This window comes from Oenanthe melanoleuca, chromosome 5 (assembly GCF_029582105.1).
Source record: "Oenanthe melanoleuca isolate GR-GAL-2019-014 chromosome 5, OMel1.0, whole genome shotgun sequence".
In the NCBI taxonomy this organism is placed as follows: Eukaryota; Metazoa; Chordata; class Aves; order Passeriformes; family Muscicapidae; genus Oenanthe; species Oenanthe melanoleuca.
The window spans coordinates 20,157,704-20,229,792 of NC_079339.1; the positions used below are offsets into that span (position 1 = coordinate 20,157,704).

General features: G+C 34.7%; 1 long non-coding RNA gene across 1 annotated transcript; it reads left to right on the plus strand.

The window, feature by feature from the left end:
* The first annotated feature begins 36,905 nt into the window (after window positions 1-36,905).
* Window positions 36,906-54,792, plus strand: LOC130253900 (uncharacterized). The gene is made up of 3 exons (XR_008840627.1): window positions 36,906-36,963; window positions 40,549-40,699; window positions 54,125-54,792. It is a non-coding gene; the product is annotated as an uncharacterized LOC130253900 (long non-coding RNA).
* The last annotated feature ends 17,297 nt before the right edge of the window (window positions 54,793-72,089 follow it).

A 72,089-nucleotide genomic window follows, 5' to 3' on the forward strand; every position in this document is an offset into this window, starting at 1 on the left:
CTAGAAGACACCTTATCCTCTTCACAATGTATTCATAATGTCATAATGTATTCATTACCTCTTGTTAGCAGTGCAGAATTCATAAAGGCACAATGTGCAGAAACAAAGTGCTGGTGGCTCCCTCTTAAACCATTGAGATAGTATGAGATAAAAAATAATTGACACAGCCAAATATTTGGCATTGTGTATACAAACGAGCTTTATCATAACTAGTCCTGCTGTGTTTTCAAAGCAATGATTAAAAAATATTTTGAATGCAATTAAATCTTGATTTCAGCATTGACTATTTTCTCTCTAAACACAAAGACAAAAACTTTTTGCTTTGCAGTTTCTGATAAAACCAAGATGTTTTTTCATGTTGGGTGCTATTTACTATTTAATGTCAGCATCTTTACTGAATCTTGGTTAATGTATGATGTGAGATGAGAAAAAATGTAATTATCTCTTTCTTTGAAATGTTTTAGACATTTCTTATCACCATTTTACTATTTTTCTTGGTGTTTAACCCAGTCTTTTTACGGTGTGAAGCTCAATAAATCCAATTATTATGCGTGCCCAACATCAGTTATCAATAATTGAAGTCCATGTTTATATAACTTTCCTTTTCTATGTGAAATGTTTGCAGTGAATATGACAAGGCATAAACTTCTTAAGTCAGATTAATTCTCTTCACCTTTTCTAGAATTGCAGCCTGATCTGTGCAAAGTCTGATTCACTAGATTTGAACCCTTTTCAGTTTTTTAATATCCTCTTCTTCTAGCCAAATACTAAGAGCATAGCCTTTCAGATCTCTGAACATTACAGTATATTTGGGAGTGCTGTTTTGATAATAAATGAAAATTCATCCTTCTAAGTTAACCCAAGTGCTGAATAACCAGTGCTCTTGTTATGGACTTTCTATTGCCCATTTTACTTGCTAATTGACTTTGGGGTCCATTAGCACTGCTTGGCAGACCTGCATAATAGTGTATTAATAGATAATACATAAGATTATATTAACTGATTATAAAATAGGTGAGTTGAAGCACATTTAGAATGGCTTGAGATTAGCATTTGAATGATTTTGGAAGTTTGGTCTTCACACCTGTTGAATATATACTGATTTCTTTAAAGTTTTGAAACTATGTCTAACTACCTCAAACGTCAACAGAAGTCATCAATTAATCAAATATTAAAACAGCCTAAAAATGCAGATAAAATGATTTTAATAAAATTTTGAAGGCAAAATTAATTAGGCTTTTTGCTAAATTCCAGATTTTAGCATTTCTGATAAGAGCTAAGAATAGAAGTCAAGAAACCATTTTCCTACATAATGAAATAATTGATGCTTCTGAAATAACTGTCTCATAATACTGCTGCTACTGAACATGATCTGCCAAATCTTTTTTTTTTTTCCCTGAAGCTTCAGAATAGATGGTTTGTCTCAAACAAACAAATAAACAAACAAAAAAAATTTCACTCCACAGGCTATAAGAAACAGCTGTGATTAATATGTCCTCTGCAGCTCCCAGCAGCTGCATATCACATTCCAGGGAAAAGCAAAAAAACCCTTAATGCCTGAGGTCATGTTCGAAAACAAGGTCTTTTGAGGGGATCAAGTGAGCTCTGTAATAACTGAGAAAAGCTGTTTCTGACTGAAATGGAAGAAGCCACAATGGAGAGTGCAAAGATGAGAGAAAGAATGTTACTGATTTTCATACTGCTTTTATTCCCTTTCTGTCAGGGTTCCAATTCTGACTTTGCACCTCTTTCTCTTTACATATACGTGTGTGTGATGGGGGGCACGTGCAATGCTTTTTTTTCATCTTTTTAAGATCAGTAGGTTTTTATTTTGTTGTAGTGTATTTTTGGCCAGCTATCAGCTCGATGCACCAACTGGTAAAGGCCAAGTGTGAACTTGCTTGCCAACAGAGCTGATGTATTTCTGTCAATTTTTGTCTGCAGAGAACACTCCTTTCTGCAGCAGCCAGCAACAGCAAGAACAGGAGCCAAGAATCAGTGATCAGATCTTCCTTTCCAAATTGTATCATGTTGCACAGTTAGAACCTGGAGGGAAGGCAGATTATGTATTTCCATTTTTAAAAGACACTGAGACTTATTTGAATTATTTTAGTGTTATTTCTGATTATTTGCAAATTTATAAGCAAAAGGTGAATTTCATTGTTAAGAACACGATGGCAAACAAATCACAATTTGAACATACTGAAGTGTATGTTTTTCTTAGGCTCCCAATAAACCACTGATATTAGATTTAAAGCTTTGAAATGTCAGCTTTGCAAAGTTAGTAAGTATTCTCATCTAATTATCACAGAGTAGAGGTATGTCCTACCTAAATGTGAAAACATAGGACAAAGTTCTGAATTTGAATGAAGCAGTTTGAAAATATACACTTATGAAAAAACGTATATCTAAATCCACAGAAACACTTGCACAGATTTCTGTGAATCAAGAGTTCTGTATCTGATGTTCTCAAGAAGCCATTTAATGTCATAACACCTGTTACAGATGTTGCTTCTTAGGAAAGCTGTCTTCTAAATATGAGGTGAAGCATAAATATATGTTATTTAATACTGATGACAAGAAAGTTGATAATTTTTCTCTTTAGTCTGTAAAGTGGGATTTTTTTGACTTTCAAGAAGACACCTAGCAGTTTAGGTCAAACCCCCTTAAATCAGTTATGTTTTCATCTTGTTCAAAGTATATCTGTTAGACTCTAAAGGAACTTAAAGAATAGTAGTAGTAGAAAATTACTAATCCTTTGATTTTGAAGCAAATCATCCTAAAAATTGCCCAGAAAGTAAAAAATATGGGTTTATCTTTCTTTTTTTATCTGAGATGTCTTAGGCCAGTCTTCATCCCAGAGAATTAAGTGATGTGAGATGAAGCTGATTTCCATCCCTCCTGTTCAAACTGTGCTACTGGACAGTCAGGATTCAGGTTTCCTGGGACTCAGGGTGTGCTCACAAGAGCTGAGGCTCATGGTCAGTTTGCCATTCTCCTTTGAGACTTGTCCTCTTCCCAGTTTTATGTGTTTTACCTAATAGCAACTTAATGCAAAGACATAATTGAGACTCTAGAATTAAAGGTGATCAAATGAGGTTTCTACAGTTAAGTTTTATAGCTCTCCATGAAATACCAAGCTAGAGTCTAGTGCTTCCCCTGGGTCCAATTAATCTTGGTTTCCTTTTTAGCAAGTGAGCAATTCCAACAAGAGAGGTGCATATAGGTTGTTTGTAATGGTCCTCTCAGGGGAGGTAGGAGATGCAGGTTCAACTCTCCTGGGCAGGAAAGAAAACAACCTAAAAATCTGCTGCATCCCACACACACTTGAACTGCCAAACAGCTATAAAAAGGTCAAAACCATCACAAACAATTTCCTTCTTAAAGTGCTTATGTAGAAATTGCCTGGCTTCATGATGTTGCTGATGATTAGATATGAGTTTAGAACTAAGATAATTAGCCAAGTCAAAGCTCTGCAGTTAGAAGCAAGATGGGAACATAATTCTAGGTGGTAAATCTTTATACCTACCTTAACAAGGTATTTCAGCATTTTTTATTTAAAAAATTCCATGCATGTCCTATTTTTGGCTAATCTGTATGTTTAAATCTACTGTTAACTAAAAGGTATCATGCAATGAAGTTATAATTTAACCAACTCCACTAATTTTAAATCAATGCACTTTAACACATTTGCAATCTTCAGAAAACACTTCTGTGATCATGTCCCTTAACCTGTACACTATAATGTATATGAATGTGGAGGTTCTAAGAAAACTATGCAGTAAGTTTTTTATTCTCTAAGGTAAAAGAAAAAAAAAAAAAAAAAAAGAAAATGAAAAAAGAAGGAAAAGGGAAAAAAAAGAAGAAGAAAAGGTTATCCCCTCAGTCCCAATGGAAAATACTGCAAAGCTCAATGTTAAACATTTACTTGTAAATCAAAATTTGGAAACTTTGCCCTTCTCAAAAGGTGCATAAATCTAAATGATTCATTAACACAAGTCACTTATTAAGATTTATTTGCTAATAGGAAAAACACTTCTGCAGCATTACTGAGTGGAGGGCCACATCTGAGATTAGAGGTATATGTGGTAATAATCAATAGTGCTCACTTATTTAGAACTTTAAAACAACTTGCATATATAAGTGACAGATACAGGAGAGCTAAACATGAGTTATGAGCAGAAGCAGAATACATGCAAATGCTGTAATTTTCATAAAGAGCAGATTAATAAAAATATTTTAACTGTCATTGCTCTAAAAACAAACAAAAAAACTGCTAAATATTTGAATAAAAGAATTTTTAGACAAATTAACTTTCCAACTAATAGATATTATTGCTTTCTAATTTCTATTGCCAACTGTTTAGCAGCGTGCTGTTTATTGCTTATCATAAATAACAATATTTTGCTAATAGGTTTTTAATGAGCAATAAATAATTGCTCTATTAATACAAAGTGCTATAATTTGTTCTGTTTTTGGATTCATTCCTCTCCTGCTTGCTATGCAATTTTTTTTTTTTTTAAGTGATGTTTGCATTGTTTTTAAAAATACAATTCTGAGATAACTATATGATGACAGACTGATACTTTAGGGACATTAGGATGATGCAAGCTCTTCCAGTTTACGGCTTTGTTTTGTCAAATTGCTTACCTTTTTTTTTTTCTTCATTGAATTTAGATTTTATTTGTCCCATTCATTTGGATAGAAATTTAAAAAAAAAAAAAATGGAGGTCTAAATATCTATTTATTCGGTCAATTCTCAATGGATGCGTCACTTGAATAAAAACCTACAATTCCACAAAAATTATTAAGTGTATGGGGAGAAATCACAGATCAAAATCGATAAAATTCAGAGGTAATTACCTAGTATTTAAAATATCTGGGAAAAGAAATGCAAGAAAAGAATCCTGTTATCACAATGAAAACCACATAAAATATGTTGAGTTTATTCTTTCTTGTCGCCTTTAATCAGTTGTGGCTCTGAAATAGGGCCCAATCACTTTGCATTTTATGGATAATTCCACTAATTCCAGTACATGAACACATTTAGGAAGATTTCATATCCTTTAACTGCAGCTAAGATACTGACTGAGTTAAAGCTGAGAATAAATGAAATAAATACTTCAGATTCCTGTTCATGAATAGGATTTTCTCACTAAAGTACAGGAGAATCTGGGTGCATATTTTATATGAGATTAAACTTGAAATTTCAGTAGTCTTAACTGGGAAACTATTTTTTGACTAAGCCCTGTGCAGAGATAAGACTCTTTCTTTTGAGAATATATTTTAACCTACACTTAAGATGTAGACATAGAATTTTCTACAGTTTCAAGCTCTAAAAACATCATATAAGATGCACATTTGTGCTGTAGTTGTATTAGTGTTGTCTTGTTAAACTGGTGTCCTCAGTGGTCCAGGATAATGACATGCAAAATTTTGTGTTTATTCTTCTTGTTTTCTGATGAGATCCTGGGTCTCCTATGGGACTTCATTTTCCAGTATTTTTATGCCTATAGAATTCTTCTGTCTCTAGATAAATTCTCCTTGTGACACCAAATGCCAATTTAGGAATGAATGTATGCCTATGATGATAACTCTGGTTTTGTTTAGGGACCTTCTGTGGATGGTTTTTCCCCCTGCTCATTTGTGGGCTTTTTGGTTCTTGTTGTATAAAATCAAACACTATTTTCTTTTGGTTTCTAATAGAATGCCCTTGATCTCATCCTAAATTATATTGTAGAAATGGAACCTATTTCTTCTGCTGACTGAAATCTTCTGGTCTGTAATGACACAAGTCTATATATCTAAAACTACCCTCTGAGGTGCACAGGCATTTTGACAGATTTACTGAGTGAAGGCCCTGATTCTGCCAGCTATTTTGTACCTTGCTTTGGCTAAATAAAAACAAAATCCAGTGGAAGGCTACAGGGGTGACTGAGACTAAAGTGTCTCTCTTAGGAGGAGAGACTGGTCCAGAGAACACTGAGGTGGGGAGGGTAGCATCTAATCAATGCATATAAATTCCTCAAAGTCAGGTGCCAAGGGGGTGGTGCATCCAGCTTTTATCTCAGTGATACAAATACAGACAAAGAAAGTATGGCATGTATATCAACAGATATACATTAGGAAATTTGCATGCTTTATTTCAAAATGTGGCAATATGTGAAGAGAGATGCTGAGGGCTTAAAATATCCACTCCAGGAATAAGGAGATCTGCAAATCCTACATATTTGAACCATAGTTTCTTATATTTTAGGTAAGTAGCCTAACCATCATTAGATATTTGTGTTTATGTGTACCCTATCATTCTTCAGCAAAAATTCCATTCAGTATATAAAATAAAGTGGTGCACCCCAAGAAAAACAAAGCAACCCTTAATATCCTAAAAATACTTTGTGATCAGAAAACTATTTTCTTGATGTTTTCTTACATTCTTTTTACTCTTGCCCTAAGAGATGCTTTAAAAGAATGTTGCTTTAGAACATGCAGTTCAAATTCTCTGTGCACACTTAGCATGGCGTTGTGAGGTGCTGCCACAGATGGGCAAAATGCCAGACTGCAGTGCAGGGAGCAGAGGAAGCAATGTGAGGCCAAAAATTCACACTTATAAGGTTCAGGATATTTACTCAATCAACACTCTCTTCTTATGTGTAGAACCACCATAAAATACGTAACATTTGGAGGGGAAAAGAGCATAAGTGAATTTATCAATGTTTACCCTGGTGTCAAGAAGTGGTGTTTTATTTGTTTAAATTTTCACACAATCTCTTTTCCAATTATTTAGTTTAGATTTCTGGTGTCAATGAGTAAAAAATGAGAAACCAGAGCACTATTATGTTGTTATCAGATTAATTTAGATGTTTAATGATAAATATTCAATTATATTACATCTTCACTTCCCCCCTCTTCCAATTTAATCTTGTCTCTAAGAGTAGATAAAGTAAAGTTTATTGGCATCTCACTTCTGAGAGTACTCTGCAAATATAATTTCCCTCACTATAAAGTGAAATTAGATCAACCACAAGCTTCACTGAGTATTTGATTAAGATAATTTGATTTAAGATTGTTACTTTTAATATAGAATATCTTGTTTTCTATTAAAATTGTATTATTAATAAATTTTAGCACACATGTAGAATAGTGAAAACAATTCCTGGATTTTATATGTGAAAGTGTATAACTTCAACACCTGGCATGCAGAATTCAGACCATCTTTTCCAAAATCTTTCCTGTGACTTTTTCAGGCATTCCAAAAAGAGCATCTTAGCTCTTTAACTAAGATACCCTACATTCTACATATATTATCATGTTTGTTCAACAATAATTGTGTTAAAATTCCAGGCATGCAAGATCCTTTAATCACCAGCTCAAACCTTCCTAATTAGAATATTCTAATTAAAATAATTAGTCCCTCTCCTGAAGGGCTAATCCATTGATCTGTATTACTTCTATGTAAAGCCTTGAACTAATGCCCTTCCCAAGATGAAGACCTATCAATAATAAAAGACTAAGAATTAAATGCTGATTAAAGAGGTTTCTAGTTCTGCATGCAATTTTATTAGCAGGTGTTTGTATTATTAACATTCTGCTGTTGTTGTACCTTTCATACCCACAACCTGCTCTGTGTCTGTATCTACCTAATGGCTCATGACATGTCTGCTTTATTTGATGCACAGAAGTGTGTCATAATGTGGATATCTCTCATATTCTTTCTCCTCCTCCTCCTCTTTCTGCCCAAACAAAATCCCACTAGCCTGAAGGAGAATTTCCAAAATGAAAAGCGTCAGGAGAAAATTTCAGAGAGAACAATTATTGTTTGGGAACTGAAAACTATACAGTATTGTTAGGCAAATTTAATTAAAGGCAGAGCTTGCCCTTCAGCATTTGTGTACTGTGGGCTGAGCCACCATCTGTGGAAGGTTGCATTTTAACTCACTGCACATATATTAAATCAAGTAGTACTGAATAAAGCAGCTGTAATATTGGGGTTTGGGGGTCAGTGGGTTTCTCTCTGCTTCTCCAAAAGTAGTTGGATATGAAAGTGTTGCAGAAAAAGGAAAAAAAAAAAGGGGAGGAATATTCAAACCTGCTCAGCTCTGCTCATTTTTTAATAGCATTTGAACATTAGAGAATGCTGATGTGGCAGGGTTAACACACTTCTAACAGCATATTTATAAATGTCTTTACATGTCAACATCAATTTCAGTGAAACATTATTTTGATTTTTAAGTCTTAACCCTGGGACTCTGGTATCTTGTGTCTATTTTTGTTTTTCTGCAGACTTGCTTTCTGGCTTGCACTCACTCTTTGGAACAAAATATTTAGAAACTTCATCTATATTCCTAAATTCAAGGGTAAGCAACTCACTGTAGAATTTAAAAAAAACAAACTTACAGACCTGAATCTTCTTTACTGAACCTGGAAAATATTCTACAATGTCAAGAGTCAAGACTTATAAAGAGAGAAGAGTAAATTTTCATGTCTGTTTTTCTGGGATATCACAGGACATTCTACTTTACTAAGGAAGGTAAAAAATGCTTTTATCTTTCTTGATAAACAGCTCATTGGCCAGTCCCTTTTTTTCTGATTATCAGTACACCTGAAGCAGATGTGTTTTTTCCAACTTAAAATTATTTTTAAAAAGAATGCTTTTGTCCTCTTTTCTTAAATTCAATATAATACTATTGCAAACAGTAATTTCTATCAGTAAGAGCAGCCAGTACAATAGGACTCCACTGCAATAAAGCAACAATTATGGAATTTGTCTTTAAAATCTAAATAATAATTCTGCTGTTTGAAAAGGAACACTGCCACCCTCTGTGCACATATTAGCTAGAGAATCTAAGATTAAAAAAAGCCACTGTATCATTCCCATACACAGTCTGAAGCACACAGGAGAGGAAGGCAGCAGAATGACAGCAATTCAGGTCAGAGAAAGAGTGAATATAAAGAAAATGCTAGAAAATATTAAACAGAGGGGGTTTTTTACAGCAAATTCCACAAAAAGAAAAAAAAAAAGCTTCTATCTTTCATTCTGAACCTACCCTGCTGGTCCTTGTCTAATGATGTAAATATTGTACTGTAGGTTTGCCTGTCAAAATTATGCAGAAGATTCCATGTAAATCAGCAAGAGAATCCAACAAGAAATTCAGATTCTGTTCACTTACAGCTACAGGTGGATTCTTACCAGAGCCCAGGAATCATCAGTGTTTAAAATGCTATAGCAGCAGCTGAAACAAATATCTTCAACTTTACTGAATTCTGTTTTTTCAAATGACATCACTCTTTACTGTTCCTTGTGTTGTGACACTAGGAAAACATCCTGAGTGCTTTTGAAATTAATGCAAATTGCAGACTGTGCAGAGGGACTGTCATGCTGGTGATGCCTGGGTAATTAGTGAACAACTATCTTAAATGCACTGAGTCCAATTATATGTTTCTGATTGGAAGTGAACAAAACAAATTCATATCTTTAATTCTGTGACAAAGTATTAACAAGCCTCTGAAGCATTTAGGAGTCTAAACTTCAACTGGCATGATTAATAACTGTATTATTCTTTGAATATTTGTGTCTGTACAATTTAGATGAAAAATAGTAGTTGCAGATAATAGTTACCTTAGACACCTTGTCATGGTCATAAAAAACCCCTTGTTCTCTGATATCCCAGAATCAGTATTATGCTGAAAATATCTAGTAAGAGGCATCTTTAGGAATTCCTTTCTTTATGTTTTAATACACAGTTTGGCAGTAGTCTTGCAGAAGGAAGAAAAAATCAGAATGCCTTACATAAGAGCAAATGTATGAACAAAAGAATAAAATATTCCATGTAGGAATATTTGCATATGTAGGACACTATTAAAGTCAAAACTGAAGGACACTTAGAATTGTAATTCAAACTTTCTATAGACTTGAATGGGAAAAACACAAATTCATAAGATCAATATTTTCTGGTATAGCAATCTTAAAAATTTCTTTCATGAATTCTTTTATCCACTGGTTTGATGTGTTTAGACTCTACTTTTAGAATTATATTGTGGTAAGATTTAATTTAGAAACAGAAGATATTTGAAATGAAAACTTAAAAGAGTTGATTCCAAGAGGAAAACAAACTATATTCATGGAGATTTTTCTCAGTAACAGTATAATGTTGTTATTATTATTAGAATTTTAATGTTCTTAAAATGAAAGCTTGATAGAGAAAAATTAGGTTTTATTAAACATTTTATGGGAAAAAAATGTTGCTTCACTGTCATGACAGAATTGTTAAAGAAACCCCTTGTGGACTTTTAAGACAGTTTTTCATAGAGAGTACACCTAGAAAAAAGTGTGCTAAATTGAATTCTTGTCTCATGTGAAAATAGAGTTTCTCAAAGGGGAATAAGTCTATGCAGTACATGGCATTTTTACAAGAATGAGCTGAAATCCCCTGCCATTATGAGAACAAGACTTACACAGAACCACTTCTGCTTCAGACAGTCCAATTTTGCAAAATTTTAGAAAATACGCAGATAACAGCAGAGCAACAGTGTAACTTGTGGCAGCATAAAATCTGGGGCAAATATGCCTTCACTGAGATTAAAGGTGGCATTTTTGATTAGCTCTGGAGTTATGCTACACAGAAATCTGTGTAGTCACAGCTAGAGTTCTCTTCTGTCAGGGGCACAGGCAGTGCTCTCTTACATCCTCCCAGCTGGAAACTGGGACCCAGGAAGAAGGAGATGGGCAGAATGAGGAAATGACTGGCTGTCTGGTGGGGCCACACTCAGGGCTTTGGATTCTGTGATCTGGAGCCCACCTTAGACAGACCAGACCTGTTGGCATTGGATGGGCCACACCTGACCAAGTGGGATATGGTTGTTCTGAGCAGCCTGGCTGGGTTTATTAGCAGGACTTGAACTAGGTTTGGTCATGGAAGAGGATGTTGTTCTGGGTGTCAGAGAGGAACCAAGAGGGAAGTAGATGTAAATTGTCCCAAAGGAGCTAAGAGAGGGCTCCTCCCCTGAGTGGAGGTTGATATCCCAGCTGAAGTGCCTCTACACCAGTGCACACAGAGGGTGGAGTCCCTGCTCTGGGGGTTCAGTTCAGTTGGAACTAGGTCTTACAGCTCTCTTCCAACCCACACCATGATCCTAATCACACCATTATAAATCTATTTATATCACTATTTCTGCAGGATTTTTCTTCTGAAGTACGACAAATATTAGAAGATCCTCAACCCACAGTTTTGCAATTGGAAAGTTGTAGTGCATTAATGACTGAATTCTGTTTAGTGGTGACACTGCTGTCCTTGCACAGGGAAACTGTGACTCATGGTAGTCATGGCTTGGCATCTATTCTAGCAGCACATGTTCCCCAGTGTGGTAGCTCATCTCCCCTGTCTGTGTGCTGTCAGTTTGCTGCCATTTCAGCCTGATGAAGGCTACAGAATACATGACTAGCTGCCCTTTGTGCATCTGGGAGCAATATTATATAGCAATAATTCTGTTAATAAACTTGTTTTCATTTTTAACACATGTAACTATATTAAAAAAATGACAGCAATAAAAGAGGAAGAAGAATAATTTAATATGGGTAAAAGTGCAGCTTAGTCAGAAATGAAAATCATCTTGTTGAAATCACAGGTGGATAAAAGCAGTGCTTATTGCTTCCTTTATTTTACTTTAAATAATTTATCATCTCTGTTTCCTATTTATTGATTCTCTGAGCATGCCAAAGGAAAAGGAATTTAAAATATTTTATGCACTTTCCTCCATTTTTATCAAATTCATGATATGCAATAGATTCATTATTTCAAATACTAGAAGCAAATGATGTTTGCTCTTTCTCCCTACTGGGAACACTACAGAGTACATCAATATATTTATTTGGGAAACCTGGCATTTTTCAGAAGATAATTAATTTTTCAGATAAGACATGGAATTTGTACCATCCTTTAACCTAGATCAGATCTTCAGAAACATGGTGATTATGTTCTGTCACAGTAGGCATGATATTGCAGTTTCAAATCAGAGTTTTTTTCTATACTGCAAAATAGAAGTACTATATCTTTTTTCTTCCCTTGAGTTACCTGAAAATACAATAATGTGGGACAAAGTATTAAAAAAACCCAACAAAATCCACAAAAATTATTCCCACATTTCCTATATCTTCTAATCTTTTTAGGCTGTTTAATTCTTTTTTAGCTTTTCCTAAGAGGGAGTTTATCACACTCTTCCCTAACAGAGGACATGACTAAGATAGTGGTGCACAGGAGATGGATCTTATTATTCTCTATTTCCTCAACAGTGCCTTGAAGAGAATCACAACCAACTTATCAGGTTGCTATTTGCAAGAATTGGATTTTAACCTATCTACCTAAATCTTCAAAATGACATTTCAGTTTTTATAAGATTTCTGTTTATGTTTAAGCATCTTGTGTGGCATAATGAACATAAGCCTTCTGCTACCACAAATCTGCATGTCTTTTCTTGGAAATGCCACAGTGACAGAAGAATTCCCATGCAAACAAAGAAAAAAAATCCAGATGTAGGGACAAATGAAAAAAATTACGTATTAGTTTGCTGCCTTTACAAGATTTGAACATTGATATAACAGAAAAAATATTTTATTTACCCTTGCTAAAGAAAAAGTTTTCAGGTGGGAACCAAATCCTTGGATTTTATCCATCAATTGCATTGACCATAAAGGAGTTACTCTGACTTTCACTAGCTGGAGGTGTTATCCCAATGATTTCAACAGAAATGGGATAGATCTCATGTCATCACCACCAACTAGCAGTTTTTCTGTTTGTGTCACAGTTTTCCAAACTAGAAGAGTAATAATACGGCCATCTTACAGACAGAGGGAGAAGAGTCCTAGTTGTCTTTTGCAGAACTTCTAGCAGCCTTGAGTGTGTTATGCATGTGTTGCCATCACCATAACAACAGAAACAAATGAAGATAGGTAGCAGTATGGTACTTTTCTCTCTCTGAAGGAAACACAAGGCACATTTCAGAGGATAAAGCCTTGGAAGGCAAAAAGAAAAAAAAAAAAAAAAAATTCTACATCTACTCAGAGCTCACTTTAACCAACAGCAGACTGAGTTATTAGCTGAGACAAGTTTACACTTGGAAGACCTGAAGAGGAAAAGTGGCTTACTTTTAAGCCACTTTATTGGTCCCCCAATACTGCAAATTGCAGCACTGTGCATGGAGTGCCAATTTAGCTTCAAAGAAACCAGGTATCACATCAAAAGCACTGTAGTCATAGCAGCACAGCAATTGGCACAGAAAAAATAAAATCCTGGTAAGCAGCTTATTTCAAGGTAAGAAGAGCACAAAGGAGTCTCTGTGCTGCTGTGCTGTACACTAGGGAGATGTCTCTTGGTTTGGGTCAATACTATAACTGAGAGTGTTTTCTGTGGTAATGGGGGGTCTGGAGGAGGATGGAGACTGTAAACATTTTGTGACACCTTCTCATTCTCTTCAAATACTTGACATGTTTTGTATAGGAAAAAGTTGGAATTCGAGTATTTGCATTTTAAGAAGTAATGTTTCATTGCCTGGAACATTTTGATACAGAGAGAAAAATTTCTTCTGTTAGAATCTATTTCCTCTAGTATTTGTTATCCTGTAGTTTTGCTCTTTAAGACTCCTTACAGTTCTAACTCAGATTTTCTATCGATGAACACCAAATAACATATGTTGGAAGTAATTATATAAGCTTTTTCTCACCCCTGGGTCCTTCTGAAATGAAATCTTTCAGCTATCCTCTCAGGGCAGATTTGTTTCTTTTATCTCTAAACAGTGCCAAGCAGCTGTGGCACAGCCCAAAGAGTAAAAAAAATCACATTTCTTATTGCATTGTCTGGGCAATGTATAAGACTTAGACATTCACATGTCATGGAAATAGATATGTGATATTTTGATGTTCCCACTACAATATATTATGAAAAGATTTTCTCCAGTTACATTAAAATATAAGATTTCAAGCCCTGTATACAAGTTTTGGGTGCTGTAGAATACTATAGATCATATTGACTCCCTTTGTGAAGCTATGCAAAAAAAGTTCACTCAGATAGCAGAAATTTTGCTGCTATTTTATAGATTAGAAGTATTTCTGTATTTTTTTTCAATTAATTCCATCAATTCAAATTTAGATCTTCTCAGATGAAATAACAAATTTTAACTATGGAATACTTTTCTGAAATATCCTTTAGCATGTCAAATGTCAATAAAGAAAAGAAATTGGTGCAGCCTTAATTCCAATGACATTAAACTATGTCAGAAGTACACCATCACTGAAGACTCAAATTGTACAACAGATAAGATTTAAACAAAGAAATGGCAAATCCAATTCTAATTTTTTTATTTATTAAAAAAAAAAAATCCAGAACCCAAAAACCCCCACAAAACAAAAAAAAATTAACAACCATAAAAACATTTCTTTTTTCATTCTGCTTTCTCATTTTCAAGGAGAAACAAAGAAATCCCCTGTCTTTACCTCCCTACACATCTCTACCATTGTGGAATTGAAAAAAAGATAATAAGAACAAAAACTAACAAAATAAAAACTTCATCTATTGCTTCTCAGAGATTTCAAAGTCATCGTGTAGAAGTTACAGACTGAACAGAATAATAAATGTTAATTTTAATTTTTAAATTCCTTCTCCTGCATCCTTTTTCCATATACTTTGTATACCTGAAAAAGAGGTTGGAAGAGAAACCACAGCTGTGTCTTTTTATTAGGGGCAATCCATTTTTATTCAATTTGTACAGAAAGAGAAGTAAAATCTTCATGTCACTCAAATAATTTCACTAGCCAAACTACATGCTCATAAAATTCAATCCTCCTGACAAAATTTTTAAAGCACCTTTTCATTTTGTTTAATATAATTTGTACTTTATGGAGCCTTGCAACTATAAAATGTGCAGGCAGTTTTTATTATTGAATCTCAGTGATTTTTTTAAGTTAATGAATCCTTACAGCACTAACCTCTTTACAAGACTGGAAATTTTCCTCAGTGTCAGTATATATTTCTTGCTTGCTTATATAATGAATTATCAACAAATAATATTCAAGAAGCTTTTCTTGTTGATTAAAATTAATTGGCACATGACTATTAATTTCTTTGAATAAGTATGTGACTGTAAATTTTTTTCAGGTGATAACATTTTGAGCAGCATGAACCTTCTGAATTATTTCTTCATTAATAACTGAGAAAGAGGAAATGGTGTGCAAGTCTGTTAGATTTGACATTATCAACCTGCTGACTGATCTTGAGAGGCATTTACAACATGTTCCACCTTTAATCACTTGAGTATTTTTTACTCAAAACTTGCTCTATTAGAAGTACCCCTTTTATGAACTGGATTGTAACTGGCCCAAGTGCATTTGGGAAACAAACAGGATCCCTTGTATAGTTAAACTAACTGGATCTTTGTGTCATAGAAAAGATTGTATGGCTTCTATATCTTATTTTCCCCTCGGGAATTAAAGATGTAAGAAGAATGAGGAGAGATGGATCTATAACTTCTAACAGCCAAATCACTGAAATTCGTTGTTTTTTGAAAATTATTGTGAAGTTTTTGGGCATGCTAGAGGGGTCCAGGAAGGAGGAAGTTAGTTCCTAGCTTGGGATTTGAGGATCATGCCCCAAGTTGCTGAATCTCAGCTATTTGCACAGAGGGAAGGTGTGCAATTGGTAATCTAACAAATATATTTAAAACATTTTGAAAGCCTCAAATGAGAGAAGATTCTGTTACCTTGGGTAGACAAAAATGCAGTTCTCTTCGCTGCTTAATTTCCTTTTTCTAACTGCAATATTTATTGTGTGGGCCATAACATTTTTAAACATCTGGCAAGTCACAGTTAGTGATTACAGTATGCTGCATACACATAATTCAGCTCAAAATGCTATCAATACATCTTGCCCTCTGTGGGTTTAACCTGCCAAAAAGGTTAGTGCTTGTTCCATAGTTATGCATAAGTAATTTTACCTCATGGAAAAGGAATGTAACCTGAAATGGAAGGGTTCAGGGTGCAATGAAATCTAGGTCAGTCCAATGAATGGGGTGAATTTCAGTGTTAGATTCATCTGTGTGCTGGTACTGATGTGAGACAAAGGAGAAATGCATCTGCTGCAGAGAGTAATTTAGCAATACAGGATAAGGTTATTGGTGATGAATACCTCAGAATGCAAGTCTCCACAGAACCCTAGCCCTACATGAAGCTGTAAAATCAGCCATGGGCTGTGGTTGGACACAAGCAGAAAGGTGTGGAGGGATTCATGCTGTGGCAGTCTTGAGTTCCCCTTGGCATGACATTTGCAGCTGCAGTGTGCCTGGAGCTCTGGGCTCTGTGGTTTTCTGAAGCCTAACCCTGCTGTAACCCTAACCCTCGGCTAAGTTTTAGAATCCCCGTGGGAGTAAGGCTGGTTCCAAGATAAAAGGTGTGAAATGAACCAAGTTGTGTCAGTCTTGTGTTCCCCTTGGCATGACTTTGCAGCTGCAGTATGCCTAGACCTGAGGGCTTTGTAGTTTTCTGAACCCTACCCCTATGACGGAGGCAGCAAAGACTAAATTGGGACAATTGGGTCACAGAACTCCAATTACCTCATGGCTCTCAGTTATCTCAGTATGGATTTTCCTCCACATAAACTTATTCTAAAATGTGTGCTATCAGCATATTTTGGTTGGAGCCTACAAAGTTTGAGAACACAAATATTTTTCTCAGAATTAATCTCTAAACTGCTACACAAAAGAAAGTTTCTAAATTACTACACAGAAAGATGATGTCACTCTGAAAAGAAAGATTTAGGAGTAGGACCTTTAAGAAAAGGGGATTTTTATGAGTCAGATATTTCAGAACATAGAATGAGTAATTTCTTACTTGATTTAATTATCAGTTCAAAGTTCATTGTTTACCTATTTCATTTTGGTGTGTTTTAATTATATTTTGAATAGACAAAGATCTTTTGACCCTCACCCTTTATGTTTCCTAGGCATTTGTATTTAGATGTTCGATCTTTACCCATTTCAGTAGGCCTTTGTTGATAGGCAATGTGCAAATATGGCTTAGAATACAGTCTGACATTCAAATTTAGCCAATCAAAATACTTTGAGACATGAGTAAGAGTAAATTCTTGTCATTGTGTTTCTTCATGGCTGGTTCTTTTGGTCCAAAATAACATGGTGACTTTGCGGCAAGTAAAACCTAATTTTTTTTGCATTAACAGAGCTGCTGGATTTTACTGTCCTCTCTGCTAATGGGTAAATCCTAACGAAGTTTTTAGTTATAATACAGGTTCTTTCTTTAAACAAGAAATTAAATGCACTGGGTACTTGCAACAAAGAAGAGTTATGTAATCTTTAGGGAAAAGATATCTCTTTAGTCAGACATAAAAGTGCTTAAGCCACCTCAGGCCTCCTTGGGAGGCTTCAAGATCCCCATGCAGCAGCATTTCTGATTCTCTGCCTCACCAGCATAGTTCAGTTTTAAAGTTCCAGGCTGTAGTCTAAACACCCCTATGTTTCCTGTGCAGCATTGGAATGGGAATTTTAGATATTTAGAGGGTGGTCTTCTGGTGGCTTGATGTTGGCTGGATGTCAGGTGCCCATGAAAGCCACTCTGTCCCTCCCTTCTTTAGCTGCACAGGGAGAGAAAATATAAAAACAAAAACAGGAGGAGTGTTGTAGGGAAAAGTACAATAATGTTAATAATAATATTATCCATTCTATAAATGCTGCAGAAGTGCTACTCCTCTGTATGTAGGAATATTATTTCTCTTATTCCTAATAATATGTATCTGAATAACACGTTGAAATCTGATTTTTGAATGGAAAAAATTTCCCATTCAGAAGTACTTCAAAAGTAATTCCATTGCAATTAGCCAAAGCTTTTCTCATCTCTGTGAAGCGGATTCAATGAGTACATGACAATCTGAGTTTGAAGTATCATAACTGAATAAACAGCTATTGGATTTCAGAAAGTATTAGAAAGTGAAGGATGAGATTAATTTTTATTTTCATGTGAGTGTGCACATGTTTGTGTTTATTAGAGATTATAATGACTCTAATTTTTTTCTGACTCAGGGAAAGTTTGTGTTGAAATTGAAAAAAAAAATCAAGAGTGGCTAGAGGACTATTTTTCAGCCCATATTAAATTTTTTAGAAGGACTGTCTTCCTTAGACAGCAATCAAGTCCAATGGTTTCAGCTTGTATTTTGAAAATAAAACCTTACTTTTCTGGAGTAAATTATGTTCTTAAACTACACAAGCAAGATTAGAGTAATGTATCCAGAGCTAACACATGTATTTTAAAAGCAGAATTTATCAGAGAAATAAAACCAGAATTCTTTAGAAAATAGGAAATAAAATCTTACACTGCTGTAGCTGTAAACTCTCCTTGAAGTTGAACATATTTTGGGCCTCTATATACTCTTCTTGGTTCTTAAGTCTAGAGATTGAAACTGCCAGCTGTAGGTAAAATGAAAAATGTTTGACCCCTTGTCTTCATTAAAAACAGCTTTCCTATAGTTTTCTCATTTAAACAAGAGTGCTTTTCATTAGTGAACATATGGTCTTACTAATGTCAGTATGGTCATGTACTATTGTGCTCATTTTAAGTATATTCTCTTGACAAGGTCAAAATTAACATCTTTAAATCAAATTCAGTAGCTCTCAGGCAGTCAGTACAGAATACCCATAACAAAAAGATAACAATTTGTCATATAGTTTGTGAACCAATATTACTATGTTCAAGTATTATCACTTATTGTGGGGTTAAGGAAAATGGGTATAGAAGGTTCATGGAAAAGTTTTATAGATGACAGCTCCTGATAACAGATTTTTACTAAAAACTTCTATTAAAGCTATTCAGCTGCAAAAGTAAATCTAAATTGGTCCCTCTATATTCATTTTCTGTTGATGGTATACTCGCAGTTCTTAGGGGAAAAAAAATCCCAGCTACTGGATAACAATTAATGCTCCCTCTGGAAAGGAGGATATGCTCCTGAACATAGGATACAAGTCTGTGCACACCCTTGTTGCTCTTCTGATAAAAGTTTTTAATCAATATGCCAATATTGATCTCTATGCCAATAACAGAAGATTTCCAGAAAGTTCACAAGAGAAAATTGTAAGTCACAGCACTGGTTCCCATCTTATTTTCTCCAACTCATCACATAGCATGAAATATTACAGTTGATGGAGTCACAAAAACAGAGGAAGCAAAAAACAGGTCTGTGGTGAATGAAAATATATTGGTCTGATACTAAATAGGATTTTTGCTTCACTGTTCAGAAACATAACTTCTGATGATGGTAGTATTCTGTGTGAGGGAGTAGATGTTGTTTTGTTAGTAGTGAGAAAACAGCTGTGATACAAGAGTAAGTTAGAGCAGGTGCATCTGGAAGTTAAATGCATTTTAGTGGATTCTCACAGACAATCCATAAGCTCAGCATGGAAGCACAACTGGATATGCACACTTACTGGAAACTGTATTTGCAAAACTATTTTGCTATATAATTCTATTGCAAGAACTATCACACTGAATGTGGACAACATTATTTCAGCTCCTGACTTTGACATTCTGTGGAGAAAGATCCTCTGCCTGAGTGATGAGGTTACAATCATGCTTTTATGAGAAAAGTGGCATCACAGCTAAAGCAACTGTTAAAGCTCTGTGCAGATACTATCTTTTCATATATACAGTAACCAGCATATATAGTGTTAAAATATTAAAATGTGCATAAGGATTTGAAATATGAAAGAGAACTCTTCAAGAAGTTGGTGGGCACTACTCAGGTTGCTGAAGATATAATGATTTGGTGGATTATAAAAAAACAAAATGAGACACTTGGGTTTAAATAGATCTCAGCCAATGTGATTTTAGGCTGGAGATCATGAGGGCTATGTGTAATTTAAAGACACAGTTCAAGGAATTCATAGGTTTCTAGCACTGTCCACAGTATCACCCAATATATGTTATTAAGTTATATATTATAGAATGTTGCTAATGGTTTTGTTACACTAAAAATAAGCATCCTTAACAATGAAGACAAAAGAGGACAACTCTGAATTAAGATCAGGGGTTTTTTTTACATATAAAATAGCTTTAATATTTGACTATCAGTGTTTGCTTCATCTAAAGGATTATATTTGTATTGACATTCAAACAACATTACAGATCTGTATATATATTTCTGTAAAAACCAAGCCAAACCAATTAATTGACTCAATTTGCATCATGGCAAGTTATAAGAAAAAATAAAAAGATGAGAGAAAAAGGTTGCAGTGGATGAAGTGGAGACAGTATTTTGACATTGATAGACATTTTTTCTGTTTGAGTTTGAAATCCATCCTGCCAACATACTCCTCATGTTCAAAAAGCTTTGGAGATGCCAAGACCATAGTGCTTATGTACTGCATTTATACATGAGAGGGCTGAACCTAACATCTGAATAGTCTGAGTTGTGTTCAACTCAGTAGTTGGTGCTTCACTATGTAATGTTTGCTGTCAGGAACTGGGTCTTTAGGTGCCCCTTGTCTTTCTTTGTGTTATATTTTGTGATGAGTTAAAGAAATTGATATCTTCCACCTGGTTGTGTGAAAGATCAAATGAGATAAAAAACAGGGTATTATTTTCCATTGATTCTGACATCATGATCATCATCAACATCAAAGAAAGAAAAATATCTTAGATTTTTAGTAGGGTAGTGATGCTGAATCTCTTCAATAAGCTTGCCAAAACACAAAGAGAAGAAATATACACACTAAGAATGTAAGCAATATTTAAAGTATGACCATACAATTGCCATAGTGCAGGATCAGAAGATCAGAGTTTCTGTCACTTGCTTCAAATGCTCAAAAGTATGACAACTTTCATCTGGCTAAAACTGTAAAGCAGAGGTGAAGTTTGGTACACTTTTGATACACCCCTGTGAAAATAAGATTTCTTTGTGTTTCTACATCTAAGTCCACTCTCATCCTTTATTCTGGCTTTATAGCAATATTTTTTACTGTAGTAAATGCTGTAAGGGAGAGCACTTAAATTTAGGTTTTAGTTGGTGCTACAATGTAATAAAATATAAACATAAAATCCTTAGAATTCTTTCATGGACATGAATCACAATTATTTTCAAAATGCAGTTATATTGCAATAAATTATTATTTAATTTTTTTTTTTTTTTTAATTATCACTGTCCCAACTGTCTATTGTTACTGGCCAAAACAAATTTTAAACTGATTTAAAATATTATTTTAAAATTCTAAATCTCAAAAACTATTTTGATGTTAAACTACACGAATTTTGTAATAAAGTTGTGCCTCTGGAGCTATTTACTATTAGTTTGAAAGAGAAATTTGGCAAGTTACTCATGCAAAATTCCTACTTGAATAAATATGCAATAATGCTAATAATAATGAGTCAAATCTTAATTTGAAAAATATTCCTGTACTGCCTTTTTTTTTTTCCTTCATGAAGTAATGAAATGGTGAAAGGATCATTAATTTTTGGTAAGTCTTTTTGCTCAGTTTTTTGGTTTGAGGTATTTTCTACCCTCTTTGCAAGCTACTGGCACAAATAGTTTTGCTGCTCTTTGTAAAAATTATTTCTTCTCTCTTCACAGAACACAATGCTATTGAGAAAACAGATTTTACAAGATCACAGATTGTTATTTTACACATCCATATTAAGCTTCAGAAAATCAAGAGCAACATAGCAACACATAAGGTAAGCCTCACCTTATTCTCTACTTTTTTTACAATGGACATAAGAAGATTGCTTTGTGCAGGGAAAATTTAAAAAGAAAATTACTAATTAAACTACTTCACCAAGTGGTAGCATTTTTAAAAAAAATTAGCATTGAATCATTAATTTCCATATTTTCTTCTAATTAGTTAAATTGGCTAATCCTTATTTTCAATTACCTTGGTGACAGTAAAGAGAAGAACCTGACTGACCTGAATCTAACTAAGGACTGTCATTTTTTGGTAAGGTTAATGTTGAGCAGAGCTGTCATTTATTTTGAAGAATATGTATTGCTGTCTGAATTTGCTAATAATGTTTATTAATTGATTTTCCTCAGTAAAATTTTATTAACTGAGGTTGCCATAAAAGTGCATTACAGGAGATAGGGGGTTTTCATAAAAATTTGCAACTATTACTGTATTTTCTTTTCTGCTTCTTCTTTACCAGCCCAAACCTGTCCCAGAGATGTCAGAACACATTTAAAATTGTCTGAACTAAGACATGACAGCATTTTTCACCATCATAAAGTGTTTCCATGATAGAATATACATCTGGCAGATACCTAAAGGAATCAACAATCTAAAGTAAATGGTAAACAAAAGTAAATGTGAAGTGCCAATACCAGTTCCTGACAGCACACTTAGGAAATCCTCTGGAAATTGTATTGTCAAATTAATTTCAGTACCTAAGCAAGCCTGGTATTTGCATCACTGGAAACATCAATTTGTTATAGGGGAGATGCTGTCTTCTGTAAATCACACTGGGGAAATAATCAATGTATTGTCTCCTTGGAACTTGCAAAAGTGATATCTTCTTTTCTTCTGTCACAAGTCAGTACATTTCCCATAGGATTATAGTTAGCAGGGTGAATTTCTGTAAACAAACTTTGGTCAAAGCTTAAATGTTTGGTACAAATACTTAGAAATACAAATACTTCAGAAACTATTTGCTACAGAAGCTGCAACTTTTGCCATCACTACCACTGATCACAATCAGATAAAAACCTGCCACAGCCCATAAACTGGGATGGAGCCATGTCTGTACCTGGGTAGGAGACCTCAAGCTGCCACCTTGCTGTCACAGCATCTGAATACCACTGACTGAGAATATGACATTCTTTTCTCTGGCTTGTCAGTAAATATTTGGCTAAATGCCAAAATATACCTGGAATTGCAGATATTTTGGATGAGATATAAAGGATTTTTTAGAAAATTTCACTCTGCCTTTCTTTACAGTGTAGACATTTAAAACCTATACCTCTGGCTAAGTACTGACTAACTTATTTTTTCTTCCTTTAGAATCTCTACCAGAATTATCAGTTGTCAGTAGTATAATAAATGTGTTATATCGTTTGTGGTTGCAAAGTCTTCACTAATTCCTGACTTTCTACTGTAATACAAGCTGCAGTCCAACTTGAAATGGCACTAATGATTTGAGCTATACCTACTATAGATCTGCACACAAAGTGTTTTGGGCAAATATCATAGCTGGTTATGATTCAATTTCATATTATATAAATAAATACAAAAAATACATTGTACTTATATTAATTCAATTTGCAATGAAGAGGCAATGAAAATAAGTTTAAGGAACAAGACTCTTCAGAGATTAAAAAATGAGATATAACAAATATCACATAAGAAGGTAATAAGCTTATCTCAATTATATAGCTGCTTTATTACCAGACAGTTGTTTTGTGATCTGCATGAAATGAAGGCCATGTTGTCATAGTTTGGTGCCTACACTGCAGTAGAATACCAGAATTCATTACTTGAGCTCTACTTTTTGGCAGATCCAGATAACTTGGCTTTGCTTTTAAATAACTGGCCCATTTTCTGGGCATGTGTAGTAAATTCCTCCAGAACCAAAAAGGTTTTGCTTGAAACTGCAATTTGCAGCGTTGTCATTTAAATAGGTGTTGAGTTAATGAATAAACTATTGAATGCCTGAGCAAAACATTAGACCTTGCATCTTGGTCTACATGTATAAAGGATTTTAAAAATTTCACTGCTGAATAGATTGAACTTCTTAATATTTTTTTTCCTTTAACCTTTGTAAGTCATTTAAACAATGGCCATTGCAACTAAATAATTTGCTCTTGATACCAAAGTTCTATCTGTAATCCTGCTCAAAATCTCTGGTGTGATACATTTGACATTTTCCCATGGCTCTCATCAAGTTCGAAACTTGTTCCAAACGTATGCCCTTATGCTTTTTTTTTTTTTTTTTTGGTCATTATTCCTCTTCTCAGTCCTTGGTGCCAATGAGTAATTGGCAGGGTTTATTGGTCTTCTGCACTAGTAGTTCCAGGGTTTGCTTTCCCAAACTGCTTTATTCCTCTCTTGGCACAGGACAGTGCGTTCCCTTGGCCCCCTGTACAAAAGCATGGAGCAGCACCAGGAGCAGACGCCGAGGTGAGAGCAGCAGGTTTGGCAGCAGCAGAGGCAGCATCAGGAGCCTCAGCAGGAGCAGAGAACACTCTTTGTGCTCTCACTGCGTCACAAAGCCAACACGCTCTCGGCTTTCGCCCGCGAAGGAGGCTCTTCTGCTTTGGTTAATTCTGTTTCAATTCCTCTCCATGGAAATTCTTATTTAAAGAAGGGAAAGAGGATCAAAGCTATTTTTTATATTTTTTTAAGACGTATTTGAGTCCTGCTATGCAGGTTTCTGTTGCAGAAGTACTTTGTAAATGGAACCCACACACTTCCTTAAATAGATCAACCACAGTAAATGAAATTAAAGTAGAACAGTACAAAAACAGAAACTGGAGATGAAAATAACTGTAAAATACGTAGTGTTTTCTTTTAATTGAAGAAAATATTACAGTGGTATTTCCAAGCCACTTAAAATTTGCCAAGTGAAGCAAGTTATTGCTCTTCCCTGGTGAGATGTACTGTTATTTAATAAATCTCAGGAAATGTGTATTTGATATTCACTTTATATTTTCACCCTCAATTTTACCATAAGCAGTGCTTTTACCAGCTAATAATGTTCCTGTGTGGAGTGAACCATTTAAAAATTTAAAACCTTTGCCTCATTTTTTTAGAAAAATTATTTCATTACAGGAAAATTCTGACAGAGTAATAGGTTGAATCAAATTCCTACTGTAATAAATTCATATGACTCAGAAAAATAATGAAGACTGCTGATGACAGCATTCCAATGGTTTGTATAAAACAGTCAGTATTTTAAAAAGAATCAAATAAAGTATCACATATTATGGTTATGTTCTGAAGTACTCGTACAGTGATGTCTTTCATCTTTTCCCAGATCTAAATATATTTACCTTCACTATTCTTCAAAACAATTTCCAGCATTTCTACTTCTGTATAAGAAGTACATGTTCATTTGTGTTAAACAGGTTGAACCCAAGTGAGAAATAGCTGAAATGCCTTCAGTATATTGTCTCCCAGTTCAGTCTCAAATTACTCCTATCTACAATTAATCACAGATCTACAGAAAATGTTGCTGGTCACCATGCAATTAAACTGAGAATAGAATTGAGTGGTATAGTAGGAATTAATAATTTTGATTTGGTTTTACTATTAATAAAACTAGCAATAAAAATCTTCAATTGATTTCCTGCATGTGTGTGTATTTATTCAACAACACTTCTACTATTAATAAAAAAGAGATTCCTTATAATTTCATTTCTAAGCAGAAAAAACTGGCTATGTAGAGTGCCAGCAAATGAGAAAAATATGTAATTATGTATTTTTTAACAAAGTAATTTCTTTTACAGGTTGGCTGTATCATTCCTTCATTCTAGCACTGAAATAGGTTGAGCAAGGTCCCATCAGAGAATTTATAAGAAAAAAGCTATGTAAGTCATTATAACAGAATCAAAGGTTACTGTAAATGAGAATAAATGAATTCTACCCCAGCATCAACACCAGCATTTCTAGAACACTACTTGAGATGTGTTAGGGTGTGAGAGAAGTCTCTTTTTCTCTTACAACATAAAAAGTAGTTGCCACCTGTGTCTTGCAAGAGATCTGTAAATAACAGATTGCAGCAATTATGTTGGTGTTCTACTGCCATACAGTAGAAAGGCAGCAAGGAGTATGATTTATAGCAGAACACACCGATTTGGTTTCTACAGCTGATAAGCAGAGAAGCATCAATTATTAAACTGCGTCACAGCTCTATGGAGAGCCAAATAATCAGGATTTGCTTGCACAAAACAATAAAGCAGTGGCTAATTTTTATAATGATATTTGCCTAACAAAATGATGACTTTAAAGGTCAGCTTCTTAATGGAGATAAAACTTCAAGAGGAAGGTGTTCCTTTGCCTTTGTTGTGCCCTGAACATAGTAGAGTATCGAGAAATCTTACCATTACCATCTTTTCAAATATGAGTTAAAAGAAAAAAACTCAAGCCAAACCAAAAGAATTTAGCATATATTCTAGAGAAAAAGTAATTACTTTTAATCAACATTTTTGGGAGGAGGAATTTGCAAAGATGACAAAACCAATAAAGAAACAGATCACATATAAGTCCTAAGTGTGTCTTTTAATATTGATAGTAAATCTTTTTTTTTTTTTTTTTAATAGGAGGAAATTAACTTAAAGAGTATTTGTGTTTCTATCTATGCTTCTGCCCTCCCTTTGTTTCAATTCCTTTGGAAAAAATAATCAGAGATGAGTAGATATGAAAAATTTTTTCTATATTTTCAAAATGTAAAAACTCCACGTTATTTGTCAAGACAGATGTTTTGTCTTTAGCTCAGTTCCTATGGTTACAAAATTCTTCAGTACCTTCTGTACCAAACCAATATCAACTGTGAAAATCTCAAAAATAAAGTACTTGACTGAAAAGAAATAGTACAGAAACATGCCTAAGGGCCTATCTAGAGCTGCAATTTTAGGAGAATAATTTCTCGAGGTTAAAAAAATTAACATGAGATATCTAGGTACAATAAGCAAAGCAAATAAAGGCAAAAGGGAATAAAATATAAAGCGGGATAAAAAATAAAGGAGGAATAAAATCAATGATTCTTGTTCTGTATTTCTGAATGTATTTTCATTCTATAAGAATGCAGAGTGTTATGAAAGCAATGGAGGATACTGGCTCTAAGATGGTATGGGTCAATCAGGAAAGCCTCTCCATTTTTGCAGATCTGATAGTAGTCTGGTCTATTCTTTCATGCTGGTCCCTGGGAAAGAACTTGTCTTGCCTTACTTCTTGAAGATTTCTTTGCAATTGCTTTACTGTCTGTGAGCACTAGGATTTCACACAGTTTTCTCTGTGCTTTTCCCTTCAACATTTTATCTTTGTAAACATCCCCAGTGCTGATATCTCTTACTGGAAATATCATTGCTGAATTTCTCCTGCTTAGAAAGGGTTTTTTCCCTTCTCTTATGTAACCTCAGCATGTTATTCTTTAGCATAGGGGTCATTTCATCTGTTGTAAGACATTTTTAGTCTGCCTTCATTCTACATTGCCATGTCTCAAGATCTCCTTCAGTGCTATCACTGCTTTCCATCATTCCTTTGTTTTCTCCAAGCACAAGATGTTTGGTTCGTTTTCGCTTTATCAAGAGCCTGAAGTTCCAGAAGAAGAACACAAAGAAGTTCATATCTGTGACACTCAGAACTATTTCAGCACTTTCACAAAAGCTGCAGTCTTGTTACTTAATGATGACAGCCCCAGTTCTCTTTCTGATGGCCTTTCACTACTTCCAGAATTTGCATCAAACATTTGCAAATCTTCAGAAACAGATTTAAAATATTTAGAAGGCTTAGAGTGTTTTACATTTACTGTCACCTTGTAACATTATTGATCTTGAATGTGGGTGCTTGCCTTGATTTAGCAATGCCTAAAATATTTAATGTCTATAGTTTGTTTTGTGTATAACCAAATGAAAGAAAGCGTCATGATGGAATAAAGGGTAAATTAACATGTTTCTAAAGAAAAATAACTTAGCTCACAGCACATAATAGAGTCTCATGTAATGCTCACTGAACAAGACTTCAGAAAGATTTCTTGGGCAGATAAATTTAGGAGCACAGAATGAAGGAAAGATATGTTAGGAATGCAGAAAATCTCTTCCAATAAGCAATGGACAAGAGATGTAAAATATAAAGGCTGTAGTAACTGTGTTCTCATTAAATCAGAGGTTTTAAAGATCACACTGATAGGCTTCCCTTATTGATATTATTACTACTGCTTGTCTATATTTGTGTAGTAAGGATAGGATTGTTGCCCATGAAATATCTTCCAGACAGATATACAAGTCATCTCTGCAGTGCTGCCCCCATATGGGACAGGTGCTAAATCTGGAACCAGTTTGTGCACTAAACCCTTTATAACCTGCAGAAGAGTGTAGATAAGCTATAAAAAATACCTTTGTCAAAGTATTGCTCTAGTCTAAATCCTAGAAATTAAGGTACTCTGTTGCTTCTAATTTCATAAGGAATATAGAAGCAAAACCTTTCATTTTGGTATCTATATGGATTTTAAAATTGAGCATCTTTACATTATTTGGAACCTTTTTTGCTAAAAAACATTCTTGTTACTCCAGAGCAATTGAGCCTAAATATCTACACCATTCCTCCCTTGAGCTTTCATGTCATGTATAGAGCTGTGGAAAAAGTATCACTGTGAACAGAAAACTTGGAGACCTCTTATTTTAATATGTGCTGCTATAACGTCCTCCAGTTGCATGATTTTTCACTCTAGGTTTTATATATGGGACATAGGAAGCAGAGGAGCAACTTCTTAGATTTGAATCACTGGTTTATTATCCAGTTGTTAAAAGTGATTGCAGCTATGGTGTTTTTTATTTTCTTCCAAATTTGAAAGTTTATATTTCGCTTGACAGCTTGGCAAACAGTCATGAAAGTGGCAAAACCTTCCATGAAATATCTCTTCCCCAATTTGGTTTGTCAGTCTTCTTAGGGTCTACTTGAATGACTTAGAAAGAGATTGAAATATTTTGTATGTGCAAGAAAATAGGCTGTAAAATTATGCAGTTAGGAAAAATTAATTTTTTTTCTGTTAGTTTGTAGATCATCAAATCTCATTATTCCTCTCATTCTTCCAGTATTCATAAATGGCAACTATAGGTAAGATTTTGCAATTTTTATTATAATGCTTTTAACATGCATTTAAAAGTACCAAACCATAATAAGGCTCTTTTAAGAACAAAGGCAGCTTTAAGTGGTCCTTATTGTCCTTGGAATGCTATAACTTCCTGAGATGAAAATCAAGTAGAAGAAAAATAAGCATAAATAAATAAATGACACTACAGTTAATACAGCCAGGATCTCCAAACTGGTTTTGCTATCCAATCTATCATCTACAAGTAAAGGCTAGCAGAAAGTAGTTGGATTCATATTTTATTATATTTATTGAGTGTTTCTAAACAAGCAGGTTTGAACAAGCAGGTTTGGTGAAACTTTTCTACAACAGGTTTATTAATTTGTGAGTGATATTGTATCAATTCAAACTAATCTGTCATCAAAGCAGGGAGAGGTGATACTTCTTTTATCCTCTGGAAGGGTGTACATGAATCAGTAATTAGAAAGCATTGCTCAGCTCCTCCATTTACTTTCATCTCGTCAAGAGATTAATAGCCATCCTTGAGAAACCACCTGCTTCCCATTTATCAAAGGGATGCCAGGGGCTGGGAGCTCTGCTGGATGACTAAGGGCAAGGCAGGGTTTGATGAGCTAGCAGCACCTTTGGACTCAGGGAGGAGAAGGAGGAGAAACAAGAGCTAGTTTGTACACCAGATCCTCCCAAACGTTCCACCCACTCCTTATTTTGACACAGGTTACTTGTCCTTCTCACTTAGCTGGTTGCCCAGCCCTAAGGCAAAGATATTGTGCTGTTTCCAACAACTGTAGCTTAATTTTGTTTGAATGTCTCTCCCTTAGCTCACTTGTCACACCTCGACAAGTAAAGCTTATTGCAAGTATTGTGAGTCATGGAGTTTAATTTTGGAGAGCCATTTTGCATTTCCCGTCTCTATTTTCTGTGACTGCATCAGATTCGTGCATCTTTCAATCTCATTTTAACTTTAAATATGACATACTTCTATATCTTTGTCTTCTGTTCAAAGTTCCCCAAAGTCAAAAAAAGTACTGTGAGGCATTTCCTCTGGATTCATTTTTAATTTTATTTGTTGATGATGTTTCTTTTTTGCCATTTCTTCTCAAATATGAGTAAAAGATTGAATACCTTGGGTAACATATTAAGTGATTAATCTATAGTTCATTTGTCATTTATATTTCACCAGGCTATTGAAAAAATTGTTTTTCATTATCTTAATAGAACCTGGATTTAGCTCTGTTCTCAGCTGCAGTGACAATGGTAACGTTGGACCCAATAACTTAGGAATTATGAAAAAAGGATTCACACTTGCAGAACATTGAAATGACTTATGGTTTACTGCTGATGCTGATAATATAGATAAAATATTTAAAAATTTACATTCACATTTGGATACAAAGAGAATCTCACTTGGCTTAATATGCTTGAGATTTCGTCAAGTTTTCTGTATTTATATTCAGTAAGTTGCACAAAATAATGTTTTGAATATATTTTTCCACATTTCCCAGTTTGCATTATTTAGTTACAGTTCAGCTATCAGGGTTGAGCACCACATAATATTTTATATATTCCCAAAGAGGAATTTCATATAGTGCTTATTCTGATGGTTAAAAAGTATTGTTTGACGTTCATCTATCTCACTATTTTATTTGATTAATGGGGAAAAATTGAAATTATAATGTATATGCTAACTTGATATAACAGTCTACAAAATACTATTTTCAAAATCTTATAGTGGTTTCCACAGATGAAATTTGCATTGTGTTATTCCAGTCATTGTATGAAAAGAACTCTTCTCTGCACTGTGGAACTAATTTTTGTTACTTCAACTGAAACAGAATAATTTTCAAAATATGATTACTGAATATTTTCTGCAAGCAGCCTACAGTGAAAATTACTGACAAAAATTATCTGGCAAGATAGAAAAATAGATATTTTGTTTCACAGGATGAGAAATAATCATGAGTAGCAGAATAAGTAAAAATAATTGGTATTACACTTTTCAAGATTAGTCGGGTTCTAAAGGAACTAGCTTTTTTTCTTTTTTTTTTTTTTTTAACACATTGTAATACTTGACATGCAAGAGGATTTTAAAATACAGATCTCCAAAGGTAGTCAATTTGGAATAATAATTTTTTTCAAGATTCATTTCTTCATAAATTATTGTTATTCCATTAAAGTCTGAACTAATATAAAGATTCCTTTTATTCAAAAATATTTTTCTGAGGTTTCTTACCTGTTTTCCTGCTTATGAGTAACCATATAATTAGCTGTAACACAGCTCTTATTTATGTATTTTTAATTGCTCTTAGCTGTGACAGGAAACTTAACAATAGGGAAGACTAATTTTGTTTCCTGTGTTCTGGTCATGCACAATTCACTAGAGGCACAGTATTACCCTTCTAGAGCTTTTCTCATGACAGCAGTTTTCTCTTGTTATGTTGATGACTCTTCCAACCTGTTTCACATAGGTTTAGGGTTTGGGATTTTTAATCTAGTATACTTTCTTTTTGAAAATAAAAAGATGAATGAGATAATTATGAATAATTTTTCTTTTATTGTTATCCATATTACATTATACTACATCCCTGGGCAATACAAGTACTTAAGTCATGAGAATAGTATTGCAATGAACTTTCCTGGATGAAGCATAGATATAATATAATTTTCATCATGGTTAATGAAAATATTGTAGACAGATGGTTTGGTCAGGGAAATCTGAGACACAGGATTCCTGCTCTGAGTAAAAAAGCAGTCAAAGCATAAATCTGCAGACAAGTGATTTGGTACATTTGGATTTTCTGCTTTTCTTGTAATATGTGGAAAGACTTCATTATTTGTCTCCTATTGTACACAACAATTAACAATTTTGTATGAAGCTGTTTCTATGAGATTAATGAAGTAATTGTGGGGAACTTATATGTGATGATTTCCTTTGGCTGTGTCTCTGGCAAGTCTAACACCAGTAATCTGTTTATTGGGTGTGTGGGTACTAATATTTCTTTTTGTTGTTTAACTCAGAGATTAGTGTTTTCAGTTTAGACACATTAAAACCACTGGTTTTGCCTCTCCTTCTGGAGTTGTTAATTATTCAGATGTGCATACCAAACAAGAACTCCACATAAAATGAAATGTTACTGAAATCCTGATATTTTGTTTGCTCATTAATATTTAACATATTAAAATAAAAATATTTAGGGAAAAAAAATTCTAAATATGTAGGATTTGGAGCCCAGATACAGAGTACCATAATTTTTTTGTACAGTTTTTGTTTTGGACCAGATTATCAATGATGTGATCCAAAATCTGAATTTATGTAAACTCTTGGCTTTAAAGCATGTTGAAGTGCTGTGTTCACTGTAAAAATAGAATTTTGAAGCACAGGTGAAACTATTCATAGAGTTAAGCAGAATTTTTCAAATTTCAGCCTAAACAAAAATGACATGATAGCTGTAAAAGCAACATAGAAAAAATAAGCATGTTGCAAAATTTATTATTTGCTACCCTTTTGTTTCAAGTAATTTCTCTTAAAAGACAAATAAATGAGCAATTATATCACAAATTATAAAGTTAATAGAATGTAATGATTTTTATTTAGTAGAATTTGAATGCTCAGTAAAAATGTCTGAAGATTCAAGGAATATTTACTGGATATCCCCAGGAAAGTTTGCAAATAATCCTTCCACACAATTCTCCAATATAAAAATGTATATAGTGCCTAAAATATTCATTAGGTTTCAGAAGTAAGCTAGGAAATGTAATCACTCTAATATGCAGTGATAAGATGCTCACAGTGCATGTGGTTCAACTCCCCTCTTTCCCAGCAGCAGTGGAATTTGGCTTGTCACACTGTACAGCTGCTCTATTTGCCTTCTTGTGACAAAGCTGCAAGTGGGATACCACAGCAATCACAAGCAATAGGTGGCTAGGACAGATCCATACAATGCAGGAATATTTCCCTTTTTGAATTCCAAGCTCATTATTACATAGGTATGTAATAAAAGTGTATGTGCAGTTTTGAATGAATGTGATTGCTCAACTAATAGACTGTGTTCATATTTCTACATATCTAAACTGTGGTTATGCTATTATTTTTGGGTATTTTTACATGTTGTTACACAATTCTAAACAAAGTCAAATTTTCTGGCCCCTACAGAATATTGCCTTTCACCAAGAGCAAGGTCCTTTTTCTTTCCAACACCTGTAGGGGTGCAGCTTTCTGATACATTTATAATTATATTTATAATACTTTATACTGAAGTCTTCACTAGCACATGGGTCTGTCCTGGTGTGGGGGCTGACCTGGGCTGGATGCCAGGTGCCCACCCAGCTGCTCTATGTGTCCCCCTCCTCAGCTGGACAGGAGAGAGAAAATAAGATGGAAAACAACTAGCTGGTTGAGATAAGGCAATTTAGTACAGCAAAAGCAAAAGATTGTGTTAGATGTTCATTCATTCCTTGTCTTTACTTCTTTGTCTTTACTTAGAGCTGAATACTGAGTCTTCTCTGTGCACTGTTGCCTAAATATTTCTAGAGGCTTTTTTTCCAAGTCAAGTATTATATTCAGTCTAAAATGCAATGTGTAAGTTTTTTATTTATGCAGGAGGAAAACAAGCCAAAGTGAGCAACGTGATGCATGTTTTATAATTTAATATTGCTTTTGTTTGAGGTTTACAATGAGTGTTCTAGTCACATAAGTTTGATTTCGTCCATGCTCTTACCAATCATTTTTTCATGAGGATCCTTCACAAACACTTGCAATAACTTAGTCATGGGCAACTACATTTTTACATTTTTCTCTCTAGATTTTTCTCTCTTCAAGAGAAGAATCTTGGCCCTATAATTTAAAACCAAATTAGTTCAGAGCTAATTAATTATTTTCATAGATAAAAGTTACTTACTATTTTTAATAACATTTATAAAGACTAGTTACAAAGAAGGACATTCTAGTGCTATAAAACCTTTTCAGGGAATTTGGGCCTGGCAGTAATAGAGCCTGTAAGTTCACATTAGAAGTTCTTTCTGCACTAGTTACCAGTTAAAACCCTCTCCTGGATTTTCCAGTAGGAGGAAATTGTTGGTGATCATCCAGGCTTTTGATCACACAAAAAATTCTTTTATGGAAGGCAGGCTGAAGATGTGCACTATAATGCCACTATAATAAGCAGTGAAAAAGGAGATTTTTTTTTCTCTATATTCCCTTTGAGCAGGCTATTGATTGTAATTAATGCATTTAGGAGAGTGCAAAACCTGTTTTTGCTACTGCCCATTATTTCAATGATCATGAACTTTTTGGCATAGCAAAGCAGATATGCCCCTTCTTGTGACAGAGGTACTTTGTCTTTCTGGTTATTTACATATGTCAGACTTCACTTGAAAATGCATTATCATATGCATATAAATGATCCTGAGAAAAGCTTAGGAAAGGAATACAGAGAATTCTACTACGTAAAAGAGACTTTGAGGAAAATATTCAGAGACAAAATTAATAAAAAATTACTGCTTTTTGCAAATCTCTCTTCTCTTATGGTTCTTATATCCTCATGACAATAGAAATGCTTTTTTAATTAAGAATTTGTATGGCTCTAATTTTGCCATTTCAAAGAGAAAAGCTGGCATGTTTGTATCACTTCAATTTTGGTGATAAGAACCCTTATTGTGTGGACTTTTCCCCTTTGGTTTTCATCTTACTGCCTTCTGGGAAATATATTAATACATAAAGCATTTGGATTAAGGCAGCCAAATTCTTTTGACTTGCTGCCAGCCTTTAAGTCCTAGAGTCCACAGAACTGCAGGCTGTTGTATGAGAATAAGGCCACTTTTCAGGATGAGGGATGATTAATGTCCCTGCACTGCTGCCCCAGGGAACTGACCTTTGCACGGGTGAAGCCTGGTTCAGTGCAAAATGCCTCACCCATCTTTCATTGAAATTACCCCTCATGGCCACAGCATGGCCAAGATACTGAATGGTTAAGGGAATCACAAAATGATCATTTTATGAATAAGTGTAAGCTCTCCATGTATGGTTTTTACAAATAGGAGCTGTGTAGGAACTGAGGCAAAGGAAATGTGTACGAGGAGGAGAACAATGCATAATGTACAGTTATTTTTCCTTTCTCACTCACGTGTTCTTAAATTGCTCAGCTGTAATATTAGCAATTACATGAATCATGCTACTTGATTTTAACCTCCTCAGTTGTTATATAACAATAGCTTAGGAGCTTTATAAATCACTTTCATTATGGCTGGGAAACTGTTCAATTATTCAATTTTTTAAGAACAAACTATTTTCTGGGTCTTCTTTCTATTGCTTTCAGCAAATTATCACAGCAAATCTATCTGTCATACTCTGGCACTTCTACATCTTAATGATAATGCCAAAAGAGCTTGTTGAATGTTGAATTTTTTAATTCTTTGTTATGTTTATACCTCATTCCCTAAGCATCCACTCCATGGATTTCCTCATAAGCAAACTGCTTAAACAGTGTCTGCATCCAGTATTTTTAGAAGTTATTTTGTTTTGAGAAGTTATTTCTGTCATTTCTTGGAAAGTTTCAATCATCCAAAGTCAATAAGGGAAAGGAAAATATGCAGTAAAAACCCATCAAGTTAGGTTAGCCTTTCAGGTTTAGTCAATACCAGAACAGCCAATGGCAAAAAAATATTAATGAATTTAACAGTACAAATGGAAGCTCTAAATGTAGCTCTGATATTGATTAATTACTTCACATAGAAGAAATACAGAAAGGTCAGTGATCAGTAGTGAGGTTTCATTGCTGTAAGGGAAACTTTTTCTCCAGTCAAAAAATTCTGTTTGATGAAACAACATTTCAATACACTGAATTTAAAGTTTCCATTTTAAGGAAGTCTTGAGTCCCTGTATTCTGTTAGATATGTGCCATAACAGAGTCAGGAATAGAAAGGAAGAACCTCTACAGGGATCTAGGTTCTAAATACTGATGGAAGCTTGCATGAATTTCTGAAAGCTCTTTTCAATAATATATTAACATTTGTATCACAATGGAAAAATAACAGTTAAAGAATTTGCCTATTTGTATTTAGAAGAATAAGAAATAAATACCAAAGTCATTCAAACTGCACTTTTAAACTAGAGTTGGGCTGACTGAAGATTCCAACAGAATAAATAAACACCTATATCAAAAAGCATAAAATCTTAAGCAACTGAAAAAGCATAGCCTCAGAAGACTGCTGAGAGAGATCACTCTGCTTTTGGGGACTTATTTTGAAATTCTGATAGTTTTTTGTTTTGTTTTGTTCTGTTTTCTGATAAATATTCTGTAAGCTTTGCTTGTTTTTTTACAGAAATGTTAGCAACATCTTTTTTCAATAATTTTCAAATGTTGTGCCCACTTGTATTCCAAACTGTAAGTATTCTTTCTAAGATGGCTGCAACAACTCTGACAGATATTTTAAATGAAATTAATTTAGATTAAACAGAAACTATGTGGACTTAGGCTTGATATAAGGAAGAATTTTTTTCCTTTTTTTTTGTTTCAGTTTGGTTTTTTGGGAGTCAATCCTTAGATATTCCATTGTTTCTCTCCTTTATATTACCCAGAGATTTTAGGAAAGCACACAAGTATTTAATCTTCTTTTTCCTTTACCAGAAGGTCCACATAATCATTTACCTCATTTCATGTTGATCATTAATTAATGCTAGAATGAGCTCAAGAGAAGAGAGACATTGAAGGAAGAAGACAGATAGCTGTGCTGCTTTGTGGCTCAGAATTATGAGTTCAGTGCCTAAACTGCTGCTCTGAACTGTCTCTTGGCTTTGATTAAGTGCATATGCTCTTCACTTACCTGCTTTTCTATAGTTCCTTTTTGAAAAACTGTGCCTTTGTTTCAGGAAAAAAAAAAAAAAAAAAAATTCTCTGACAACACATTTTTCTCTGTCTCCTTTACATAACACCCACTTGGCTGCAGATCTATGCCAGGGTCTGTGCCAGTGGATCCATCCCAGGGAAGGGCAAGGGCAGGAAAGGTCTGTGCTGGCAGAGCTGCCTCCCCAGGGACACGAGCTACTCTCACAGCTGGACACTGTCAGCTGCCATTTAGCTAGATCTCCTCTCTCTCAGATGTGTTTGAAAGTAGCTTCCAATTGTTATTTCTGAAAGCCAGGCATGAAGAGAGCCAGAAGCTCCTCTGGGCAGGTAAGTTCTAGCTCTGTCTTGTTACCATGCCTTCCATATCTACAAACTACACTTATTAAAAAGTCCTTATTAAAAAGTACATTTATAAAAAACTCCTTCACTGCCCCTTTTGTTTTCTCCCAAGTTGAATGTGTATTCCCTCTATGATGAAAGAAGAAGCAACAGTAACAAAATTTGGTTTGCAATTTGACATTTGCTGACACTGTGTCCTCATGCTGCAAATAATAGTACCAGATAAACTGCTTAGTAAGTCATGAAAAATAAAGGTCTCTGGAGGAACTTCACTCCCTATCAATTGTTTATAGTCACATTTATTCTCACTAGTCTATGTGAAATAGACAGTTACAATCATTATCCCAAACACAGGAAGCATATTTACTTTTTAAATGAGTATTTAATAATTTAACAGTACTCTAAGAATGAATTTAACACTCAAGAAAAGTGTTGACAGCCTTAGAAATTGATTTGTGTCTTCGTCTGCAGAGGCCACATCACTAACTGAAGTAGAAGCTTCCATCATAATTCTCTAAAAATAAGGTAGCTGAATTATTTGCTCTGCTCCTTTACTTGTCTTTAATTAGAAAATTATGCAGGAAGAAATATTATGCAGCTTAAAGCTTCATGAAAAGAGAAAGTAGGGATGGAGGGGAAGAAGGAAAGATAACTGAGAAAAATTCTTAATTATTAGATTTCATAATTGTTTATGATCAATTTTGTGGGTTTATGGATATACATGAGTTAATGAAATAGCTTAATGAAGACATAGAATAAAATAATTTAAAAAATCTTAAATTTTTATTTTATTTTAGTAGAACACTACTTTTGCCACTAAATATTTTTTTGTTACAGATATAGACACTATTCCATCCATATTATTTACTTCCTTCTCAGGTTATCTATATTAATATATTTTTCAGAAATCCAAGATCTGGATATTTTGACTCTGAAGACAGCACAGTACTAGCTGTATATGTGTTCCCCTGAGTTTCCAATTGACCAGTGGTTGATTTATTTTTCAATATAAACCACAGCAGACTATATATTAATTTATATAATAGCTAAGAACACTTTGCTCTCTACTTTTAAAGCCAGTGATCTGCAGTGGAACAGTATAGTTGGTGGCAATGTAGAATTGAGCAGAACCCCAGCTCCAGAACTTATGTGCAGAAGAATTTTCCAGTGGTTACACTGATCGTAACAGGTTGCTGTGGTCGAACAAAGTTTAAAATATGTAAGAATGAATCAGACCTTCAAAGACTTTTTTCCTCCAGAAAACTTCAAAACAATCAGACCATAACAGTTTTTATTCACTTCCAAGCCAAGAGTACATATACTTAAAAAAAAAAAAAAATCCCAATTAACTTGGCTATAATAAATTCACTTAATGGTGAAATACAAACACACATACAAAAACAATTAACTGTTTAGAATCTTACTTCATAATTTGAAATCCTATTAAAATCTACAGTTATCTAACCAATTATTTAGGTAATTATTTTGACCTATGTAATTATTGCATTAAAAAAGGATTTATGCAAAAAAATTCCTCGTGCAATTTAATTTTATTAGTGTGGCATAATAAAGTAATCAGAGATGATAACAACAGCAGTGAATTTTTCACTTAGAGCAAATAAAATGGACCTTTTTAAAGTACATAAAAGTACATAGTAAGCATTTATGATTATGATTATGATTATGAAAAATGAATTATAATTAAGGGTCATGTAAGAATAAACATATGCTTCCAACAGACATTTATTTTGCACTTCTCTAAGCCTGTGGTTTGAAAAATCACTGCAGTACTTCTGTGAGAGGTGCTATGGGCCATGGGAAGGTTAGGATGAGTTCTGGAGTTTTGAAGGATGGGAAGTGGTAGGCTATAAAATGGGAACAGGAGTTCCTCTGTATGTTTTTGTGTGGTGATTATGCAAGTATACATATAAAATATTTGCAATTTACTGTAGGAAAAAAAAAATAGCTCAACTTTAGTAAATTTTATTTTATTATTTAATTTTAATTTAATTATGTTTCTTCAAAATGAGTTCTTTAACTCTTCTGTGAATTTTTTGATTCTGCCACTTCTGGAGAGCAGTGGAGAGCTCTGACTTGGGGCATATGGACTCATCAGAGGTTACAGAGAAAAATATTCCAATCTACAGATTGTAGGTGCCCAGCAAAGTAAATAAATAAGACCTGAATACTGTAAAGAGCTTTGTCCAGAAGAGTTTAGGTCTTGAAAAAGCACTTTATATGTTTTGTGTATATGTGACAAATGAACGTTAACTGTAAATACACGTGCAAATACCTCCACAGAGAAAGTACTTGGTAAGAATGCTGTTTCCTTGTGGTGGTGAATGCAACTAATTATAATAATAATAACAATTTGTTTTAGAATAAAGCTGTTGATGAAGTAGTGAATTAAGAAGTTCTAACTCCATCAACTTTCTCTCCATCTCAATTTTTACTCTAATTTCTCCGGTGTCACAGTGAATAGAAACAGAACACATCCTCCAGAGGCTGCCTTTTTTTCTTTTCATTTCAAATGCTGATGCTTTCTATTTGAGGTAAAATTGCAGAGAAGCCTCTTCCATTTTAGTTTTCATATTTAACTTTTCACTGCTAAAGTACTGTGCAAATTTATGGTAAAATTTGTTAATGTTCCCAAAAGCAAATTTTTCACTTTAGGGAAGCACAATATTCTTTATCTGGGGACTGACTGATTGATATCTCCTGGTGCTTTATTCACGAGCTGGAAAAGACAACACTTTTCCCTCCAAAGAATCCTTGTATTCATTTCTGAAAGTAGTCATTAACTTGTAAAAAGAGCTGTCACTGCTGATGACAAGATGTCCTACAAATACTAGTGAAGTATTTGTAGGGTATCGTGTAGAAGAATATCAGAAATATTAAAGACAAAGCAAGACCTGAAACAGGAGATAAATAGTAGGAGTTTCAATCCAAGCAGACTTTCAATGAGTGATGAGCTCACATTCAGGCACAAGTGCTCATATTTAAGAAAATCCCTTTCATTGTGACAAACAGTTGTCTGCCCAGTCCATCTGAGGAAATGGATTTACAAGGAACTTAGGTTCCAGCTAATATTATGGATCCCACATACATTTGCAGAGAGTAGGAAGATTTCATATAGCCTGTGCTATCTATCCTTGAGGAGTGATGACTATTCCAAGACAAGCCAGGTTATCTCTATAAAAGTCAATTTGGGACAATTTTCCTCTTGGAGATTCATGTCAATGCAATTTGGGGTCTGGAAGACTATAGAGAAGACAATAAGCTGGTTCTTGAGAGGGAAAAAAATCAACAAAATAAAAGATAAAAACAATTCTGATCGAAAAGAGTCTCCTATAAAGCATACTGGGAATGATTCACAAGGAAACTAGAAACTGATTTTCCTAATTGATTCTGTATATATTTAGCTGTACTTTCATGCACGTTGCCTATTGCAGTCTAAATGAAACTAACTTGGTTTTTAGGGCTGCTTTTGCCTTGCATTCCTTATATAAGCCCCAGCTGAAGATAAAACCCTGTGTGGGATCTTAAACCTGACTTGCTATTTTATTTTTAAAGTGGGCAAAGGTTGACTTCTGCAGAGGAGTAAACAATGAAACTGCAAGTAAACAAAGAAGAAAATGACATGGCCAGACTGCTTGGAGAATTGCATCACTGTTACCATGATTTATGATTTTGTACCATGAAAAGACATGGAAACTCCTTCTGGGTATGAAATAATAACCTGTTACAGCATGCTTTATAGAGTGGTTTGACTTATCTGAGAAAAAGAAATATAAGATAGTGCTGCATACTTTATGATGAGCTCCTGGTGATAGGGATGTATCTTTCTTAGATCTGTTGTGCTTTGTAATGCTGCAATAAAAACAAAGCAATAATACCAATAAAATCATATCCTATTTTACAAGTTTTCACAATCCCATAATGCAAAAAATAGAATGGCATAATTTTCTTGTCTCCCTGTTGCTATCTGAGTAGTACATAATTTATTCCATACTAATATATTACAAGCTATCTGGAAGAATGGGGAAATCATATTTACAATGGTTTCTGAGGCAACATAACTAATTTTTAATGATAAACTTAGTGATTTATTATCTGTCCTGTCTACCTTGTATGTTCAGTGCACTTCCACACCATTAACTCATTTCTTGAAAAATCGATACAAGCTCCATGTTAAAATTAATTATAACCAGTCTGTCACCCAGAAAGCCATCCTGTAAACCCCTTCTGTTCTTATTTCACTTTTAAGGTATTACAAAGGAATAGTATTACTCTGTCAGATTAAGTGGAAAGAAATATTAAATTTACCATATAAAATTTTTAAAAATTTGTGAGAGTGATATTTTGCTGTTAATCTAAGAAAAATTAGTTTCAAAATAGAATTATTTTGTTTTTCATAAGCGATTTTTAAAATAATGATGAGTATGCCAAGTGAAAGAAATCTAATTAGGTTTGTCATGGATAGAAAACACCCCTATTTAGAATACATTTTATAAAATATGTCCTCAATAGTTTACTCCTCCATTAACACAGCTTAAAACTCTATTCATTTTTTAGATACAGAAACTTGGAATTTTCTGTTTCAGCAAGAAAGTAATATACTGGGCAATTTCAGAATCAATGCATCTCTTGTTGCAATTTTGAAGAACTCTGGTCTTTATGAAGTCCTTTGTACTGAAAAAACCAAACAAAACCAAACAAAAAACCAAAGCCAAAAAGCCAAATCAAACCAAACAAGCAAACAAAAATTATAAAGGCAACGGTAAAAGAAAAAGAACGGAGTTTTATTTTCTTGCCCTGGTTAAGAGAGAACACTGAAGATTTGAAATTACAGGCATTGTAGAACATCTTTAAAAGACTCCCCCTAGTACATATACACCTATAGAATAAATCCTGTGCATTTTCCTAGGAGGGTACAGCATAACTAAGAAACATTAAAAAAATGTAAGGGATGAGAGGAAAGCAGACTAGTTTTCCTCCTCCAAGAAAGACATAAAATGGGAGATGTATGATAAAACTCTTTACAGTGAATTACATATTGCAGTTAAAATCAGGTTTTACTTTTACATTGTAAGAAATTGAAGTTACTTCATAGTGTCATGTGGGTCAAAAACAAAATCAGTGTTTTACTTTTTTCTGCTTTAGAAACTCATTGCTATGGGCTCTTTGGAGGCCCAAAGTACAAAAGATGCAAAGAAGGTTTGGGCAAAGCTATAAAAGACACAAATATTGATCAGTACAAAGCAGAACATAATGGATGCAGTCTCAGTCAAGGAATTTCTAATCAGGGATTAATGAAAGAGTACACCCTAGTAAAAATGATACTTCATATGCTTTGTTTTTTTCATGTATTCAGCCATTTTGCCTTCATTAGTATAAGATATTCATTAGTATAGGAGACTAGTCTGTAATGAAATTTTATCTGACAAAGAGTATTAGTTCTAAATTTCATGTGCTTTCTCCTACATTTTCTTGAGATGTGATCATGCCTCATGAGAATGTGGGAAATTCCCTGAAAAGAAATACACTGCTTATGAGAATAACAGTCATCTATGCCCATGATTCATTCAAACATTTTCTTTCAAACTAATGTGTGCTTCAAATATCTAAGGATTCATTTATTCAATGAGAACTGGAATTCCTGGGCTCTGTACAGACAGTAACTAACCATGGAGGGAGGTGTTTCTTTTCATTCCCTTCTCAGACCCCTAGCTGGGAATTGCTATATTTAGAAGATCATTTGAAGCCATCAGAAAGATTTCTTGCAGTCGCTGGTTTCTTACAGCAGATGCTGATAGTACTTTGTAGAGATTCTAAGTGATCTGTAGGGTATGAAGTAAACCCATATTGAAAGCAAAGAAAACCAGGAGCCTTTCCTAATGAAAAAAAGATTGCATTTTCTGAACAAAGAATTTGAAAAGTCTTTTTCTGTGAAGAACAGTCCATGTCTGTAAATTCTTCAGCACTGATGACATCCAGTAATGAGTAAGAAAAATTTAGAGGACTTGCTTGTAGGGTTTCCTGGTATTTCAACATTTCTTTGTGAACAGCTAGGCTGTTCATTGCATCTATCAGCTGAAAAAGCTGTAACTTATATCTTCTGCTTTTTTCACCTTGTGAGAGAAAGGGAATTTGCATATACCCCTTTTGTAGATAACTCATTTTGCATGTATGTTTTCTTCTTCATCTTTTAAATTTTTCCATCTGAAAAGCTTATCTACTAAAACTGCAGTTATGCCTGACAGCAGAGACTTGCATATGCTCCTGTTGGTCTCAAGTGTTGAAAGTTCTGATTTCTTTTGCACCAAACATTTGTTTGTAAAGCAAAAACATGAGCAAAATGTGGCCGGGCCATCATCTGTTAATTGTTGCTCAGGTTTGAGGGAAGTGTGCTCTCTCCAGAAGCACAGCAGAATACACAGAAGTCTGTTTCTGTATTTGTATGTGATTTTTAAACTATGCTAATTTTATACATAACAGTTGTGCCAGGCAGACTCTATTTACATTATTTCTGTATTTAGCAAGACATTGATATTTGCTGGCAATGAGTGTTTCCAGAAGAAAACCTGCTGTTGTGATGCCTCATTCCCATGCATCAGTCATATGTTATTATGGTTCGGGAATATCAATTAAATACAAGAACTGAAATTATAACAAATTACAGATCTTTTTCATTACTTGAAGCTAGAAATTTTCAGAAGAGAAGTATAAAACAAACCATGGTGAAAGGAGCTAGTACATAACATTCAGAAGTTATGAGCTTGAAGGGCTTACAGTGTGGCTCTTCATGACCATAAACTAAGATCATGAAAGAGAAATGGAGACACTGATTCCACAAGTGTGATCCTTCCTAGTCCTAACAACAGGCTAAATTAAAAGAAATCTGTAAAATTTATGCTACAATAAAGTGATGAAGAGCTGGTGCTTAATCTTTACAATCAAGCCCTGGATTTGATTGCATTTGGCTGCCTGTGTTTGTCAGAGACATTGTTCTCATGGTCTCTCATTGCATAAAGACTAATTTTTGTGAAGTACCTGCTACTTATAAAAAACATAACAAAAGCATAAGTTCATCAATGCAGATTAGGCTACATGCAAATATGGTGTGATTGGACACAAACAGGAAAATGCCAAAGTTCAAAAGGAAGAATTACAAAGATTATATTACAGGAAGAAACTGTATCTGAAAGCTACAAATGGATTCACCATGGCACCAAATTTTAGTTGTGTACATATATTAAGAATTGCTGAGAATTTAAATCTGTGGAGTGAGACACTTTCAAAATTTAATTATGATCTCAAGCTGAGTAGGTCTGGGCACTAAAATCATTCAGAGCTCCCATTTTTGTATGTGCACCACAGACTCTTTATAGAGACATAGAATGTGTATTTACAAGCCTGCATTTCATCTGAAACTGTTCAAATCTGGAATTCTTCATAAAAAAAGTGAAACATTATATCTTTTTTTTTCTTTTTTCTTTTACAGGTGTGGATATACCTTCTTCTCTAGCACAGTATATCTTTTAGTCATATACAGAAGGATAAATATACCTCTTAACATTTTCTTACTGCCTTGCTAACAACATGTCTCGCTTGGATTAACCACAGATTTCACATTTCAAACAGAATTTTCTTTCTCTTGTTTCTATTTCAATACAGTTGTTTGTATTCAACCAAGAACTAGGTTTTGATCTAGAGATAAGAACATAATTGGAGGTTTTTACCCTGGATTGCGACTCAGAATATTCCATGATTTTGTGATTTTGTGATTGCATTTCTGAATGGTCTTTAAAAAGCTGGGCATAGAGTCACTAAAGCTTCAGAAGAACTATACTGAAATACTCCTTACCATATGGGTTTAAAAAATGTTGGGAGTTATAAGAATTATTGAGATAGATCAGAATCTGGGAAGAGAGTTGCTGGAACAATGTCAGGAGGGCTGAGAACTGCCTACAATTTCCAGACAGGGACTGGTAATAGGTCACTTAAAGCTGATTAGCTATGGAGTAGATGGGGAGTAAAAAACCCCAAATCTTAGGATGCAGAAAGTCAGCAGGGCTGAAACATGGAGACTAGCCAGAAGAATATTATGACACAAAGGTAGGAAGAACCATGCAGAGATGAAATATGTAGGTAGAAGTATCTTGTACACAGTTGTGCAAAGATGGTGATTTATTCATAGGAAGAAAAAGTGCTGCACAGCTTATCAGCTTTTGATATGGGGAAAATGATCCATTATCAGATCCATGGATAATGGAGTACTTCATGAGGAGAGACTGGGTTTAGGCACACGTGTAAGCTATTTGTCTTGTAAGAAAATGTTTACTTTGTGACTGTAGTATTACACCAATATTCTCCACAATAGTTTTTCTTTGGACATGATATTTGCAAGACTCTGCTTTTAGTACTACAAAATATATTGTTCATTTACTATTTGTTGTTAAAATGCAATATTGTCTCAGTTTCCTTTTAGTGTTTCAATAATCTACAATAGTTTCCACAAGTCACTGAAAAACAGTGCAAATAATAATTAGTAGGACAAGGTTAGTTCAGCTAAGATGTAACCTTTTTAATATGAATTTCTAATGTGATTAAAGGAAATGGGAAGTGTGCACCTTAAAACTAAAATTTAGTGCAAGTACATTTATTGAGAGGAAATGATGGAGTGCAACAAAACACCCTCCAGTTAGACTGTGCAATAAACTGAGAGAAGATATTATGCCTAACTTCACTTTTGAAAATTTACTCTCATGATGAACATAATGGAGATTTCAATAGCTAGGAGTAATTTTTGCTTATGCATATTTTGTGCATCTCTATGAAATTGCTTTTATTTATTTATGAATAATCTATGTTTTGTGGCAATAGTGTTAAAATAAAACCAAATAAAATTCTTTCTTAGCACTTATTCCAATCTTTGGAAATAACTTGGCTGTATTTTATGAAGTTGGGTAGTATTAAATTAATTTTAGTCCAGTTGATATGTCAGTTTATAAATGTAGATTATGTAATTTTCCCTTCTTGCCACAGAGTGATTGAGTATTCTCTAACACCACTAAACTGTCCTGTATCTCATAACAGAAAATTAATTCTTTAGCAACTTTATGCTTATTTATGCTTTAACTATTCAACTGTGAAGTTAGTCACAAAATTATTTCAATTTAGCAGTCCTCCTGTCTGACATAGAAACCTCAGTGGACAGACAAGGGTGTAAGGTTAATCCACTTTTGTGTGTGAATGGGAATCCTCCCTTTATTCCCAGTGATACAGTTAAAAAGAAAAGCCATGCAAGTTTAACGGCTATATTTAAATGTTGTAGCTGTAATATATTCATCAAATTGTTTGTCACAAAAAAAACTTGCTTTAAACTCTGGGAGAGCACCTTGACAAAGGCCTCCTTTGATTTATGATAAAGATGTTTGTTTTCTACAACTACATTTTTAAAAAAATAATTTAAATTATCAGAAATGTTGAGTAAATCCCCCTGGTGTTATCTTATTGTTGGGGGAGGACAGTCAGAAAGGTGTCATTCCTGACTGTTTCTAAGGTGTGGTCTCATATGGCATTTAGGAAAATATATGCAGGAAAAAATAATTAACTGAGAGTTTCTTAATCCTCTGATATGTGTGCTGATCTCAGCTTTCTGTGGCTGCTTGCACTGACTCTACAGATTTTTTACAGCATCAGATGCCATTTGAAACGTGGCTGGAATTAATAACCATTGCAGGGATGGTTTCCACGTTCCTTAGAAATTGTCTATAGTCACCAATGACTAGAATTTATTTTTTAGCTGGAATCAATTAACTCATGCTGCCATAAAAAAGCCTGTAATACAATTTATCTTAGGAGAAGATATGTTCCTCTGGGAAACATCCAGTGTATGAAATTCTACAGTTTCTTATAGAATCTTACTAAAATCTCCAGGAGACATTGTTCATGAACTCAAAGGAGAATGAAGTTAAAGGCTGAAATTCCTACAAAACAAAGCATTTCATGGGATGATGCAAGAAGCAAGAATAACTTGGGGTAGCCTTTATTGGTCTGGACTAGACTTGGTTGTGAAAGATAGATCTTAATAACTTTTTATCCTGAAAAATTTTTAAGGCATAATTTGCAAATACTGAGCCAAACAACTGGGGTCTTGTGCTTTGAGACTCTGTTGCTGAAGGCAATGTTTTCTTAAAGCCTTGGTTGCTTATGACTTTTTGGTTTGTTGAGATGTGCTACCTTCCTAATACTCTCAAGTTACTGATGATCTCAGCATTATTCATCCACCAGTCCTGGATTTATTTATTCCTAATATAGATATATGACAAGACAGCAGTTTCAAGACCTTCTTTACTTATTTTTAATTAAGTCAACTTTTTAAATTTGTTCTTCCTAGTTAATCCCATGTTTCTAAGATCCAGGCAATAGAGTCTAAAGACTATGGCAGTTCTTCTCTAGCTGTTTGGAGCAGCCTATCATAGTCAGAAGTCCTGGAAATCACAGATGGAAGGGCAGATGTAGCATGAAGTCCCCTGTCCAGAGGTTTTTTTCTTATTATAATGTCCACCATATCAAGTAGAAAATGTACAGTAATATTAGGGATCCATTAGCATGACCTCTGAGACAGATAAGGCAGGCTGTTAAGAGAAGCATGGCTTGTTCAAAGGCATAATTATAAGAGTGCACTGAAATGTCCTTTCTGATGACATCTCTTTGCTGATACATTTTCCTGCATCTTCCAAGTGGGCAATCTTGTCAACATAATTATTGTTTAGGCAAAGAAGAAACTACTTCCATGCTAATCTAAGAATTATTTCATACTTTATTTTGTGGAGGCTGACTGCACTAGCCCTCAATTACCCTTAGATGGTTTATTGATATTCTGTGTTTCAAACCTACAATTAGTAACTGTAGCTGCTGAAAAGCATAGACTAATTCACATCATTGGGTAAGCAAGATTCACTTAGCAGTGAACTTGCTAAGAAACTGATATTGTGACCTCCATCTTGGAAGAAAATAAGTAATATGGAAAGGTTATCACAGTTAGGAAAAAAAAATAGAATGAATTTAAGTGGATTGAGATCAACACTGCGGAGAAGGACTGGTGGGTGTTCATTGATGAGCTCAACATGATCTGGCAATGTCTGCTTACAGCCCAAAAACCAATCACAGGCTGCATCAAAAACAAGTGTGGGCAGCAGGTCAAGAGAGGTGACTCTACCACTCAATCTGTCTTGTGAAAGCTCACCTGGAGTGCTGTGTCCGCCTCTGAGGCCTCCAGCTTAAGAAAAACATGGACATGCTAAAGAGAGTCCAGGGGAGGGTGACAAATATGATCCAAGGGCTGGAGCAAATCTCTTTTACAGACAAATTGAGAGAGCTGGAGTGGCTCAACCTGGAAAAGAGAAGGCTTCACCAGACCCTAGAGCAGCTTTCCAGAATCTAAAGGGAGTCTAAAAGGAATCTGGAGACAGATTTTACAAGCATATGAAGTGATAGGACAAGGGGAATAGCTTTAAACTGAAAGTATTAGATACTGAAATATTAGATATTAGGAAGATTTTTACTATGAGTGTGGTGAGACACTGGCACAGGTTGCCCAGAGAAGCTGGTGATGCTCCCTCCTTGGGGTGCTCTAGGTTCAAGGCTTTGAGTAACCTGCCCTAGTGGATGGTGTCCCTGACCATGGCAGAGGGGCTGGAACTAGATGATCTTTAAGGTCCTTTCCAACCCAAACCATTCCATGAATCTATGACTCTAAATTAGCTTTAAATACGACCTGGTATATTACAGGCATGGCCCCCTCTCCACAGAAAATTTTCCTCAAATTTTCCTGTCTCAAACCAAAAGCAGGACCTACTCTAAAAGACAGGAAAATAAAAACCATTTTGCAGAAGGAAATGAGCAGATGTCAGAAAAGAAAGCATTAAGTATCTCCTCCTTTTCCTCATTCTTTGTCACTGTTTTCTGAGTGCCCCATCCAATAAAAGATGGGGAGTCTCCTTAGCCCTCCTTTTGTTCATAACATATTTATAGAAACACTTTTTTGCTGTCTCTTAGGGCAGTAGTCAGATTAAGCTCTAGTAGTATTATTAACATAATATTTATGTTCTGTGGTCTACAGCCCATTTGTGTCCTGGGTGAATTTTAAAATTTTCATAGTTTCATAAATCATTATTTTTCTCATATTTTAAGGTGTTGAACTACCATTAAAATTGAATATTCTCAAAGAAGTCAGAACTGAAACTTAACACAAAATGTCTCTGTGAACAAAAGCAAAATATGCTTTTTTTTTTTTTTTTTTTTTTAGTTTGATTACATTTGAAATGAAATAGTTGTGTTTATTTTAACTAAAGTACTAATGGAATTTTTATGATTGGTAACATTGAGAAAGCTCAAGGACACCTCCCTTAGCAAATATGCCATCTGGAGTCAGTTAACATCCAGTTTGTAGGTGGGTATGCCCTCCTTCATTTGTGGTTGTGTTTTCTGAGCTAAGAAAGAAATTTTATATCAATGTAAGTAAATAATAGCAGGCATACTTTTTTTATAACTAGGAAGCAAGGAAAAGTTTGGAGCATTTAATCATAAGATGTGAAATTCTTTACTACAAGGATTCAGTAATTGACATCTATATATTCCTCAAGAAAAAATTTTAATGGCATTGGGTAATTTCAGGTCTTGTACAAAATGTGTTTTATGCATGATCAGATAAAGATAATCAAATTTTGTGCTTCTGGGTATAGGCAGACCAGTATAAGAGTATATCAGTATATCAGAGTCTACCACACTACTGCTGTCCCATTTTATTTTGATACAATTGGAGGTGAGGGTGAAATGGAGGAATGGGTATTTATCTCTTTCTGTGTTAGATGTTGACTTAAGATTGTGGAGGAATTATCTCAGGTACTAAATTAGTTGTTAGGATGTTGTGGCATATATCATGCTAGCGCTGGGGAAAAAAAAAAAAAAAAAAAGGGAAGGTATAAATCAAACTTTGACAAGTTTGATTAGACAAAGCTTAACACAGTACAAATAAAACATAAAAGCATGGTTTCTGAAATATGATTCTATTTTAAATATTTTAAGTACTTAAAAGTCATATTGCCTTACAACCATATTATCTTCCCTTATGCACAGGAAAAATGAGTGTCTGTCTTTTGCAATAAAGGTAGGAAATCTTCTCCTCAGATTATCATATTCTAGCAGTAGACGGTGGAATGTTATCAGTAAAAGAGAATTTAATGATCTCAATTCATCTGTGTTTTCTGTTCAAATTAATGCAGTGTTGGAGGAAGTAACCAACTTAAAAAGTACCAACTCAAATCCCAGCCTGTTGTTTCTTCCTCTGAGCCCAAAGGTGTTATATGTTACTCCCCCGCTTCTTGCAGCTTCAGTGATGTGAAGAAATGTATTTTCATATAGAGAACACAGGATCCCAATTATGTCAGTCAGCTGAGGTAGTATAAAGCCTTGAGTCAGTTGCAAATAGCAGATAATAACATTAAAGTCAGTCTGTCTCATTACTCCAAGAACATATGATGTGTTCCCATTCTTATAATTACATTTCTTCCTATACAATATTCCCTGAGATCTTTCAGTGGCACCCTCCTTTGGCAAGATAAAACCTGAATGGTCAGAGTATCCTAGAGTACCTTTGGACTTTTTTCATGATACTGAAAAACTCTTCTGCTAAAAAGTAAAAAAAGAAAAAAAAAAAAAAAAAAAAAAAAAAGAATGCTCCAGTTTCTGTAGTTCTTACTGCTCTGATTAGAAGGCAGAGCTCCAAGATCTCTTATGCTATTGCAATTAAGATCCTAGACTTATATTGAGGAAATTTGAGTTCCTTTCTAGCTTTTCAAAGCACCTTTCTAAGTTTGTCCTCAAATCATGTCTAATTTTTTACATTTATATGTTAGAGAATTATTGCTATTCCTCAATCTCAGATGATTCAAATTTTCCTGCACTGATTCTGTTGGTTGAAGCTACAGAACATCTAACACATTTTAACATATCTGTTAAAAACATAATTTATATGTTGTAGAGGAGTTTAAACAGCCTTGGGTAGTGGGAAGGTGGCATCTAAAGTAAACCAGTGTTGCCTGTTTGTAATCCCAGCCCTCCACATTTCTGGGCATGTTGACTTTTCTTCAGAATTAAGAATTCATTGCCTTGTTTTACCTCTTGCATTTAACAATGTTAGCCAATGTGACTGACCACAGCTAATGTTTTCCAAAATCCACAGTGAATTATATCTTTGTCTCTTTGACATATTACACTCTTTGAGTCTAATCACTGCAGCTACACTGAGTTTATTAATGGGGGTGGGGGTGAAGAAAATCAAGATTATTTTTTCTATTGCTATGTAAATATATGATACATACAGTAAAAAGTTCACAATATAGTGCTGTCCAAATATTCAGGTTGAAAGTAATTTTCTTTTATCAATGCTTGAACAAGTTTTCCATAAATACACAGCGATATATAAAGGCACTACTAAAATTGCTCAGGATCTCAGTGTCTCTGCTAAAGCAGCATTTCAAGGGAGATGATAGCCACAGCAAATCGATGGCTAAATGCCAGTTTGAAAATTTTATTTTGAAAATACACTTCACAGTTCATTTCACAACCATGGACAGACATGTATCCTTCTTGCCGCTAGAGACAAAATTTTCTAGGCTAAGAAAATAGTAACTATTCATTTAAAGATAGATCAAACCCTTTCTTTAAATCTTATTTTTCAATAATTCAATAATTTCAATTTTTCAATAATAATGATCTGATTGTCCAAAAGATAAATTTTAGAACACTTTTATTCCATACAGGTCTACATTACATAATATGTAAATTACAAACACTGTAACTCCCTTTATTCAGAGTACCTTTTATTTTTCTATTGTCACTTTCTCTCCCTTTTGTTCTTTGTTCTGCTTTCATTTTGTTCTTTCTTTCTTAGCTGAATATACCTACTCTTCATAATATTGTTTATACATATGGTTTTAAAAAACAGGTCAAATGCTGCCAAAAGACTAAACACTTACCAAGGACTTACTATACAGCAAGTGTTACAGATATTCCAAATTAAATTATGTTATTAAATTATGTTGAATTCCAAGTTTTGTAGGAATGCTCTTTGATATATCTGTGTTTTTCTGAAAATATCAGGAGACTCATCACAGCCAGTAAAACCCAGATCTGTTTAAATTTTACCTTAAAATTACACTTGTTCTGATTTTCAAAGGCAAAGCTGTATTTCTACAGCAGTTAATGAATGCCTGAAGTGAGGAGAAATAACCAGGATCTCTGTCATTAGAATTTCCTGTAGAAGATGGGGGGAGAAGTAGAGCACTGACTTTACTTATTTGAGCTGCAATAAAAAAAAAAAAAAAAAAAAAAAAAAAAAAAAAAAAAAAATGCAGAAAAAATAAGATGGCCAGAAAGGAAGAATAAAAGTGAGCAGCTTACTCAAGAGTGAAGCTGAAACTATTCCTTTCTGCCCTCTCTAATCTAGGTTCAGCACTGTAGGAGCATTTCAGCTTTTACAGCCTGTGCCCAGGCTGCCCCAGCCCAGTTCAGTGGTTCCATCTGCCAGCAGTCTGAGGGTTTTCCACATCCCTGTATTGGTACTTTTCAGCTGAGTTTTGCTACAGTGTAGTCTGCTTCTATTCTCTTTTGTGCACTGACTGAGGAGGAAATTTATTTATTTTGATTAAAAGGCAGTAGAATTAAAAGTGAGCCAAAAGAAACCCCAAAGCTTTGACTCCTATTATGGAGTGGAAATCAGCTGTGTCCTGGTCTCTATCTAGGCCCTTTATTATTAAGGTCAAATGAATGTCTGCATCCAAATCCTCCTGAGCCTCATTCTCAGGAGGTTAGACCCCTCTCTAATAAAACCAGCTTTTCTGTTGTTTTTGTTTTGTTTTGTTTTGTTTTGTTTTTGTTTGCTTTTTTAATACACAGAAAGAAAAAATATAATCTCCTTGAATAGAAAATATCATGCTTGACAGAACTTATTTTTTATAATAAGGCTGCTGTGACTACTAAAGAAATCCAGTTTCATGTGCTGTAAGTACAGCCAGGAGAGATCCTGAAACAAGATATGCTCAATTTGAAAATATAGTGAGCTCTGCAGGGGTCTCCCCTTCCTCCCACAAAAAAACCCAGAATAACAAACAAACCAAAAAAAACCCCAGCAAGCCAAACCCCTCCTTCCTTCTGCCATCACAGAATACTTTAGGGAAAGAAGATGCCCCTGTTATTTTCATGCACTGCAGAGTTTATTAACAAAAGAACCAATTCCTACCACCATGGCACCTTTAAAATCTTAATAAATTACAGCAATAATTTTCTGTTAGCCATGCTACTGATCCCATTTGGATTTAAAGTTATGGCTCGTTATGTTTAGCATCTGCTTTATGCACACTGTTTTCTCATTATGAATAAATCAATAAATCAATTAGGGGCAGTGAGCTTTGCAAAGGCTTGCAGTAGAAAAATTGAAGATTATGTTAGTTAACCCATGATGCATCAAGTAACTGTTTTCCTACTACAGGCCTATCCAGAAAAGAGAGAATACTGATATTGTCAGGATATGAAAAATAAGATGTCCCACACAACAGAGGAAGAGTTTGACATCCCCCTGGATTAGACTTTCAGGGTACCTGGAAGCTTAAAGTAAATGTGTTTGGGAATAAAGATCCTGGGATGGTTAACTCTGTTCTAATGCTTTCACCATTTGAATGGATAAGAATGTAGGGGAAGAAGATTACCTTCCCCATCCTTACAGAGGACTGATTCCCTCTTTGCTGCTGTCAAATTCTCAGAATTATTCTGGCTTCCATAGATGCCTATTTGATGGGAGAATGATAAGAATTTTTGTACATATCATATTTCCAGAGATGCAAAATTCTCCCAAAATTACCTCACAGAGAATATTTGAGTTTTTTTCCCTAAAACCCCTTTACAATATCAAAGAAATGCACTTATAGTTTCAGGGGCATATCTAATGTTCATTAAATGAAATTTATTTGAAATCCACATACAAAAATACCACAAATAGTCCATTAAAAACCCTTATAGCTGAAACTGAGCAGTCCCCTGATAGTTTTCTGTACTTTCTCTGTCATTTCTTCCCTCTGCTCAGGTGACATTATGTTTCCTTGGAATCAAGAAGATCAAAGCAACATCTGACCTCGGGTGGTTCTTGTGTTGTGCATTATGGAAACAGCTACAGCTGCCTTGGAGACTTCCACATTGCCTGGAGTTTCAGCTGTAAATTTAGTAGAATAGCAGGAACTTGAGAGTTGAGGAAGGAAAATCACTTCTGGGAAGAAGGGAGCCTGTGAATTTGTAAATTGTCTAGAATGAACTAATACATTTAACAACTCATAAAATCATATCCTAGAGCTAATTTTCTCTACTTTTCTTTACATAAAATAGAATGTATTTTGCTGTTCTTCATGGAAGGGGCAAGAAAGTGAGTTGTCTAATTTCGTTCTATTCTTGCTATTCTGTCTCTCTTGTATAAATCAGAAAATTGTTATTTTGATGTTGGTCTTTGCTTGTCTAGAACTTCTGCTCTTCCTACATTTGTCCTTAAGTTAATAGTTACTTCTCAACTCCTAATCTAATAGATTGCAAGCTTCTACCTTAGAAAAATAAAGAAAAAATATCCCACAAACAAATAAACCAAAATAAAGCAAAAAAACCCCAACCCCAAATCTCAAAACATTATTTCATTTGGAAATAATTTCTCTTTGTAATATTGCTTAGGTGGTGAGGCACTGAGACAGGATGCCTGGAGAAGCTGGAGATGCCCCATCCTTGGAAGTGGGGGTGGAACTAGGTGGTCTTTTAGGTCCCTGCCAACCTAAACTATTCTGTGATTTTCTACAAAAATTTGCCATAATTTTTTTCAAACAAAACCAAAAGCAATTCAGTGAAGGCAAAGGAAGATTTACCTATGACATTGGTTTTGCTAGAATTTGGATTTTTTATCAATGACAATCTGCTGCTTTGAAGTATGGTAATATTTTCATGCTCTTTGGATGTCAACCTTTGTCTTCCACAAAAAATATTGCAAGTTTCTCTAGTACAACCTAGAAATTCTTTAGGTCCAGATGTTTGCTTTTCATTGCAACTCAAATAGCTGTAAATTCTTAGACAATAAAAGCAAAATTTAATTATTAAATGGAAATATTTTAAACATATTTTTGAAAACAAACAAAACCAACTGAGATATAAGAACTGCAACTCTGTCAAGGCTTACAGTGATGAGTCAAAATTGAAGTAACCAATTTTTTAACTCTTTTAGCTCTTTGACCAGTACTCAGATGCTTTCAAAGGACAGAACCAATCCAGTTAATTCCTGAATATTGCTGTTTAGAGAAAGGTAACAAAGAGTTTTTACAAGCCCAGTGAACATTTTGCTATGTGAATGTTGCCCTGCTCTCAATATATTGTGGCTAAAACTGCAGATAAATGCACACAGTCTTCTGAAAAGATCAAATCCAGCCATCTAATCTTAACATAACTGTTTCCTTTTCTTGAAATGTAGCATCTTGGGAAAGAAGTGCTTATTAAGCAGGTGAGTTTAAATTAAAAAAAAAAAAAATCAAAGCTTCCTCTTCAGCCTCATCTCACTTATAAAAATTGAGAGTGTTCAGCTTTCTGGAAGACAATGTCTGGTAAGAAAAGCACCATCTCACCTATTTTCTAGTTTCATTTTTTCATCAAATAATTGAGAAATGGAACAAACAATCCATAATGTGTCAAAAAAAATGTCCACGAGCTTATTTTTCAAATCAATTTGCATGTGAAATTTTGCACGAGTTAATTTGAGAAAATGTGTACAAATTTTGGCACTAAGATATGGAATGCTACTAAATTCATTTCATAATAGTTATCTAATTTTCATACAAAGGTTATTTTTCATTTTAATTTCTCTTGGTCACAATTAGACGTGGAAACTTGCTGCAAAATCTTTTTGTCTTTTTAAAAATTATTATTTATATTCATGGATAGCCTTTATTCATTCTCTTCTGCATGTAAACATGTGACAGGCATATTTCTATCTGATTGTGCCTATAAAATCAAAGATATTATATATGTCTCTGAACAGTCCTAAGTAGCATGAGAAAAATATTCTATCTAAATAAATTAATTAATAAAAATAATAAAAATAAAAATATTAATAATAAAATATTAATAATAAAAATATAATAATAATAATAATAATAATAATAATAATAATAATAATAATCCTGGCTTTTTTGGCCAATATGTCTGATATGGGTTATGACTTTCTTCCCTTCTGTAGTCTGAATGATAGTCATGAAATATTAATCAGCAGCTCTGAGTACTGATGAATAATAATCATCTTTCCCTTAGGAGATGCTCATTCATTTCTTCATGCTGCCTTTATGCTGACATGAATTAGTGTTTGTTTAGAAAAGGAAGGCACTACAGAAACCAACATGTGCAATTGTTGGAGCTCACACATTCCAAATTAGTGCATGCACTTTTCACAATAATGGCAATTAAATATTGGAATACCTACAAAGAGAGGTAATGGATTCAACACCTTTTCAAGACTTTTCAAGCCTAGATACTTTTCTAAAAGTTTTAATATCAGGGATAGTTGAATGAAAACATATTGGTCTGCATAGTAGAAGAGTTGGCAGAAGGTGGTTTGGGAATTTCTTACAGCTTGTTTTAGCAGAAAGGGCATCTTGTGCTATGCCACATGAAGTTTTCATGGCCCCATTTCATAGCCTAAATGGAATAGTTGGTGAAATTCTGGCAGCACTCCAGCATTCCTGAAGCTGAAGTCACCATACTCCTGGAATAACAATTCTTAAAGATTTGTTATATTGCTACTTAAAATCCTACTGCTATTCCAAATTCACTTTTGTTCCCTACATCACCAACTCAGGAGGAATTAGAAACTCTCAAGGTAGATAGCTCTACAAACTTGCTGACCTTGTAGTCAGTAAAATTTTAATAAATAGCATGACCAGAATTTAATTTCCTCCCACAATTATTATATATATTATTTATTTCTAAATAAATCAAGCCCAAAGTTTGTAAGAGACAAAACATTTGAAGCATCAATATTTGATGTGAAACAGGACACAGACTAATAAGTTCTGAGCCTTTTGAACAGCAATGCCCATATGCCTCTTGGTTATGTCTGAAAATTTCAATATCCATTGACACCTGAGGATCTGGTATTTTGACTGAAACGGAATGAAAACAAGACCATTACAATATTACACATATAAACTTATAAATATATTTACTAAGTAAATGTGGGTTTTAGTAATATTCTTGTAAGAACATTTCCTAGATTTTTTCTTTTTGCCTTTTTGTTTTCTCTTTTCTTTTTTAAAGTGTCTTGCAGCATAATCTAAGTTCAAGATGTTCAATATTTACTTTTTTCCCTTTTCAGGATTATCATTAGAATGACACCACACTTTTTGGAATTGCTCAGCTCAAGTCAGCCAAGCAGAGGTTTCTTCTCTCCATTGTTTTTATTCCTTGGTCTCTTAAAACAATCCACATTGAATTCACAAAAATCTGAGATCTCTAAGGTAATTCCAAATCTTTAAAGTCCTCCTAATCCATTTCTCCTCTTCTTTTTTTCTAAAGAAGAAAAGTGGGAAGAAGGGAAGGGAAGGGAAGGGAAGGGAAGGGAAGGGAAGGGAAGGGAAGGGAAGGGAAGGGAAGGGAAGGGAAGGGAAGGGAAGGGAAGGGAAGGGAAGGGAAGGGAAGGGAAGGGAAGGGAAGGGAAGGGAAGGGAAGGGAAGGGAAGGGAAGGGAAGGGAAGGGAAGGGAAGGGAAGGGAAGGGAAGGGAAGGGAAGGGAAGGGAAGGGAAGGGAAGGGAAAAAGACAATGTTTTTCTTCAGCTGGATATTTCAACAAGGCAATGAGCTCCATTTTCTCAGTCACTGGGTAGTAAAATTGAGGTACAGTTATAACCAGGAATTTATTAATGAATATAACTAAAATCTAAAATTCTAACAATTACAGTTTTGAATCCAGCAATATCTTTCCCTCAGAATTATCACTGAATGAACAGAGCCTGTTTATAGATACATGAAAAGTAAATAGTCCTTTCCAAATCTTTATGCTTGCTTACCTCATGTGCTTCATAATGCTGTAGCTGACATTCTGTGTAAACCTGTTAATTGTAAAACCTTAGCTCTATCACTGATGCACTTTTTTTGCAACAACACTGGGAAGTAAGGCAAGAAAAGCAAGGCAGTTGCCACATTGTATGTTTTTGCAATATGCTTTGATTTTCTTGTGTTGATGCTGTTAAGAAAAAAATATTCCAACACCTAAATCTGGTCAGACTAATTTCCAATATTAATTAATAATAATGGTCTCCGAAATTAGAATGAAGTGAAAAATGGTAGTAAAACTGTTTATAATAAAAAAACCCCAAAAGTTAAGTGATACCTCTGCCTGTTTTCATATATTAACTTGGCTCTGCTTGACAAAAATTTAAAAAGTGCATGGCAACTCTTTCAGTTTAGCAGATGTGACATATGCAGACACTGTTACTGAGCCTTAGCTTGATAAGTTCAAAATGTTCTATTATTTTCCTTAAGATCACCTTTATGCATTTCTTAATTTCCTTCAGTCTCTAGGAAGAAGACACATGGTAAGTAACTCTCCTCTGATTTTGATTTGGAAAGGGAACACTTTCTCTCCTCATAAGGAATCTCAGAGTTCACCAGGTCAGTTTTATTTCTAAGGAAGTATTGAGGTTCTACTGGGCAAATTACAAGAAAAATTTAAGCTTACTTTATATGTGACAAAAAACTGATTTACACAGAAATAATTTTCATATAATGTAACCAATGTTTAAAAGGTACTATATGAAAATATGTTTTTTCAGTTTGATTGCAAAAGCTATAATGCAATACTTGTTTCAGGAGAGCTCTACCAAGTCCAGCTTATATCCATTTTTCTTGCTTTCAATGACCTTATGAAGACAATTCTGAAGTTCAGGAACTTACTGACTTAAAATAGTGCAATTTTGTAAAACTCAAGGTAAACCTTGAGTTTTACAGAAAGTAAATAACCTGAGAGTGTGAAATGGGGAAATAGCTGTTATGATATACATAAATTCTGCAGGGGCTTGAAAAAGCCTTTTGAGTTTTAGCTTGTTTGTTTGTATGTTTGGATTTTTTTTGCTGAATTAAGAAGCACCTCTTACCTTAATGGTGCCAGCTGAATGAGAAAGCATTTAAGCTTCAGCTCCTCTGACATTTTGAAAATTAATGGAAATTTTAACACATAATTTCTGCTGGTTTAGATGTGGTTGTTTGCATAGTCTAGATCAATTTCAGATGAGCTCCCAGATCTCTAGCATCTATCAATATCTGTCAACAAGCCAAAGTTTCAGCACACTTCATTTAATTTATAAAGCTGCTCTGGAGCAGCAGTGTTTGTTTGATCCATGTGTTCTCTGAGTGTTGTAATCTATGTTTTCATCACAAGGTTGAACATTTTATTACATTCAATGTTCAACAGAATGGAATACTAGTGAAGCTGGAAAAGAAATGTCCTGCTGTATTGCATTTGTCAAAAGAAATTTGTTTTGGTGATGGAGCTGAATCTGTAGCCCTTATTTGTTGTTTAGTTGACTTAACAGTTTTCATAAAAGAGTTTGTACTGAAAAATGCTGATTACAAAAAATTCCCGTGGTATCTTTGCCTGTATGTCAGCCTGACAAAGCTGGTGAACCAAATGCCCAGGTCTCTCCTAATGTGCAGAGAGGGAAAGGGCCAGAGAGTGCTGAGCCATTGCTTTATGCTGCCCCTAAACACTGGGATTTGAGCTACTCATGTGGTGTGGCTTGGAACTAGGAAATCTAGATCTTAAAGGACTTTCCCATATTCTGCTACAGAAATAAAAATTTGGAATACCTACAAATACTTACAAATAGTAAATTCTTTCAGGTCCATACTGTTGCAAACCTCCCAGGGAATTCTGATGTTTGGTTGGATTTCTGTGGCAGTTGGAAAGCAAACTATCAAATCATCTTCAGTAAAGAATGAACAGCCTGTCAACTCACAAAGGAACATTCTTTAATGATGAAGCTTAAAAAATATCTAAACCAAACACTTGCAAGTTATTGTCAGCTATAAACCAAAACCAGATTTTTTTTTTGTTTGTTTGCTTGGTTGGTTTTTGTTTGTTTGTTTTTTTTTTTGTTTGTTTGTTTGTTTTTTGGTGTTTTTTTTTTTTTTTGTTTGTGGGGGTTTTTTTGTTTGTTTGTTTTTTTGTTTTTGTTTTTTTGTTTTTTTTTTCCTTTTGTTTTGTTTATCCAATCAGGTTTTCCAACTAGATATAGAGGATTGTATGGTCAGATGAAATCACAGATCTAGGAGAGGGAAACATGACAAACCAGATTATACCCGGAGAGAACAGAGACATTCCAAGGCAGTATATACAGTATTGTAAGAGACAAAGACACAAACACAGGGAAATAAAGATTTTAAGGAGAGAGAAAGTATTTTTGGTCAGAGTAAGAACTATTGAAGAAAAGAGCAAAGTAAATGAGAGCTATTTCAGAATGTAGATACATGGATAATAGAAAAAGTGTCTCTAGAATTTTCCCATGAGCTCTGCAATCCATGGGTTATTATTATTATTTATGAAAATTCACAAATAGTAATCAAATAGGACACCACTTATGCATGTTAAAAGCCAAAACCCAATAGTTCAGTTGCTTTAAATATTGTGGACGGTTCCTTTAAGGGTTTGGACTCTGTATGAACTTTGGGAAATGTGGTGAAGCTGCCTCTATCATCTGTTGACATTTAGAAACAAAATATTCCATGTCAATTCTGGATTTGACAGCACCAGACTAAAAACCTTAGTTATCTTAAGAAAAGCTAGATTTGACATTATTGATAATCCTCTTATTTGTATTAATAATAGATACTATTACTGCAGAATAAACAAACAGGAAATGGCTCCTCTAGAAAAGAGAAAGCTCTTCAAATACAAACATTTAATTTATTAGAAAAGGACAGAAAAATATCACCAATTACCATATGGCATTTGTTTGAGTGAGGGGTGTGTGTGTATCCTCATGCTGGTTTTGTCTTCACTGTCACATGAAAGGAGGTTTTCCACACCAATGAACATGTAATATAGTGAAAAATAATATTTTGTTTAATCAGTTGTGCATATGAAAGTTTCAAGACATAACAACCTTTTAAAAGAAAATAAAGTAGTCTGGTCCTCCCAGCTCTTTTGTAACTCACTGCTTTTCTCTAAGGAGGTTCCTGGGATTTAGAGTATCCCACATTTTATTTAGCCAAATGTCTTTGGCTTTTGGCTTTGGTGAATCATTTCCCAGTGTATGCCACTCTTTCAGAAATTGCAGCAGGGCTGTCACCTTGACTTGGCATTCAAAGCCTTTAGCATTAAGGTAAAGGAAATAGTTTTCTAACTTTGCAACCTTTGGGGCAAGCAACTGTATCCAAGGTACATCTGAACAAGATAGTCACCGCTGTGAGTCAGTTCTCCAATATTATCTGGCATTTACTGTGCTCATTAAATCAGCTCTTCATTAGGAGAACAAGCAATCTAACTAAAAACAAGGAGACAAAAAGCAACTCTTAGAAATTAAAACCAGTAAAAACCAAATCCTTCTCTGGTTAACTTGGAGCCAATGGAACTGTGGGAGGTGATGAACATAATGAAGGTGATGAACTGTTGCTGAAAACTGGCAGCTAAAGTTTCAAAGATGGACATTTTGGAGTAAAAAATAGAGGCACACAGATACATCTTCTTCATTTTGTTTAATTTAATTAATTTGAAGGGTTATGTTATCTAAAAGGGATGACCTGTTTCACTGAAGTAGCTGGGAAAGTGCTTTGTGCTAGGCAGAAAGACCAGAAAGCAGCTGTGTGTTTAATTTTAATGTGTTAAAGTGTTTAAATAATGTGTTAAAATGTCTGGGGGGTTTATGTGTTGTCTTTTCTAATGTGAACAGATGCAAGCATTCAAATGGCTCTGACACAAAGAAGGTAGAAACAAAAATTTTCTTGATAAATTTCTACTGGTATAGCCAGCTGCTAAAATTTTTGGTAGCAGGTGCTCATGAAGGGGTCTGTTGCTTTGCCCAGTATGAGAATTTCCCTTCCTTTTCCCTTCTCAAACATGAGGGAGGTGTCCAGTGTTCTGACCTTTAAAAGATAAGCAGAATGTTTTGATGTGATCCTGGCTGGCTCAGCTATTCTGGCCTTGCTAACACTGTCCACTGCAGAGTTAGGGGCTCACAGCTTCTGTCTGACAGTGCAAGGGCTTTGCCAGCCCAGGGGGAAAGGATAAAACTGCACTGTGAGTCTGCATGGATTTCTATCTCATTTTAGGCCTCCTGAAGAGGTTTAACTACATATTACAAACACAGCTTTCAAGAGCAAATTTTTTGGAAGAGGCTACTCCAATTTCACCTGTGGTGACTTTTCAATGTAACAATACTGCTGCTGTTGGCAAGGCAGCTGTATCAGTATTAACAATTTTGGTAGCCTTGCTGAAATGACATTTTCAGCATGCAAAGTTAGGGGGCAGAGGCCAGAAAGCAACCAGCAGAAACAGAAAGCTACTTTGACTACCAGTGATGGTATTTATGGAGCAGGACAACCTGCATGGTAACTTGGTTATACAAGTTGATATATACCTGCACTTTAAATGGCCTTTATTTCAGATTATGGAATGCAAGAGCACATGGGTTGATGATTCATATAATGAATAAATTCTAGAAGTACAAAATGTTGCTTCCCTGTCATAGGTGCAAGATAAAATTAGTTGGTATTCTAAATTCAGCTAGTAGTGGAAAATACAATATTAAATGTCTAGCAACCAGGCTGGCAGACTGTAAAGAGGTGAAAAACCTGAATGATTAATGACAGATGAACTGTCCTTTAACTTACTGAGTTTATTTTCCAGGTAGACTTACAGAAGTTTGCAGAGAAATTGTAGAAACAGACTTGTCATTTTCTACTTCGTCCCTGTGGAGAGAAACTTTTTATTCTGGCACTTTTACAAACTCTCATGTAAAAGTCTTTCAAAGCAGAAGTCCTGAGACATTCCTAACTTTTTGACATTGATAAAAGGAAACACTTTCTTAATTATTTATCCATATGTCAGAAATATGCAGAAAAGGACAGAATTATCATTTCCCATAGAGAGTGTTTTATTCCAGTGATCAAAAAAAAAAAGAAGATAAATAAGATTTTTTCCATCTCCTGGCACTGCAGTTAGTATATAGACAAAGAGAGCTCCTCCTGTCTTTGCAATACTTTTCATACATTAGATGTTAGACATCAGTGACAGGATGCTGCTGCCTCCTTGTCCAGGGACATTGGGACAGGGCATTTTTCTTTCATAATGTTTTCCATTTCTCTTATAACATCAGATATTAACTGGATATTACAAAATCCAGCTTAATTTCATGATGTGTAATATCATAGAAAACTTAAGAGAAATGTGTTAAAAAGGACAAATGTGAATTTTTGCAAGTGCTAGTGTTCAGCCTCGGGTGCTCTGAGCATGAAACTGCTTTTGAGACTCTCTCCTCTCTCTCTGCCTTCTTATTCTTATTCTTGCAAGCACACAATATGTTCTTCTCTGGCTAATCTACTTAAAGTGTTATCAAATTTATTCCACTTACTGTAGCTGTTTCTGCCTATTATTTGTAACATCAGAGATATATGACCAGTTTTCAATATACTGAAGTCGTCTTTATTAATTTTAAATAAGTCCTTAGCAATCCCTTTTGGATTTTTCTCCCCTTCAAGCTTTAATGAAAAGGAAAGGAACAGAAAGACATTGCCATCACCCTGCTCACAGAAAGCTGAAGCTGGAGGGCTGGGTGCAGACTAAGGTGGGCTTTGCAGGTGGCTGAATGCATTCCTTGGGGCCCCAGGGACATTATCAGTCCCTGCCACATCTACCCCTTCCCCTTCTAGGGACAGAGCTGCATGTGCTAGCCCAGCTCTAAGCCATCACAGCTCAGTGAACTGCAGACCTCTGTGATGAGCTGGCTGAGGGAAAGCTGTGAGGAGCCTTCTTGGGGGCTGCCACCCAGTGCCTCTCCTGCACAGCAACATTTAGTTCATCCCTAGCCTCATGGCAGATTTTTTGTGCCTGGCTGTGTCTCTTGCACCTTACCCTGGATCACAAAATTATAGAATGGCTTTGCTGGAGGAAACATTAGGGATTATCTGGTTCTCATCCCATTGCCACAGGCAGGTAGACTTTCCCCTAGACCAGGCTGCTGAAAGCCTGGACCAGAGAAGGCTCAGGTGTGACCTCAACACTCCCTTCACTCTCTGGCAGGAGGATGTTGCCAGGTGGAGGCCAGCCTCTTCTTCCAAGGAACAAGCAGCAGGATGAGAGAATATAGTCTCCAGCTGCACCAGGAGAGATTAAGGCTGGACATTGCAATGGACTGCACAAAGAAGTGGTGGAATGACTGGAATTACCATCTTTAGAGGCACTTAAGAGCAGACTGGGAACTCAGTGTCGTGATCTAGTTGACAAGGTGGTGCTTGGTCACAGGTTGGACTTGAAGACCTCAGAGGTCTTTTCCAACCTAATTGATTCTGTTATTCTGTGAAAGTCTTTTCCATGTCCTGGATAACCCGGTGTCCTGTTTCCCTTTGTAGAGAGCCCACATTTTCCTTATTATCACCAATGTATGTATAGAAGTTTTTTGTGTTGCCTTTGACATCCTTGGCCTGATTTAATTCTGTATTGTCCAGAGATAGAAGCCATTAACCCACATCTCTGTGCTGTCAATAAGGTCACAGCCCTGTAGGCACACACATCTCTAACTCCTCCAATTCTCCTTGCTATGTACATTTGCATAGAGGCATTTAAGTTGGAACCCAACTAAGATGACTTACTGGCTGGAGTGACTGGAATTCCTTTGTTCTGCTCTTCAGATAATCTGCTGCCCTGCAATTCCTCTCCAGGCTTTGGGCATCTCTTGCTGACCCTGGCACCAAATTAGTGGGAGAGGGATGCATTGAGGTTCCCCTGCCCTGTCAACTGCCCCTGGGACCATTGGGGTGCTGAACCAAACCCAAGGGTGTGTGCCTGCCTCTGGCCTCAGCACTCTGCTCCAGAAATGCATCTCTGTTGCTCCTGGCAGCAACCACCCCCAAGGCTGAGGCCAGAAACAATGGCAAACAAATGGCAATAGAGATGCTAGATGTGCAGAATTCCCTTTGGCAGACACAGTCCTCAGGGACTAGTTGTGAAACATCTTTGTCTCTGTTCTTGATGGAAGGACCTCTGGCCCTAGGTTTTGAATATCATTAGGAAGCTTGGGTTTGTTTTTTTTTTTTTGTTTGTTTAATTATTTATTTATTTTCCCTAGAGAAGCTGTATGAGGCTCTGAAATAGAAATATTGTGTTCACACAAATATAAATAATAGTATGCATCATTAGTGCATAAATTTTATACTGCAATTGCATAATTGCTGTTCTTTACTTATCTAGTGCTAATAAAAGGGCAAATTTTTTTCACATTCAGTGATAAGGGGGAGCTGTCTAAATCCAGTGGCAAAAAAAAAAAAAAAAAAAAGGGATTTACTGTTACCAGAGGCTACTTATGAGAGACTGACTGTAGTTTTTTTTTCCATATTTCTGTTTTTGCCATGTAGTGGAAAACTACTGAAATGAGAGGGACACTGTTTCAAGGTCGTGTAAAAAGAATAAACTTAATACAAATATTGAATGCATATTGCACACATTTGAACTGGTAAGGATAACAAGCACTCAGAACAGCCTCAGTAGACAATTCACTTGACAACACAAACCACAGGCTTGTTTTCCTTCTGTGCAGTATTCTTATGGATTTCCTGATTTTGATTAGAATAGCTAGATGTGGTGGGTCACACCTTGAGCTGATAGGAGTACTTGAACTGGCTACTGTTTGAAGTAGCCTTTAATAGCTGACACCACCTGGTGGTTTAAAGATCTAATCTGTGCACTTTTAGCTTTCTATGGAAAGACCATGGATTATTTATTTTAAGAGACTGAAGAAAGCCATGTTCAGCCTTGATTTTTGAAAAATATCCAGCTCTGAAAACCAGTAATGAGCTAAACCTCCATTTAAGGTCAAATTTTTAAAGCTTTCCAAAGCCTTTAATGACAGACCCATCATCACATGAAACTTTTTCAGTGTTTTGTGTTTAATTAGCTTTAAACTGGATTCACATAGTCTTCTGGCAAAAAGAAAATAATAACCCAAAAATCATTATAGTTGTCTGTGTCAGAAGAAGTATAAAAGGGTAATATCTCTGTGAATGAAGAAAAATATTCTGAAATACACTTCATTATGTAGACCACAAAAATACCACCATTATTGTTATCAAAGCTCAGTGAACACAAGTTTATCAAAGACTTGAATATCTCATGCAAAGCTCAGTAAAGTTGCTTTTAAAATAATCTTGACAAAAGTTTTCTGGAGATAAAAAAAATCTCTGTCTAAAACTATGTTTTGCACCTGTTTTAAATTCTGATTTTACTTATTCATTTGCTTGTTTGTTTCAGGGCTTTTTTTGTTTGTTTCTAAATAAATCTTAAAAAGAAGATGCATTAAAATTTTACATTTATAGAATCAACCCAGAGCTACAGAAGCAAGAGTCTAACTCTAAGCCTGCTATGTCCTCATCATTTATCAGAAAGCATTTTTTAATATCAAATCATTATCTTAGAAACTTCTTTAACTTTCTGATGCTTGATAATATGTGGCAGTGAGTTTCTTTTGGGAACTTTAAAAAAACAAAAATCACCTTTTAATCTTGAGCTAATTAACACATATGAAACACCTCCTCCAGACAGAACCTTGATAAAGATAGAGGTCTCCAAAAATCTAGTTTGCTTGACATAAAACTGAAAAGTATCACCTTCAGATTGCCTTTATTCCTCAGAATTACACTTTCACATTGAAATAAATATTATATATGTGTTTATGCAAATGTATTTTGCACACAATTTTGTGCTCAGATGCATATATGCACATATTCAATACACTTCTTTTAGTAAAGACAAAACCATTTGTTTCTGAAATAAAAACTGTGTAGCCCACCATCCACCTGCTCAGGTTGTATTTTGTTTCCACAGTTATACAACAGCTTGAAAAAATGAATGTCAAAAAAGTCATTAAAAACTGCCAAGTCTAAGTTCAAATATTGTGAAAAATAAGTTGAAAGTAATTGCTACCTTCCATTTGAAAGATTTCTTGCTAAATTTTATATATTTTTAGAAAGCAGAGATAAAGCAGCAACTCATAAACATATAAATAAAATTAAAGTGTCTGACAGAAGTATCAGATGTATGCGAATTAAGGTCAGTACAACTTGAGTGAATAGAAAAACATTACAGAATTTAAGTTAGTTTAGCACAGGAAATCAGTATGGCACACAGGATATTAAACAATATTATTTTGTATTTTTTTTGTATTAGATAGATGCAACTAATTTAATGAAAAAGATCCAAAAGTGAGAGTGAAGAGAGTGGGGAGAACGCTTCAGTTTTTTCCAAACTAATATCTCAGCCTTTTTATAACCAGTTTTTCCAAACTGTGAATATTATATTTTCTTCACTTGATTATAACCACAAATTTGTTGGTGATAAATAGGAAACATAAACTCTGTAAACTTCAGTGAAAAAAGTTCATTACCTCCATCAGACATTATTATATTCAATGAAGTAAATCCACTGCTGGTAAAATCCAAATTTAATGATTAACATTAGAGATTGATTTCTCTTACAGTTTCAAATACTATTAAATTGGATGAAGTTTTAATGGAAAGCTATTTGTTGAATTGATTCTTCCTACAAAGTAATACAAGCAGTATCTTTCTGTGGTAGGTTGACCTTCAGTGGCTGCCACATGCCCACCAAGCCACTCTATTTCTTCCCCTCAGCAGGGCAGGGGAGAGGAAAATGAGATGAAAATGAACTCACAGGCCAAGATAAAGGCCATTCATCATTTTTATAGATGTAACATTTTTCCAGAGATAGATGAGATCTCTATTTGTGTTTGGTGTTTGGTTTTTTAACCATTATTCCAAGACTTCAAAGTTAAACTGTCACCACTTGATCTTCTCGTGAGGAAAATTTACTGTAAAGTTTATCTGAGCTTGCAAATTTTCAGTCTCGTGAATTCTGGAGCTCACAACTGTTTTCTCTGCACTTTCTATGCTTTCCATGTATAAATATGTGATTGATGTAAATTATTCAGTCTAAGAGTCTTCATATAAGAGTCTGTGAAAGTCTTGGGTTGTTAATATCAAACCCTACTGCCAAAGTAAGAGGTTGTGGAAATATTGACTCAGGTAGATAGATTTTTATGAACTATATTTTCAGCCCCTTAAAAATAAAAATCTGTTGGGAAGAAATCTCTTCCTAAGACTAAATTCTTGCAAAATGTGGAAGTAGGGTAAAAAAATAATTGAAAAAAAAGACAGTTTTTCATTAAATGTGACTTTTCTGCAGATCATGTAACATGTTAACACAAATAATGAAAATTAAATACAAGAGAAACTGTGCAAATATAGTGAGGACTACCTAACCAGACATAATGAAATTAATATTTCCTGTATGGCTTGGCAGAAGCAATCTTTTGACCTTTACAATACAGCAAAACTCCTATCTATTCTTTAAAGTACTTATTTGAAGAAGTGGCTCATGTTTTGATGGTGAAAGGACTGTTAGCTGGGTTTTCTTTTTTTTCCCCCTCTTCTACTGGAACAGAAGACGAAAGTATCATTTTTTTGCACTTTTATGTATATTACACATTTTTTGAATGTTAGATGGTAGAAATGCAATAGATCTTAGAGCTCCCCTGGATATGTATTTTTAAGTTTACTTTGAGAAAAAATCTAATTCACAGAATCAAATGTTTAAACTGCTGCTGTTGCATTCACCTACTGTCAGCATTTATAAAGGTGCAAAGGACATATAAAAGATTGTTATTCAGCTTTTGTTCTGCATTACTTTTTTATTCACATTGTATAATGTTGTAAAAGTGAAAAAATCCATAAAAATAAATAGAAAGAAAAAAATTAAGAAAATATTTAGATGAATATTTATTATATTCCTCTGATCTAGAGTCAATCATTGGACTACCCTTATGAGGCACCACAATTTCTTATTAAATTAAATGTTTGCATTTTTTTAGTAGTGGGCTTTGAAAAAAGAGTGAGAAAGCTATAGGAATATAAAGGTAATTCAGAGCAACCTTCTCAGAATCACCATGGCAATCCCTGGAGTAAACAAGAAGAAAAGAATTGCCAAGTTACTCTTGCTCAATATAAATAGTTCTGAGAAAGGTATTTTAGAGAAGGGGGAAAAGCAACCTCAACTGTTTAAAATAAATAATTATTTTTTGCTATTTATCTATCATTAGGGGCTATGAAATGACTAATCAGCCCTAAAATTGGTAGCATAACATTTTGCTTAATAATGCCATCTCTTGTTTGCATGCATTTATTCAAAAGAAAAAAAAAAAAAAAAAAATAACACTAGGTGTTATGAAGGTATAGTTTAAAAAATAACATGTAATTGAAAACAGTCAACCCCTCAGTTAATGCATGTGTCAATTAGATAATTTGTTTGCCAAGCCACTACTTGCTAAAGGGAAGAAGGAAGGAAGGAAGGAAGGAAGGAAGGAAGGAAGGAAGGAAGGAAGGAAGGAAGGAAGGAAGGAAGGAAGGAAGGAAGGAAGGAAAAGGAAGGAAGGAAGGAAGGAAAAGGAAGGAAGGAAGGAAAAGGAGTCACCTGACATGGTTTAAAAGGCACTTGAACAATGCTCTTAGTAATATGATTAACTTTTACACAATCATGAATTGATCAGGCAATTGAATTAGATTATAGTTTTAAGTCTCTTACAACTGAAATATTCTAATCTATTATTTGCTTCAATTAAATTTGTTGTGTTTGAGCTCCACACAGTATCTTACCCTGCTATATATACTATTATTTATACTGATTCTGGTTTTCAAGGAACAGTATCATTTGCAGTGTTACCTTTTTTGCCATTTTGGTTTTCTTTAACTTCTGTGGAAGGCATCCATTCTGCTTTTATCCATATAGAGATGTCTTCTTGCACACAGACTTCCTCTGTACTGACACAGCAGAATTGAAATCTTAATTTGTTTTTTTTTGTCAAGAGAGCTCTATATCTCAGAATGAGAATGCTAGAGACAGAAGCTACTCTACATAAGTTCCATTCCAAAATCCTTTTCAGATAACCCTCACAAATTTCAACCAGTGAGGTTTCCATTGATTCTCTGAAAAACAATACTACAGCCTGTTAAAAGTCACCACAAGAAATTAAGGATTTTATGTGCTTTTTAGATTACCTTCCAAAATTATATTTGTGTGTACCTATATCAAAATATGGTTTCTCTAATAATCAGATGGTTCACTTTCCTGAAGCCAAAATAGAGATATTAATTTTAACCACCAATTAATATGCTAACCATTTGTCAGGAAGACCTAATGACCTAATCATTGGGCCATAATTCTTTAATTTATCACCTGATTCCCTGCAGCTGTTCACTGCAGCCGTGCAGTCTGCCAGCAAGGCACACACAGGCTCTGCCAGGGGCAGCTCTGCAGCAGTGACAGACCCTGGGGCCAGGCACCGCAGAGCTCACAGAGAACACTCTCCTCCAGACATTTCTCTAGCACTCTGGAGATGTTTTGCATGTGAGTAGTAGAAGGCTCCTTATTGCCTTCCATTTACACAGTGATTTGCAATGTTAGGATTTAAGAGCATTTCATATTTTCAAGGAGCCCACTTAGTGAGACACTTTGTATGGCTGCATTTTACAGACTTAGAGTCAAAACAAAACCCAAGTGTCCTCTGTCATTTCTGAATCCAAATTAAGGACTATATTTCCTAGGCTCCAATACCTATTTCTGCTCAATTTTAGAGTTTATTCTGATGAGATAATAACTGTTTATGGTTCAAGGACAGAAAACTGGTGTTCCTGTTGATTTACTGAATTAAACTATAAAACATAAGTGGCTTTGGGTATTACTGGACTGACAAAACATACTCTACACTGTTAATATTCACTGAATGTAGATTCTGGGCACTTCAGTAATGTCAAAATTATTAGGCAAATAATTATTAAATAAATAATTATTAAGCAAATATATACCATCAAAGATTTTTTTAAAAAATTAAATTTTTTTCGACTATTATTTTGCAATGTAAAAATCAACAAATGAAAGAAATGTATGTCAAGAGCTATTAAACACAAAGTTGAAAACAAAGTTTGACATAAGATACTAAATTCCAAATTGTTGGAAGTCTTACAGTACAAATTTCTCGGTTCTGATACATTTTTTCCCAAGTATTCACAACTGTCTATTTTCAGAAACACAATACTAGTCTAAAGGGATTGTGATAACTGTTCCTTACATACTTTGGCAGAATAAATCAGTCTTAAAGATAAAATTTTAAGCATATCCAAAATGCAGCCTTCCCCACCATTAATTATGCAATTGGTTTAGTAAATGAAAGCAACTGCTTGGTTTGAATCTACAGAAGAATATAAGTATACGTGTTTTTTTTTAATTAATTCTCCCTGAGATTTAATCAGCGTATTGGATTTAAAAAGTTCTTTGTCAAACACACAACAAACAGGGGGGAAAAAAAAGGGAGAAAAGTGTTTTCTGTCCTTATCATTCCTACTTTTTAAAATAGTATGAATGCTAAATTGTGGAGTTGCCACCTTCTGGTGTACTCAATAGTCATATTTTACAAATGAGAACATTGCAGAGCAGACTCAACCTCCATTAGATAGTGGTGTAAGTGATGATGGAGTGTATTTATATTCCTCCCCTCTATATTCCACCTTGCATCTTTGACAAATGTGAGCATCCCAGAGGGCACAGAGTTCTTGCAGACTGCTATGATTTTCCACATATCCTAGAGAAGTAATACTCTAAATATTATGTGAAGCACTTACCAAGATTCAGAATGGAATAGTTTAGGGGAGGCTATGGGACAGGAGTTGAAGGATATAGATTCTTGGGTACCTCTGAATGA